Genomic DNA, 72089 nt, shown 5'->3' with positions numbered 1-72089 from the left:
GTTTTTGTGTGATTTTTTTTTTTTTTGGGTGGGGGGGAGAGTTACCTTAAGTTTGCTAATTCAAAAATGGTTTTTTGTAGGGAAACTCTACAATCCTATGTTAAAAAAAACAATACCCCGCAACATATCAGTTTTTCAATACTGATGTCAACCAATGTTACATTTCATTGCAAATATCAGTTGATAATATTGCCCACCTCTACATCCACTTTAGGGCGGGCATCTCGTCTTGAGGCCACGTCTGGGAGCGTTTAGGTGTTTAAACAATTCAGGTGTGAAGTCAACATTAGATTTTAATGCTTTAATACAAATTACACTTCACGCTACAGAGGCAAACTGACAGAAGCACTAAGCTCTTTAGTAATCTTTGAAAAAAATTAGCACAAATGTCAAACATCACACTTCAACGCTTTGAAAATATAACCCTTTTTACAAACGCTGACTATGTCCACACAGAAAAAGACAGTCGACCTCCAGTACAAGGTTATTTGATGCTCTGGTGTCCTCAGCTCAGTTATTTACACTAAGCTTTAGTGCACGCATGTGTGTATAAGGCAGGGGATTTGTGAGCGACAAGGATTGTAAAAACGATTGAGTGAATGAGTTGTACACACACTTATGCAGAGTCACACCCGACAGACTTGAATCAAGTATTTGAAATTATCGCCTCCATTAATTGTGAAATATGCAATCGCAGATGTCTCGACACGAATATGAGACAAAATAAAATTTGGTGATGGAGTATTGTCAGCCTTTTGTGGTGTTTGAACAATTTGATGTGATACAAAGAAACCAATATCCCCCCTTTTTAAGAAGGGGGATTAGAGGGTGTATTCCAACTATGGAGGGATCACACTCCTCAGCCTCCCTGGTAAGGCCTATTCAGAGGTACTGGAGATTTTCAACTATCCCCCGGATAGGTTTCCGTCCTAGTCACGGAACTGTGGACCAGCTCTACACCCTCAGCAGGGAGTTTGCCCAACCACTCCACATGGGTTTTGTGGACTTGGAGAAGGCATTCGAGCATGTACCTCAGGGATTGATGTGGGCGGTCTCCGGTAGTATGGGGTATCGACTGACCGTTCCCTGTTCGACCGGAGCTTGGTTCGCATTGCCGGCAGTAAATCGAACTCGTTCCCAGTGATGGTTGAACTCTGCCAGGGCTGCCCTTTGTAAATAATTCTCTTCATATCTGTTACAGACAGAATTTCTAGGCACAGCCAGGGAGTTGAGTGGGTCTGGTTTGGTGACCTCAGGATTGTGTCACTGCTTTTTGCAAATTATGTGGTCCTGTTGGCTCCATCAGGCCAGGACCTTCAGCTCTCACTGGATTGGTTCGCAGACGAGTGTAAAGCGGGATGGTGGAGTGCCTTCTCCTTGTTGGGGATGAGATCCTGCCCCAAGTGAAGGAGTTCAAGTACATCAAGGTCTTGTTCACAAGTGAGGGAAGGATGGAGCGAGAGATTGACAGGTGGATTGGTGCAGCATCTGCAAGTGATGAGGTTGATTTTTGTTCCTGCCCTAACCTACGGTCATGAACTTTGGGTCATGACCAAAAGAACAAGATTGTGGGCACAAGAAGCCAAAATTTGTTTCCACCGTAGGGTGGCTGGGTTCTCCTTTAGAGATAAGGTAAGAAGCTCAGTTTTCTGTAAGGGGTTCGGAGTAGAACCGCTACTCCTCCGCATTGAGAAGAGCCAGATGACGTGGCTCGGGCACCTAATTAAGATGCCCCCCGTACGCCTCCCTGGTGAGATGTTCAGGACATGTCACACCGGAAGGAGACCCCGACGAAGACCCAGGACACGCTGAAGAGACTATGTCTCGCGGCTGGCCTGGGAACGCCTCGGGATCCCCCTGGAAGTGCAGGACGAAGTGGTCAGGGACAGGGAAGTCTGGGCTTCCCTGCAAAGGATGCTGCCCGCATGACCCTACTACGGATAAGCAGCAGAAGATGGATGAAGGAATTGATGGACGGACAAAGAAACCTGCAGGAACTATAGTCAAAACTACCAGAAAAAGAGCTCTACAGAGAGATGTAGGAAGAGAAAGATGCGTGATGATAGGGACAAAGCACTGCAGTACAATGCAGTCGAGGGCCGCTCTCCGGCACAGAGCACTCATTGTGTGAAGTGTTTGTGTCGAAAGAGTGACGAAGGAAGAGAAAAGCATTGTGAGGAGGGAGGGAGGAGTCAGAGAAGGCATTGGACAGAGAAGAGAGCAACTGTATGTGCACATGGGAGAGTTTTCTGATATCTCACTGCCATTGATGCTCAGCTGGTGTGTGTGCTTTACTGTATGGTTCAGCTGCTTGTATCAATGGTGGGTTGATCAATGGTGGGTTCAGGGAGAAGAAAAGGATGGGTCAGTGCTAATGTGTTACAGAAATAACAGCATGAGGATGAAGCAAAGCCTAATAAGAGCTACACACACACAGGTCCATTTGGAAGAAAATATCATTGCTACAAAATTAACAGCACCATTCATTTATAATTTATCTTGGCCCGACAGTTTGTTTGTTTTTTTTTCAAAGAAATCTGATGGGGAAAACTGAAGCCATTAAAAATTAAGGAGTTGCAAGACATTATCAATACGCGTAAACCCCTACAGCAGGGATCATTTATTCTGTGTACCCTTTGTTCTTTAGTTATTCCGTTTTAAAACGAAATAAAAATAAAAAGTAAACATTGTTGTAATTTATTTTTTCCTGACTGAAAACCAAAACAGAAACACAGAAAAATAAAAAAAATCAGACAAGCAGCGTTTTTTAAATCTTTTTTGTGTGATATCTGGATATTTACGGGAAAACTATGGATGAGAGCTTTGTCTTTTAATCTCACCACACAGAGTGGACCCACAGACGGGGGCATACATACACGGATTCATTTAGTTCAAAGGCATGTGTCACAGAGGTTTCTATAATTTAATTGTATCAATGAATAGTGATGAACTGCTGATGATTATGTTTTCCTCCTACCTGATTGCCAGTAGATGGTTATTATCAGACTTTCTGACACTGACTCAGGTTTAGGTTTATGTGACTTCGGTGCTTTGATGAATTGAGTTTGAGACTCTGGTTGTAGACAAACACCCCAGGCATTAATTTCTTTGTGACACAAGTAATACACATCTCACAGACTTTCAAGCCCCCATCAACTGGCTGGACTGGTTTAATGATGTCAATGTTTGTAAGTGCACATTAAAATGATTTAATCTCCTTTATAAGGCATTACTATTCATTACCGAAGTATTATTGTCAAAAACAATAATGCATTCATTTTGATCAGTAGTTAAATCACTTAAGGCTTATTTACATATAATTACTGCTTGAATAGCATTAATAAATATTTCTATGAAGCCTTATTTATCTATTTTATTTAAGCGTATCAACTCTTTAAGTAGCCTTAATAATGTTAATAAGAATCTATTAAAGTCTCATTAAGAAGCTCATGACCGTATAACTACAGCATATTAAAAGCCACTTCAGTATATTAATAACATTAATAGATTACTGAATCTTTTTCTTAATACTTGTATAGCCTTAATAATGTTAATAAGAGTTTAAAAATGGTGCTTTTTGATGCTTAATTGCTTGTTAAAAGCACCATTATATCAAAAGATTAGCCAATCCACAGCAATTTTAGTTTATATATCTATATATTGTTTATATTTTCTGTGTATACATATATATATATATATATTCTGCACTTCCCCTCTGTACTGTGTAGAGGCCCATGTGTTATGTTTTCTTATCTTAGCATTAAGTGTTACCAAAAGTATTCAAACCTCCATGATCACATTATAACGGTGCATTTATTTGGAGGTTTGTGTGTATCAAATCCAAGAAATACACACTTTCCTCAACCAGATTCTATGAATTTAGGGGCAGGCACTAAATTACAGGGTTAGTCCAAATAATCAACTTGGTTTTTGTGGTTATCTGTCAATTCACACTTGATTGCCACCATTTAAGGGTGACAGACAAACAAAAAGTCATTTCCACCACATCCTGGCCTGATTGGAACAAAGGTTTCTGTGTATGTGTGCGTCTGTGTATGTGTGTGTGTTTCTGTTGTGTGATTGTGTTTGTGCAGAGTGGGGCGGGGGGTCTGAATAAGTTACAAGACGTTTGTCCAACGTACTCAGCCACCTACACACATTAGCATGTCTTCTGAGAGCAGCAGGAAGAACAAAGTGTGTTTTTGTTCTAACTGTGGCGCACACGCACAGAAGCAACAGGAAAGAATTGCACAGAGGTGGAGCGTTGGTCATAAGACAACAGCTTGTTTTTTTCAGGGTTTAGGTCATAGCGAGCATTACCTGGCTTCAGACTTCAGCCTTTTTAGTCAAAGGAAACTGCTCCAGACATATCACACTCTGCAATTGGGTGCCCGCCTGTCTGGCTTTTACATCTATTTCTCGTCTTTTGTCGGTCGTCAATGAGACCATTCATTCCTTTGCCCCTTTGTTCTTGTTTTTGCTCTTTTCCAGACAAGCTTGATGGTCACAGACTTTTGTGATGAGTTTTGGTCCCACTGAGACAACCAAAATCCCAAAGTCAATTCCAGCAGTCACCAGCAGCCTTTTGAAGGAGCACCTCCATCACACAACAAGCACGTCTCAGAAGTCACATACTAAAGCAGACATGGGCAACAATGGGCCCTCGGTCTAATTTTGTGCAGCCCCCAAGAGTAACCACACAAAATGAGAGGAAAAATATCAAATATTTATGCCAAAAAATCAAGAGGACGACAACAAAAATACAGAAAAAATAAATAACTGAAAGGGCCTAGAATATGAAGCTAGATATAGGGCTATATGCACAGTGAGACGTGACGTATTTCCAGTTGAAAATAAGACAGATGAAGTATTTCCTCTTATTGCTTTCCAACAGTCAAAACAGCGGATAAGTGAGCTGTCACACTTTTGAAACATGTTTTTCACAATTTTGTGTTATTGTGCCTGTTTGTGTGGTTGTGTGTCTACACAATGACATCCAAAAGGAGGAAGTATACCTTCCAAACAAGAGGAGATAGCACGTCAAGATACCACTAGTAAGTTCCTAGGTGTACAGTTTCAGCTAGATGTAGTTCTGCTTTGAGTTCTTTTATGTTCCCACAAGAGGATGAGCTACAAAAAATGTGGATCATCAACATCCAGAGAGATAAACCCTAACCCTGACATGAAGGAGCGATCTAATGCACAAGTGCGTCGGCGGAGCTGTCCCCGTTTTTTTTTTTTATGGAATAATTACTCCCTTCCTGCCCCTCGTCCTGGGGGTTGGGTGCGAAGAGAGCCACTAGATTTTCCCTCTAGGAACCCCGAGGGGGAAATGGATGTACCATGTTCTGACCACGACTACTGCTTGTCTGCTGAGTCGGGTGCATTGGTCTTAGCCCTCAGTGTTATAGAGTTGGTCCGGGCGGAGACAGATGGGTCATCAGCAACAAGTTTGGCTTTGAACGGTTTGCTGCTTCAGATGAGGACATTAGATTTTATACAAGGTAAGAAATGCTATCAAAACAGCTGTAGCTAGTGGCTACTGTAATAAAGTAGCATTAGCGCCTAGCTAAACATAAAACAAGAGGAGCAACTCTGAATAAACAGGGAAAACAGTTTGTCAATGAAAGGCAAGTAGTTTATGCAAATGTATAAGATGTCCGCTGCTATTTACTGCTGTTGTTGAGCTGCGTGAGATTATGAAAACTATAGTCATTTGTCATAACACAGTAGGGTTAGGAACCGGAAGTTCTTTCACGGTCTTCACTCAAACGCAGAAGTGAAGCGTGCATATAGCCCATTATATCCTGGATTTATCTCCGTTAGCGGGCTTCACCGAATACTCCCCATCAGACGAATCTAGATTACAACTCGCTAAGCTAAGCGAGTTGATTTCAGCCTGGCTACATGCACGCTCTTGTGACAGAGGAGGAGATTACAGCGTCAGACCAATCACAATCACAGAGAAACTGCAGAGCAATTTGCGTCACAATTGAGGAATAATTCTTTAAAAATATGAAGAAATAACATCCATAATTCAAACCAAAAACAACACTATTGGTGCAGTAAAAACAGCAAGGAATGAATGCAGGAATTGATGACTGTTAATGCTTAAAATAATTAATAAACGGAAAATAAACAAACACTCTGATCAGTGTCGCTTTTACCTTGCCCGTGGCTCTGATGCATTGCATTACCCCAAAATACATGAATTAATTAATTATTGAATTAATGAATTTATCGGTCTGAAAGCGCCCGATGCATGCAGGCTTTATCAGCTGACTTATTTTACTTACTTTGTCAGTCCATCAGATATAAATCTATCTGTTTCCACTAGGATGCCATTGGTAAATTAAAGGATTACATCAATGTATAAATATTCTCTGTCCTGTCAGCCGTCAGATCAGATCCACACAGTGACGTTTTCACAATGATCCTCCTTTTATTGGACAGATCGTTTTCAAAGAGAACTGATTGTTTAGGAGGTGGGACTTTAGTGCTCACTCAGATCTTATCCAGAACAAAACATAGTCCCGACCAGGTTAGTCGTTCAGCCTAAGTTACCATGGTGATTTAGCTCAAAAAGATGTGAGCCAGCTTTGTAGTCCAGCCCACACTGATTAAATCCGGAAGTTAGCATGATAAGAGGAAATCTAGATTCCTAGTAAAGACAAAAAAAGTATAGAAAATGTCAACAATACACCAAAATGACTCCTACAACACAAATTGACATAAAAACCCACACAAAATGAGAGGAAAGCATAACAACAAAAGTACACAGAATGACAGAAAAATATGCCAAACCAGAACAAAAATACATAAAATGACAACACAAATACACAAATTGACTCCCAAAATCAACACAACAAAAACACAAAGAAATACAAAATGACAACAAAAATACCAAGAAAGACTCCAAAAACACACAAGATAACAAAAACAAAAGAAAAACATGCAAAACAAGAACATAAATACACAAAATGACTCCAAAAACAGATGAGAAGATTACAAAAATAACAATAACATTTACAAAACGACAAAATGACAATAACACAAAACTTGTATTAATGTTCAGATGAATCATTATTCTAAATACTGACAAATGTTCATAACTTGGCATGTTCATAATTTGACAGTCACATTTTTGTGGCCCTGCTGTGATAAAACTCCTCCATCTCTGTACTAAAGGCTTTTGTTGGCTCTTGAATGTGTTGCTGAAAAACACAAAGACACATAAAGGACAGTCATATTGCTCAGAACTTCTACTTTACCGACATTTACATAAAAGTCCTATGTTGCCGAATAAAAACATTAAACTAAAGTTGATTTGTGAATAGCTTTTAAGTAAACAAGACAAAGGTCATTAGAGATGTGTTAAATAGTCAGCATCCCACACACAAAAAAATCATCATAAAAAACAACAAATAACTGCTTTTGAGAATATTCCCCTTTCATAAATCCAATAAGTTAAGCCACCATTATTTAAAACCACTTGAATCCTCTTTACAACAGTTCATTTTAGGTCATACAATTTAGCTGCAGTTGATCTATCCCAAAAGGCATTGTTTTATTTTTCCCTTTTCAGAAATAATAGTTAGTACTGTGTCGAGGAATAAGTAGCATTCACATTACAGCTGATGTATCAAAACCTGGTATCTGGGGATCGAAATCGGCACTCAAGGTGACCAATCTTTGGTGTGTTTAAAATTAAAACCTAGGTCTATGTACTACTATTCCTTTCCTCTCTGGAAAAGGTGTGTCCATGGAGGTACATTTAAAACAAAAAAAATCATTTGATAAAAATATACTGTACATAGTTCTTATATCTAGCTATAAAGCAAGCAATCTCTGTCTGTCTGACTGTCTATCTGTGTGTTCTTCAAATACCTCTGCGAATCAGGCTCAGATAGACTTTTAACATGGCTGCTGCTTGGTTCAAAGGTGTGCAACGTTGGATTTGTTTGGACTGCAATGATACCGTTAATACATTATTTCATAATATTGTCCACCAGGACAGCTCAATGTTGACAGGCAGTCATGGTAACCAGGAGTGACTGGATAAAAGGCTTTTAACTCATTGACTGCCAATGACGTCTAAAGACGTCATTTGGTTTAGTAACGCTGACTGCCAATGCGCAGTGGGTCTTTAAAGTTAAATTAAAATCATCTAAAACACCTGGCAATATGGGGCTGGCTGCTCTGAAAATGGCTGGCAGTGAATGAGTTAATGGGTTTAATATCCTAAAAAAAAAAATATTGACCAGCAGGTGTCCTCAGTGAGCAACGTTTGTAACTAAGATGAGTAATAATAATAATAATAATAATAGGCTTTCACTATATACAGGATATGCTAACCTATATTACAGTGATAAATATTATGCTCTGCAAAATTAATTTAGTCGACTAGCTACAAGTTAGTCTGTTTATACTGTCAGATTTCATCCCATCAGACTGACCTGAGAGTTTCAACATGGCTGCTGCTTGGTTCAATAGTGTGCGACGTTGGATTTGTTTGGACTGCAATGATACCGTTAATAAATTATTTCATAAATGCTTTACAAATATCCACCAGAGCCACCACAGTCACATGTACACCAAAGCCAATCACTGCACACCATAGTCACATGCGCACCAGAGCCAATCACTGAAGAGCCCACCCCCACACCCAGTGTTGACAACTGGACGACTTTCTCGCTAAATCTGACTGTTTTTGTCAAAAGCTATTAGCTACAAATCTATTTCTCCCAGTGTTATTTGATACTTTTATGATGTTTATGAAATTCTGATGTGACTTAAAAGCACATATTGCTCTGCAGTTACTGTCCCGTTCCAAAGCACTCACAGACCGTCAGTCTCACAGGAGCATCACTAAGCACTCCCAGCTGCAGTCAGCGCAGAGGAGATCCTGACCCACACAAGGTTAGAAAGTAAACCAAAATTAAGAAAAAAAAAACAAAAAAAAAAACAACTTAAAAACAAAAACCTTAGTGACTCTGCCAGAGTGTCTCTTCTGGGACACTTTGCCGGTCCTAAGCCCGGATAATGGAGGAGGATTGGATGTTTTAGCTAGCAATTCCACCCCACATAACAGTCTTTTAATTAAATTTGATATTCTAACATTTAACAATATAGGACAAAATGTATTAATGTAATGTGCGTCTAAAGCATCAAAGTCATGAATTAGATAACAACAGTAAAATCTTTTCCCTGCTGTCTGTGAAGTGTCTTGCGATAACACGTGTTATGAATTGGCACTATACAGATAAAGATTGATTGATTAGTGAAGATATTTTGAGACGTAATGGCCTCTTTCAATGGCAAAATAAAATAAATAAAACAAAAATCAACAAGAAGAAAATCAATTTGAAGTTCTAACTCTCTCTCCCTCTGCTAAATATATGCATACTTCCTACAGGCACTGCAATAGTTTTACAAATTGAGGTAAAATGAACTAAACATGAAAGTGAAACTCTTGTTTGCTACGACATCTACTGTTTATCTTCTTTCTTGTGACAAATATGAGGCTCACAAATATGGCAGCGAGCATATTTTGCATCGCATTATCAAAAGCGGAGCCATACTTTAGACCACTTTCTATCAGCCATGATAGCTGAACCCACAACTACTGATGTCATTACGCTCTTGTACATGCAATGTTGTGTCCATGTCCGGCATGGAATATTGCAGAATTCTCCCCTTACTCACAATCACAAGGATGCGTTGCGTTGGATCATATGTTGTTAAATATATTTAGTTTTTTAACTATTTGTCTACTGAGCTCCAGATTTTTACATCATGTTCTGTTGTGCATGTACGTTCTTGTTGTTCCTATTGACAAGAACATAACACAACTTATGGATCACCAGATCTCAAATCTGAGACTTACTCATGGTCATTAACAGTATCATCACTATAATAACTGAGGGATTAATCATCACTATTGGCTGAAGGTAAAATGTCAACTTTGCCTTCAGTAACAGGAGGAGAATCAAAGAATAGATTTAGAACTTTGTCTTTTCATTTAATCAACTAGTGCAATTATGTTTTATTGTTGTTCATGTCAGAATATATCACATTATTTGTCTGAAAACATTAAATTTGGCCTTAAATATTACAAATTGTGTCCTGAACTCAATATCTAGTGACGCTTCTTGATCCAAGAGGTTTGGTTTGTTGGATTGTGTGTATGTTGGCGTGTTTGTGCGTAACAAAGTACAGCAACACAGTCAGAATGATGGGGCATAAAGAGGTGTTCAATCAGGCTGCATTTATGAGGAAAATGTCTTATCCACAGAGTCGGCATCGCCATTGAAAATAAAAGGTCTCATGCGTGTGCGTGTGTGAAACAGGATAACTGAATTTGAGCATGTGAAATTAATCCCAAGTATTCCCAGTCACAGCATGAGGAGTGATGTGTAAAGTGAGCAAGGACTGAGAAACACTGAGGGGAAGAATGAGAAGAGAGACTGTGAGCTGTTGCTAGGTGAAGCCGCGCTGCAGCTTCAAAGCAGAGATGTTTGTGACTTCAACCAAAAACTCTCTCTTTGAGTAAAGATAAAAGGGCATAACACATATTATCTCGGCTTTTCTATTATTTGTGAGTTTTTTACCAATGTGTACGCATCTTTAATAACTGACATAAAGACACGCTGAAGGCAGGATGTGGGGAAAAAAAGAGTTTGAGCCAATGCATGAGTGGGTGGCAGAAATAGGTAGTGTGGGAATGAAAATAGAAACTGTAAAAGAAGATTGGATAAGATACTGTAGCTAAGAATAAACAGTATTTGATAAATAATATTTTTTTTAAAAAAAAGGGTTTTGGACCACGATACATCTTTGAAATGTTTCTTGTGTATAATTTAGTAAAAGACTGTTAAAATAAATAAGTGTATCATTAAGTAAAAGACTTTAAAAAATTAAGTTAATAAATTAAGCTAATTTTACTGTTTTAAACCGTTTAAATGTTTTTCATGGTTTAAATTTTGCCCTGTTAGTTTCTATGATTTTATATTCGCAATGTCTCACTTTTAATCATGTAAAGCAGATTGTATTACCTCAATACTTTTTCCTTGTCTAACCTTCATTTAAAATTAACTATAGAATACTGAGCTTAGTGAAAATAGTGAAGTATTATAAAATGACATTGAATCTTGTTATTCACCCACTAATCATGTGTGTGTGCAGCAAATACTATTTGTGACTAATTGTATTTATTTCATGCATTGTAATTAGAAAAAGGACTTCTTTTATATTCATATTGCGGGTTGTTCAAGGACACAGACGACGCGGCTATGCCTCCATAAATCTCCTCCTTCCATGAAGTAAACAACATTTTTTTGATGTTGTTTGTCTCGCTGATGTGCCGTGAATATCACAAAGGAAAAATGACAGAAGCAGCAGGAGGTAGCTCTACATAAGCTATATCTCCAAACAGTAATAATGGCTAGCTTTTACCTTCCCAGTATAATAACATGTATTTATCATCCAGGTATTTGCAAATAATTTAATCAGTGACTTTTAACCCTCCTATTATCCTCAAATATTACTACACATTTTACCCTTGGGGTCAATCTGACCCCAGTTACATTTGCCTCCACAAAATGATTTTCATAAAATTGTTGACCAAGTTTTTGGCTGCGTCCGAATAGTCCTTCCTATCTCCTTTCCTATCCACTGTTCCTTCACCCCCAGAAGTGTTAAAGTGATGGCCATGATAAAGAGCGTCCAAGTTCTCTTTAAGCTCAGGAAAAGAGGCCCAATGCTCCTTTATTTATACCTCCTTTAGCCTAGGAAACACTGATGCATCTTTTACCAAAGGCACGCACACCTGAGCGCTGACAAGTAACGGAGAACATGTAAGTTACCAATGCAATAATATGCCTTGAACAATTTCAAATAATCTAAAACCCATATTGTATTATATGTGAGACATTGTTAGATTATAAATGACATAAAACAGACACTCTGTGGTTCAAGAAAAAGGGATCAGAGACATTTTTAGCCACATTATGTTTCTTTTATTCAACATAATTCATATTTCTGAGTGGAAGTGTAATGTTCTTTTAGTTTCACTTTTGTTCCTCGTGGTAGCCTCTTTTCCTTTGATTTACATTTAAACCTTGTGATTTTTTAGATTGTATCAGCGGAAAGTGTTATAAATGTGGTTTTAGTCGATTTTCGGAAATTTGTATTTTTTTCACCACGACAGACGTCACTAACCTTCGCGGCCGTCAGATTATTACGTCACCTAGTGGAAGTGCGTCTGATTGTCAAAACAAACGTGATTGCCTTTTTGCCTAACTCCTCCCCTAACACCTTTCCTGAACTCCGTGAAGTCACGGACCACATTTTGGACGCAGCCTTTGTGTCAGATACTTTGTTTATTTGTTGAATACATAATGAACCCCTTGATAATGAAACCTTGACCTGTTCTCTAGCGTCACCATCAAAACAAACTTTTGAATAGTTTTCATCCAAATCTCAAATTTACTGACAACATTAATGACCACAAGATTATGAACCCTATGGTTGTGGTGATATCACCTTTCCTTCAGCGCCACCGTCAGGTCAAACTCTCAGTTTTAGAGTTAGTGTATCTTAGAAATCTTTCTTCCAAATCTTTTCCTATTTGGGGTGCACATTCACAACTCTCACAGAATGAACCATATTGATTGATGTTGGTGCCCCCCACCCCCTTTCCTCTCATAAACATATTTATTTATTTATTTTTAATACCCCACCCTCCACAGCATGGGAAATATCAGTTCTACCTTGTCATGTATCAAATCAAAAGTATCAACTCTGCACCTGCAGAGATGTTTTACACAGCTAAAACAGCTTGGGGTCAAATTGACCCCAGAGGAACATTAAATATCATTATGAAAATTTTATGCTTAATCAATTTCAGAGGTGAAAGTAACAGATTACAAGTACTCACGTTACTGTAACTGAGTTGTTTTATGGGTATTTTCTTCATTTTGCTTGTACTTTTTTTTTTCTTTCTTCCTTGTCTGCACATGCTGTCAAAGGCCAACACTACAAGAAGTGCAATCATTATGAGACAGCAATGCATGTTTTGTTATTGCAATAAAATAACCCTAAGGAAGGGTAAGAAATATTTTATTATAGGGAGGATAAAAAAAGGGAGAGCAGTGTTACACCTAGGTGATTAGCATTGAATGAGGTCAATTTGACCCCAAGGATAATAAGAGGGTTAGTTTTCTGCTACTTTGTGACATCTGTAAAAGGCCTGTTTCTACCCATAATGCACCATGTCTGTCCCCTGATTCAGACGTATTACCTCGTAAGTAACAAGTCATTAAACATGCGACTACAATAGGCATGATTTCATTTCCTGTCACAGGCTTTGACGGGTGATAAAACATTGTGAAATGATGGATTTCTTCAATAGAATTATCTATTTATTGTGTGATGGATTAGAGCTATGTATCTGAAATAGCTATTTGCTCCATTACCTGCATGTCGCTGACAAATATGAGCAGTGATCAATGACGATGCGCTGTAAGGTTTCAGCTCGCACTCACTCATTTTGTATTTCCACGTATGTTTTTTTTAGTTAGGAGACAACAAAATAAACATGAACGAAAACAGCTCGACTAAAGGAGGCTGTTGACCTCTTCCTCCCACCACTAGAGCGGTGTATTTACACAGTACAAGTACAACAAATCAAACATGCAAGAAAATGTCTCCAAAAACACAAAATGACAACATATTTACACATTACATCATGAAAACACACAAAATGAAAAAGAAATACACAAAATAACACTAAATGTGACAAAAATATTTTAAAAAAATGACAGAGAAATTTACAAAACGACAACAAAAACAACACAAAACGACCTCAAACATGCACAATCATGACTCCAAAAACACAAAATGAACATATTTACACAGTACAACAAAAAGATGCACAAAATGGAAGACAAATACACAAAACAGCCATAAAATAACACAAAATGGGAGAACAATTTACAAAATAAGAGAAAATATTACAAAATAAGAGAAAAATATACAAAATGACAGAAAAATTAAGTAAAATACTTAAAACAACAATAAATATACAGAAAAATGACTTAAACTCTAAATACCAAAAAAAATATACTCAGGTAAACCACAAAATAACACAGAAAACTAAAGTAGCTATTTTCTCCATTACCTGCATGTCACTGACAAATATGAGCGGTTTCATCTTTCACTCATTTTGTGTTTCGACATGTTTTTTTTAAATTTTTATAATGAGGCAACGAAAGAAATGGCTCGACTAAAAGAGACTGCCACCATCGGAGTGGTGTATTTACGCACTACAACAAAGGAACCATGCACTAAAATGTCTCCAAAATGACATATTTACACATTACATCATGAAAATGTGCGAAAGGAAAAAAATAAATAAAATACACAACAACCACGATGTTAGGTATTTGCAAGTTTCTTTTTGTTATATTATATATTTATGACTTTAAGACATTGTTCTTTTTATTTATTGGTTATAAGGTAGTTTTTGTTGTGATTAAATTACCTCTTCTTTATTTTTGTTACTGTTTTCCAATTTGGGGATTTATTTTTCAGGCGCTTGAAAAGCCTACGGCTCCGCCTATAAATAGGCTGGGCCTGGAGTGCACTCTCTCTCTCATTCACTTGCAGACGCGGAGCTGGGCGGAGGTCTGTTCCTGCTCCTCCACCTGCGCTTCTCTTTTTGGGGTTTAGGTATGTTTTGTTTGTTTCTGATGGGACCGGCTGTCCTGTTTTCGTTTTTAGTTGATTTTCAGGAGTAGATTGGGTTTTTTTCTTTCTTAGTTTGGATGTGGTACTGGCTTCTACGGCCCTGTATAGGGTTGGCCCAGTACCGCATCTTTTTCTTCTTTTTGGCCGGCCCACCAGGTTAACTTTTGTTAAAGTTAATTAGTTCAAGGATATGGGATGGTTTGGGGTTTTTTGTGTCCTTTATTTGTGTTTAACATTATTCTGTTCTTTAGGTTCCTGAGCTTTCTTCTTTTTTTTCAGGAGAAGTAAAAATAATCGTTAATGGTCACTAATAAAAGTTACAAAATCCTAATTGTTTTCCCGTGTCCTTCCTAATGTGTTTATTCCCTTTTCGGGGTGTAACACACGAAATAACACAAAATGAGAAAAATATGTATATAGTATGAGAAATTTACAAAAACACTCAAAACAGCAAATATACAGAAAAATGACTTCAAAAACACAAAAAAACCAACAAATTAACTCAGGACAACAAATAAATGCACAAATCAACCACAAAAACAACACAAAACGGCCTTAAACATACACAAAAATTACTTCAAAAGCACAAAATGACAACATGTTTACACAGCACAACAAAAAATGCGCAAAATGGAAGAAAAATAACAAAAAAAACACAAAATGGGAGAAAAATATACAAAATGACAAAGAAATTTACAGAAACACTCAGAACAACAGCAAATATACACAAAAATGACTTCAAAAACACAAAATACCAACAAAAATACTCAGGACAACAACTAAAACAGAACGACTACAAAATAACACCAAAAACTAAAGTAGCATGTTGCTGACAAATATGAGCGGTGATTGATGGTGTGCTATAAGATTTCAGCTCGCACGCACTCATTTTGTGTTTTCACGCGTTTTTTTTTTTTTTTTAACAACGAGGCAGCGAAAGAAACATGGATAAAAACGGCTCAACTTAAGGAGGCTGTGGACCTCTTCCTCCCACCATCGGAGTGACTCATCTCAACGTTTCATCTCAAAGGACATGTGCATGTGCTCAAAAAAACATGGACACATTCATGCTGTGTACAAGTACATGCAAAATGACCATAACACTATTCACGAGGATCTTTTTACTCTCAAGCACATCTGTTCACACACACTGTCAGAGAAGAAGAAGTGGTGCACACACAAAGAGAAACCCACACCTGTGCATTCAGTGTAGTCCAAAGAGAGTTCACCATGGCAACAGGAGAGTGGGGCAGCATTGGCTGTAAGTGGCTAACATAAGTGTGTAAACATGTAACACAAACATGTACACTGTGTACACACATAAGTTTGAGTGGAAACTAAAACCCCTAATGCAGGCTTTCGCTCTAATTTAGTCCATAAAATAGCACCAAAAACAGTGTTTTTTCCTGTATTAATGCTCATATTGGTCATTATTCCAAATGCTAACATAAATGTTGATAATGTGGCCCTCGGATCAGATTATCACATCTTTATTGGCCCCATTGTCATAACAGTTGCCCAGCACTGCCCTAATGGCTCCTTTCACTCTATACAAAACAGAAAAAACATGTTTTTTTTTATTCTTGGTGTCAGAAAAACATGAAATTGTAAAATCAAATTCAACGAGATCTCATTCACTGAAAACTAACATCCCAAAAATACAACATGACAAGGATGTGCCAGCTCTACTGTAAGTTTGTGCAACCATAGAAACAACAAGAGGCTATGTGCTATAAATGTCTTGGAGCAGGATGCCACTGATATATATACACTACACACAGCACAGCGAGTGGACGGGCTCGCATCCAAAAACCTGTCTTTGTGGTCATCCATCGAAGTGACGGATGGCTGTTTGTTTAGCACTAGATATATGGATATAGATAAGCATCATTAGGTGTTAGAATGGGAAAGATGGTGTGGTAATAAACATCTCCAATTCTGGATGGCAACATTTCTTGTGCTTATATAAGGAAATGTCTGCATTTCAATGGGTTTATGGGTTCAGCTGTAAAGTGGACTGCAGTACTTCAGCTTAGTGTTCAATCAGCGGTTTATCACTGAAAAGATTTGTGTTAGGGCCATAAATATCTGTATTCTGTAATATCATGGTTATTACCGCTGCATGAGCAGTTCACCTTTCCAGACTACTCACGCTGAAAATTGTAATTCACAAATTGTTAGAATAAGAAGTTCTGAATGAGTTTCATTTGGTAAAAGTCGCCAACAATCTGCTCTTCTCATTTGCATCAATCGGGTTTTTCATGATACTGGACGTCTGAGTGACGTCATGACGTCGCCACCTTCTCTAGAGTTTCTCTAGAAAAATCTTGTTTAGTTTTATATTTAAAATTGTAACTTGTTTATTTAGGCAAACATTATTAAGGTTACTACAAAAAGTGAGCAGTGTGGTAGCCAAATGACAGAGATGTAAAGAGCACTGATATATCCTATACTCAATTAAAAGTACTGTTACTTGATTGAAATTGTACTCAAATACAAATGTCATACATAAAATACTCAAGTACAAGTATAAAGTAGCTAAATTAAATAGTACTCAAAGTAAAAGTTTCTAGTTACTTTCTCCCCCACTATTATTTTTGGTTATAAATCTTGCCATGGTCCATTGCATACAGTAAACATCTCATGTACACACTTCAAAAGGAAGAAACCAAATCTTGCACAATTGGAACTTAATTTATTTTGCAAACAGGCATCTGTATTGTCAAAATCTACAATTATTTTTAAAAATAAAATAACACCAGTTAATTCAATTCAAGAATTATCAGGCTCTAAGTATAGACATTTATGAACTTAAAAACAGTGCCATGTGGGAAACAACATCATAGGTAGAAACCACAACCTGAACCCAAAAAAGAGGATGAACTTTGATTAAAAAACGACACGTTTCATGTTCAATTAAGACCATTAAACGGAAATAAAAAAATAATCACAAAAAATAATAATTTACTCAGTAACAGTTGGGTGTAGTAATGTAACAAACTCCTTTACGTCTTTTAAAACATGCATAAGTACAAGTAAAATTACTGATTTAGAAATGTACTCAAAAAAGTACAAGTACCCATAAATGGCAGTCACACTTCTGTCAGTATGCTCCAGGGCAGCTGTGGCTACATTGTAGCTTACCACCACTGGTATGACTGATGTGAGTGACTGGTGTGAATGAATAATGGTTTATGTAACGCACTTTGCATCTCCCCAAAAAAAGCGCTATATACTGTAAATCCAAGCCATTATTATTATTATTTTTATTTTTATTTTTATTTTTATTATTATTATTATTATTATTTTAAAAGCAACTCAATTACTGCAACGTGAGTAATCCATCACTTTCACCTCCGCCAAATGGTTACAAGTAGAGGGCTGTCACCTCCACTATGGGTCATTGCTATGGGCCTTTGAGCAAGGCTCTTTACCCTAACTGCTCCTCGATGTTGCAGCCTTCAGGGAGGGAGGGGGGAGGAGGAGGAGAAGAAGAAGAAGAGCTAAAAAGCAGCAGAATTTTACTTTTGGGTTATATGTTGTTATATGTTAACCCTACTAAATGTCTAAAGCTGACATAGCAGCCCGGGGCCCAGATTAGGCACTCGGTCTAATTGTATGCAGCCCCCAAAGTAAATGTACAAAATGACAGAAAAGTACACAAAACAAGAGCAGGAATACATTAAAAAACACAACAAATTAAAACATTGCAGGGAAGAGAAAAACACAGAAAATACTACAAAAATTAGCAAAACGATAACAGTAATACACAAAATGACTCAGAGAAATATACAGAATTACAGAAAAGGATTAAAAAAAGTACATCAAAAGACAAGAAAAACACAAAAAAATGACTGCAAACTCACAATACTAACAAACAAGCAAAACGACAACAAAAATACACAAAAATTACTCAAAAAATGCAAAATTATAGCACAAATACACAATGTCTCCAAAAAACAGTATAAATAATAAAAAGGACAACAGAAATACACAAAATGCCTCACAACGAGAAAGACAACAAACACAAAATAACAAAAACACACAAAATTACTATAAAAACTCTTTGTTCTTTCCTATACTAAAGCTCAGATCGCTCATTGCACTAAATGCGGACATGAATGTTGATCACGTGGCCCTCCAATAAAAAAACATGTTTTTGTAGCCCCGCTGTGATAAAAGTTGCCTACTTCTGGTCTAAAGAATCTGAAATTGATGTGCAACTTGATATTTCACCTTTTTTTCTTTTATGTGTGCATTATGGTTTGATGGATGGTTGGACAGATGGAGCAGCTGTGGATTGATTTGTAAATTCCAGCTTTCAAGATATATGTACACATTATAATTCTCCACGCACGGGAACATAAACATCCAGGATAACATCAAGAGCGGCTTTAATTCTTCTGTAGCCTTTACGAGAGACAAAATTCCTGCGTGTCAAGAGCTGACGTCCATCCACGGATATCGATCGTATCGTTCTAACACGCGTGCCACGGGGAACGTTACGCGGAAGTTAAAGGTGAGCGGTGGTGTTGCATCGTAATGCTGAGATGAGGACTTGCTGATAGAGTGAATCCATTACCACCACAGACAGCCACTACGAGACAGAGAAGTAGGTCAGTGGCTAATTGGAGTGGAATACATCAGACTGCCCTGTGTAACCCCCCCCAAAACACACACACATAGATTCAGACCTCCATTTAGCAGATGTGGAATTTCATCTTGCAAAAAGTAGATGAAACACACAATTTTTAATGAGCAATCAGACAAAATCAAGAGGCACTGCTCTGTGGGCTTTATAAATAATATACCTAATAGTAGACTGTGCTAGGGACAGTAGATCATCATCAACGTATAGCAACATCCGGCTAATCAATTATATCCAATCACACTACGGCTCCCCAGACAAGACCCCAGGATTTTTTATTATGCACAATAAAGTCTGACACAGAAACACAGTCATGCATACAAATGTGCTCGCACACATCATAAATTAGTAACACGCGTATTGATTTCAACCACGGGGGAAAAGAAAAAAAAAACACCACTGACAGTTTTTTTATTTTTTTTTTTTTATTATTCATGCACTTAGAGTACAGTATAAGTGAGGGTGGTTATTAATAGATTTCAGCAGACCGTAGCATGATGCTGAAGGAAAACACTGCTGAGTTTCTCTGTTGCAGGGCAGAATAGCAGCAGTTTGAGAGGAAAAAGCTGCAGAGAAGCTACTGAGAGCAGAGAGAGGGAAAAGAGGGAGGAAACGTGACAAGACGGGAATCAGTGGAGGAGATTTAGCATTTTTGCTGTGTCATGCTGGAGTCAGGGCTGAAGTGAAGAAGTGGGGAAAGAAAAGTAGACAAAGAAACTGTGGTAGAGTGGGGTGATGTAGCGTGCACTGCGCACACACACACACACACACACACACACACACACACACACACACACACACACACACACACACACACACACACACAGAGTATTACTTTAAGCTGTATTTCATCACCTCTGGATGCTTTAAAGCACAATGGTTTGAGGAAGTATTACTAGAATTATTGAGATAGGGAGGAATGTTCTATCATCAGCTGACATGAAAATGACCATTAATGTTGTTTGTTTTTTCTTGAGTTTTCTCTCTTTTCATCACTTTATCATCGAGCTGGTAGATTGCAGAGGCAGAGGGAGGAAGTGAGGCTGTTGAGGGCGGGACACTGAGACGTCCTCTCAGAAACTCCGAATAGCAGCTTTAAGGTCAATTTTTGGTTAGCATACCACACCGAGTTTTGGCATTGCTGTAAAAGGCAACAATTCCAATCAACAGCTGTTACATCAGTAGATATTCAGCGTTGGGAAAGCTACTTGGGAAATGTATTAAGTAAGGCAAGGCAAGGCAAATTTATTTATATAGCGCATTTCATACTCAAGGCAACTCAATGTGCTTTACATGATAAAACATTCAATTGTTTAAAATCAATAAGAACATTTAAATCAATAAGAACAATTAAAATCATCAGTAAAATCAATTAAAATCATCAGTAAAATCATCATTACATCAACAACATGACCAAAAATCTCTCTCTCAATCATATGCAGTAGAGAAAAAAAGTTCCTTTAACTTTGATTTAAAAATGTTCACATGTGATGCTGACTTCAGCTCCGCTGGCAGTTTGTTCCACTTCTTTGCAGCATAACAACTAAAAGCAGCATCACCATGTTTACTGTGAACTCTGGGCTCCACTATCTGATCTGTGTCCATAGATCTGAGAGACCTGCTGGGTTCATACCTGACTAACATGTCACTGATGTATTCTGGACCAAACCCATTCACAGATTTATACACCAGCAGCAGAACTTTAAAGTCTATTCTGAGGCTGACTGGGAGCCAGTGTAAAGACTTTAAAACTGGAGTAATGTGCTCTGACCTCTTTGTTCTGGTTAAGACCCGAGCTGCAGCGTTCTGAACCAGCTGTAGCTGTTTGATGCTCTTTTGGGGGATTCCTGTCAGAAGACCATTACAATAGTCCAGTCTGCTGGAGATAAAAGCATGGACCAGTTTCTCCTGATCTTTCTGAGCCATTAAACCTTTCACTCTGGAGATGTTCTTTAAGTGGTAGAAGGCTGTTTTTGTGATAGATTTGATCTGACTGCTGAATGTAAGATCTGAGTCAATCAGAACACCAAGGTTTTTGACTTGGTCTTTAGCTTTTAAAGATCGAGACTCAAGATACTTGCTGACAGCAGTCCTCTTTTCCTTGTTACCAAAGACAATCACCTCCGTCTTGTCATGGTTTAGTTGAAGGAAGTTTTCACTCATCCAGCAGTTTACTTTTTCTAAGCAGTCACACAACACCTCAATGGGACCATGGTCATCTGGGTTCAGTGATAGATATAGTTGTGTGTCATCTGCATAGCTCTGATAATCAACCTTACAGTTCTGTAAAATTTGTCCTAAAGGAAGCATGTAAAGGTTAAACAGAAGGGGTCCAAGAACAGATCCCTGAGGAACCCCACAGGACATTGGTAATCTGTCAGATTCAAAGTAGGGATGTAACGATTCACTCAACTCCCGATACGATTCGATTCACGATACTGGGTTCACGATACGATTTTCTCACGATTTATTTTACAAAATGGGAATGTTGACAAATGACTGAAAAATATTCCTTTATTTTTTTGGGGAAAATACTATACTATTTTCCTTTTATTTTTCATTGTCAAAAGAATCCCTTGATAAACTATTCAAAATGATGCAATTTAACTAAAAATAAATCTTGAATGAAATAAATAAAGGAATGATACAAATGAAGAAACCTATTAATTTAAATTCTGGTTCTATAATAAACAATTCAAAACTGCATAATAGTTCTTATTCTTTTTAAAAGTGCAACTGAAAATGTATTTTGTGCCTTAACAATTGGACTTTTTTAAAAAAAAAACAGTCATTTTACTGTATTTACGTCAGATATTTGTTTAGACCAGCAGAGGGCGCTGGTAACCCAGTGGTCGGTTGGCATGCAGTTATTCCACCAGTGAAGAAGAGACGCTATGCTAGCAGACAGAGTTAATAGGAAAACCTGACTTTTACAGATATTCACGTAATATTACAGATATTCTTTCAGTGCTAAAGAAGTAAAGAATCATTTATGAGCATGTTTAACAGTAAATGGCGGCCAGAAAGAAAATAGTAGCAGATTCCGCCCGTCACGTCCGCTTCTGGAAGGATTAATATATAGCCCTCTGCTGGTTAAAAAAAGTACTGCGATTCAATTTTCAGAGCATCGATGTGAACCGTGGTACCTATGAATCGATTTTTAACTGCCTTACGATTAATCGTTACATCCCTAGTATTAAGATAAGCTACAACGGGGATAGTGGCGTCACACGGGAGATTTGCATTTAAAGTTTAGAAAGGCCTTGGAAAATGTAGCTTCTGTGGACCATGAAAAGTACTTTAAAAGGTATCTGTAGAGAAAATACATAGAACAAAAAAATGTTAAATGTATTACCAATGAACAAAATATGTGCACATTTTATTAAAAAAACAATACATCAAAAGAACTTTTTAGAACAATTTCACCTACGGGCATCGTAAGCCGCCATGGGACAGGATATGATGCACTTTTGTTGATCGCCCTTGCCTGTCGCTTTAAATAAATGGTGCATTGTGGGAGGTAGAGACGTAACAGGTCTGTTTACATTGTGGGAAGTGTAGTTTTTTTGCCGTATAATCTCCTTCAGTGATAACGTGCAGCATATGGCGTCACTGTGCGTGTGCTATTTATTCATGTGCGTGTGAAATACTGTTGTGCGCGCAAGTAGTTTTCATTCATGAGTGTGTAAAACTGCACGCTTCAATTTTGACATAAATGTCACTTTCTCTTTATTAATTATTAGGGATGTAACGATTAATCATAAGGCAGTTAAAAATCGATTCATAGGCATCACGGTTGATATCGATTTTCTGAAAATTGAATCGCAGTACTTTTTTTAAACAGCAGAGGGCACTATATATATTTAGCCTTCTCTTGTCCAAATGCTGAGGCGGCAGGTGGAATCTGCTACTACTTTCTTTCTGGCCGCCTTCTACTCTTAAACATGTTCATAAATTATTCTTTACCCCTTTGTCCAAACAAATATCTTACGTAAATACAGGGCAATGACTTTTTTTTCTTTTTTTAAAGTCCAATTGTTAAGGGAAAAAATACATTTTCAGTTGCACTTTTAAAAAGAAAAAGAACTATTATGCAGTTTTGCATTGTTTACTATAGAACCAGAATTTAAATTAATAGGCTTCTTCATTTGTTTTATTCCTTTATTTATTTATTTATTTATTTATTTATTTATTTATTTATTTATTTATTTATTTATTTAATTCAAGATTTATTTTTAGTTAAATTGCATTGTTTTGAATAGTTTATCAAGGGATTCTTTTGACAATGAAAAAAAAGGAAAATAGTACAGTATTTTCTAGTTTTTTTTCCCCCCAAAAAAAAGGAATATTTTTCAATCATCATTTGTCTACAGTCCCATTTTGTAAAATAAATTGTGAGATAATCGTATCGTGAACCCAGTATCGTGAATCGAATCGTATTGGGAGTTGAGTGACTTGTTACATCCCTATTAATTATCGTGTGTAGGTTGTGATTCTCTAGATTTAATTACCACTCGGAGGTAGAAAGTTGGGATTACATGGAAGAGTTCCACTGCTTTTCATTTACTTATGCATGAGGAAAACATGAGACTGAGGAAGAGGCAACGAGAAAGCATAGGAGAAGATAAGAGATGCAGGCAGAAGATAAAGATAGAAATGAGGAGGGTAGAGGGTATGCAGATAACAGTCCAGAAGACAGCAGGGAAGGATGTGGGGGGGATCATTATGTCGAGAAGGAAAAGGCAGGAGAGAGATCTTGGTTTATTTAGTAAGTGTGGTGCAAGTTCTCAGCAGGGGGTGACGGCACACACAATTTCACTGGGATGGCAAAGTGAGTTTTTGTGTGTGAATGAACATGAGTGAATAATTCAGACAAGCTGTGGCTCACTGGGTAAACATTAAGCTGACATAGACATGCAGGCACACACGGGGTGTGCTCCTGGTGTTTAGGGAGCCTCGTCTCCTCTGGGTGCCTCAGACAGATGGGAGGGAAACTGTGTCAGTGGGTCAAACTAAGGCTGGGACACTGTGACTTCTATCATTACACTTTTCAACAAACTAATATTGTGATTTTTTAAAAATCAGAATTTTTATAGGGAAATATATCAAAAGGGTTCTTTAAGATAACAATATCCACTCTTTTAAGGTGTGTTTTTATGTTTTAAAAATAAATTTAAAGATTTCCTTTGTAAAACTTTGTTTAAGTCACAGAAATGTCAATTTAGCTTAACATGGGCCCTTTAACAGCTATTCATTATTATCTCTAATTATTCTCCGACTACATGTTTGTACACTGTGCTCCCCTGGTTGTGCAGTGAATCATGGGATAGCCGTCAAACCCCGTCATCTGTCGAGATACGTCGAATGAGTGCACCCAGTGGAAATTAATGCTGGGATTATGCTAATCCAAATTGAACTGTGAAGCTAAGAGGCTCGGCCCAGTGACCCCTTCGTCTCACACAGGCGTACTGACAGATCGAAATACAGTATATGTACTCAGGCAATACATACTGATGTACGCATATGCACACACACATAGACAAGTCCATCGGCCTCTTCTGCATGAGAGGAATTTTAATTTAGTCATCAGCACTGCGTCCTATTACAACACATAGACATACGAGTGCACAGGCCACCGGTTTCTCCAGCTGTGACTGCTGAGTGGACTCTTCTCCTACTGATGAAGAGCTACTATTTTAGTGCTGAAAGTGCAGGCATTTATCTATCACCAGCACTTGTCACACAATGGTCCTAATTGTGCTTACTTATCTAAAGTCAGGAGAGGACATGCTGAGGGAGAGAAGTGTGGCTCACTCGAGAGTAACTAGTTTAGATATCTCTGCAGCTTTTAGTAACCTGTGCACAGTCTTTACAAGGAAAACTGAAAATAGAGCTGGTGTAGTGAAAAATAAGCCTCCTACAGGCGCATGCGCACTAATAGCGTAGTAAATATGCACATGTATATGTATAATATTTCGCTACCTTAAATTTTCCTACTAAACACTAATTATAACCCGAACACGAACCCTAAAAATTAAAGGAAATATTCTTACCTTTTTTCAACATGATTGATGCGCATGCACAGTTCGCCAGATGTGCATGCCCGTTGTCTACCGTAGGAAACTTTCAAGGTAGGGTTATTCTACACTACACCGGTATCTAACTGAGGGCACAGATTTCTAATGTAAAGCACCGGTTCCCAAACAGAGGTACATGTACCCCTAGCGGTACAGGACCACATTGTAGGGGGTACTCGGAAAGATTTAACAATTTATTTAAAAATAATTGGGAAATATTCCAAGTTCCTTTTTAGGCTATTTTTTGGACAAATTCACCACAAACTAACAGTACTGTTGCTGAATAAAAAACTATATTGTCTTGTAATTTATTGAAACAGGATTATTTTATGCTGTAGAGGCCATTTTATTACACTTCTGACAATAGGGGACAATAAGTAGCTACATTTTACTAGGGATGCATCGAATATTCGGCCACCAAATATATTCGGCCGAATATTGAAAAAAAAAAGTGACATTCGGCCTTTGGTTTAGTGAGTTAAAAGCAAGGCTGAATAGTAGCGTGTGACTCAATGAAGCAATGGATACGTCTCCTCTAGCCACTGCACCAATCCGGTTTTGCTCCGCTGTCCGCCGTAATCCACACCGGTTGTGTTTTGAGTGCGCCCAGATCCACTCCGGATGGACGCCTATGACGTCACGAGACAGAGCAGTTCTCATGATATTTATATAATCACGCGAGAATGCAGTTAAATGTATGTGTTATGAACGCAACAATAAACAGATAAACAGGTCAGCATTCCTAACGAAGGAGTATAAGAAGGATGGACTCTCTGGTTTTGTGATAGCCACATTTTTTAGCAACAGCCAACAGAGAAGAGATAAAACTGCACCATTGAAACATGAACTAAAAAGTTGCTGCAGTTTACAGTGCAGTTACAGTCGGTTTTATTTATTTATTTATTTTTCCAGAAAAGTGTGTGCGCGTTTCTGCAGAACCAGAGCATCAGCTCCTCCTTTCCACACACAAACACAGCCAAACTCTCTCCTTTCCTTTCTCCGTCGTCCATCACCGCGTAAAAGTTGGAAGCCTGGACGGCTACTGCTGCTGCTCTTTTTCATCATACCTCCCCTTTAATGCACTTTAATTAATTATTTTTTTTTTTTTTTTGGAATGCATGTTTTGATTTATTTGAAGGGCTAATATAAATGAAAAACTTTGTTGTGCTTTTTTGAAAAGCAAAGGCTACGGGAATATTAAAAAAAAAAGTCATAATATTCAATATACATTTACTTTCTTTAAAAAAAACATGTCTAAAAAAAACAACCGCATTCGATATTCGGTATTATTTGGTATTCGGCCAAGCGTTCCTATATTTTACAAACATGGCTGTATTTACTTATTATTGATGTAATTACATAAAAGTGCATGGTATATTTTTTATAAGAAATAATAAATTCCACTTTAAATTCTACTAATTGTTTTGAATTTGTAGATTAAGCCGTAGGGAATCAATGTTTGAGACACAGTTAGGGGCTTAGGAGAGCCCACTGTTTCACAAATGAAAAAGAATGTGCAATTATGGCGAGGGTACTTATGATAGGAAGAGGAGTACACATGATTTCACAAAAAATGCAGGGGGTACAAGGAACAAAAAAGATTTGGAACAAATGGTGTAAAGAATAATAAGTTGACTTTACTTTAAAAAAATTAAAAATAAAAAATCTTAAATGCTAACTCGTTGCCTTAAAAAAAAAAAGTAATTTTGTCAATCAAATCTAATTGATGTAAGTGAATATTATTTATAAATTAATCTAATCGAATTGCTCTAAGTCAACAAGTTTGCATATTTTTTTTTTTAAGTAAAGTAGACTTTTTATTCTTTACAGTGTATCAAATGTGATTTATATGATTATTAAACATTATTTAACTGTTGTTTAGTGACAAATACATTCATTTAATGCCACTTGTCATGTAGGGAATAGAAAACTGTATGTGATGTAGGCGTACTAAAATAAACAAATCATTCCACAGCCATAAATAAAGATAATGCAGAAAGAACCAATTGAATGGCGCAGTAAAGTAATATGGCTTAAATGGTTGGTAATAATGAATAATAATTAAAAAAAGAGAACAAAAAAAAGTAAATCACATTTAGCTCTCAGCATTCAGAAATTAATCAAATGGTCTAAAGTGATAACTGCAAATAATCATTAAAATAGTGCTGAGTGAGGGAAAGAACAGAATCTAAAAGACTGAAAATGGTATCTTTGTCATGCAAAACCAATGTAGAATATTAAAAGAAGTTCAACAGAGGTATTCCAGTTGTCTAAAACAATGGCAGCATAACTTTAGAAAGGAGTTACAGACACTTAAAGTCGTGCTCTCCTTGTTAGTCCAAAATGTAAGTGTTTTGTAAGGTTTTTAAAATCCATAGGTTGTGGTTTTTGTTGGACATTTGTTGTTAAACAATAAAGAAAGAAAGAACAATGATAAATGGGATAATTTTCTACTGAGACAATCTGAGTATAAAGAATTCCAATCTTGTCTTCATGTGAAAAAATGCACAATGTTTTTCACACAATGAGCCACAGCGTGCCTGATTTGGGGCGATATCAAATAGAGAAATAATAGGAATTAGCCAAAGAATGCAGGAGACTTGGTAAACAGAGAGGTAATGGAGTAATAAGCAATAAAAAAATGCCTTAAAAGATGTTTACTGCCAATGAAACAAAATGAGAAATCATAGGATGTAAACAGGATGAATTCAGAGCCATAGAAGCTTTCATGGTAAACTGACAAATACATTGTAGCATCAGTACAGGATCTGTCAGACTCTGACATGAAGGCAGACTTAGCACATGTGTTCGATCCATTACAATTCCATCATCTGTCACATGCCAAGAGGAAGAATCCAAGGCAGCAGTGAGACGACTGAAATTCAAGCAACACGTGATGTAAAAACAGTGTAGTCTTGTGTGAAGGTATTACGTTATAATATTTGGTGTTTATCAAATGAAATTTGCAGGAATAAGGAACTCCCGCTGCCCCCCACAGACTCCACGCATGTGAACAAGGTGTCATGAAGGCTGATATTAAGTGTTGTTCACAAATGATGACACCTTTCACTAAATTATGACAACTCCGGAGTTATGTTGGCATTTTTTAGGTTAGGTGGAGGGATCTAGTTGTTAGGTAGTGTTAAGGGTTTGGGTTAGGTGCATTGATTATTCTTCTTCGATGAAACCCCCTGGTCGGTTCTGGACTGACACATGTTACTCGGGTTTCTCTGATCCATACACCGTTCATCAAAGAGTTTGTGAAGGTGTATCAGCGTATGGTTAGGGTCTTCACGGAAAATCCTGTGTCCAGGTAGTCCGAGTCCGAGACAAGACCTTTAAAATGTAATTTAGAAATGGTTTTGACTGAATGTAAATAGAATTAAAGCCATTAAAAAAAAAATATATATATATATATATATATATATACAGTATATATACACAGTGTTGCGTGGTAACGACGTCACTGACAGTAACTAGTACTGTAATGCAATAATTTTTTAAAGAAATAACGCCGTTACCATTACAATATGGTGCGTTTGTCCATCACTTTGCTAGCTGCAGTGTACTTCCTGTTTACAGTGGTGCTACATATTTTTGCGGGATGCCGTGCCAAACACAGTGAAGCAGAAAAAGAAGAAGCATTGTCAGCATGTTTCTGTTTACATCACATGCGCCAATCATGGCGAGTCAATGCGAGAGCAGGACGAGCTTCTCAGAGTAGAAATACACGTATTATTTTTGTCTCCAAAAGATGCATCAGTGAAGCTAACCTAACACTGCGGCTGGATTTTAACGGACTGTGATTGTTTTCCAGGGAAAGGTCAGCCAAACTATTGCACGGTATGTTGTTGTAAATATGCAGCCTGTCGCTGCTGCTGAGTCACTGCTAACAGAAGCTCATTAGCCTGATATGTTTAGCATTGTGTAGCTGAGAAAAATGCTGTGAATTTGTTTTTCCACATTTATTTTCATAAGCATTTTCAACCGCAGAATGTGCACCTGGAATATGCACAGCTTACTTTACATTACTGTGCTAAGGCTGAAAAATTACTGTTTTAATTTTGGAGCAGCTGTTTTGTGCTTTATATGCACAACCATTATGGTTGTTTTATAGCAGTTGATCAACAGTGGATTATTATATTATTACAGCACGAATATGAAGCTGTATCGACACAAATGACCCAAAATAAATAATACATTCTTTAATTCTAAGTAACTCAACAGTCACTTTTTCCAGTAACGCATTACTTTTGGGTGTAAGTAATTAAAATATTAACTGAGTTACTTTGTGGATGAAGTAACTAGTAACGGTAACTAGTCACTTTTTTTCAGTAACTAGCACAACACTGTATATATATTAGTTGTTTTTAATCAAACCTCTTCAGAGGGAAGAGACTATTGACTTTTCTCATTTACAAAAATTTGCCTTCTAGTCCCTCATTGGAGTTCAACACTTCTTTGTAGAAACAGGACAAAGTCTGAACAAATCGAAAAATTAGCTGAATGAGTTTCCATGTTTCAACCCCTCGTCACAGAGAATGTCCTTTAGCACGACCTCTGACAGATGATAGCAGACAGCTGACAGATTATATCATGATAGGTTCAGATGTGCGCCCCGCCTCCACTTTAGCACATCTTTATTATATCCATTTCCTATTTTCACACCGAGAACGCCTTTCTTACGTTGAACGCTGATGATATTAGCTCAACGTCTCTTTGACATTTAAGTGGAAAAAGGGCCTCATCTGTTTGGCAGCGTGTCTGCATTCGTACACAGCAGACGGAGTGGGTGGTGGTGTGTTGTAGACAACCAGACAATTCCACTGAGATGGCAGAGATGGAGGGAATGAGAGGACAAGAGTGTTGAAAGAAAAAGACCAACAACAAAGAACGAAAAGAGCAAAAGGTGAGTCATTGAAGTCGCAAAAGCAAATAAATCTCAGACACTGAGAGACAGAAGAGTAGGAGATTCATATCTGTCCAGCTTTAGGCTGAGGCTTTTAAATGTCACTGGAGAGACAAGCTAATATGTGAATGTCATTCAAGTCCCACTCTGCTCTTTAACATTCACTTATTTTATTATCAAGAAAAAACAATGCCAATACAAGTACTGATGAGTTGAGTAGTACATATCGAATTAAACATATAAACCGTCTCAAGATTCGCGCCAACTACAATGTGTGTAACACACATAATAATGCAAAAAATATTGGTAACATAATTGATAAATACGGGTCAAAATGCATGTTTTCACTCATTCACATGTATTATATACTGTTTGGAAGCTTAGAATTCTCCGTTTTTAACCATGCGAATCATTCTAAGACACAATCATCACAGCAAACATAGTCAAGGATTTTGTCAAACAGCACTGCTCACTTTTAAAGTGATGCCATGTCTTACTAAAGCCACATATTCCGTCAAAAGTGGTCTCAAAATCTTCCTAAGACATTCCAAAATCCAATGAATCCCAGCATTTAGTCCAAAACATATAAAAAAAACTGCTGAAAAAATAAAACATAGCATCCTATTTATAAGAAGAAGCTCCGCCCTGATTTCTTCTCACTTTTTTAGCTTTGTGAGGCTGACCATGTCATAAAAATCCTCATTTTTAGATTAATGTTGTGAATTTATGATAAAATCAGGTCGGCATTCACTTTCTGCTTCACTTTTTCTGCAGTACCATAAATGAACTGCTGGGGACAGTGTTGCTTCAACCAATCAGCTGCACTCAAACAAAGTAGTGCATGTTTAAAGCAGCAGGTCAATCTTATTACCAGCAGATCTAATGATCTCTATAATAAGGGCTGAACATCCTCCGTCTCTGTCGTCTCTTCTATAGCTCTCTCCCTACTCACTGCGATCTTCTTATTGTGTAAAAACTAACTTAATTTAATCAGTACTCATATCAGCTTTTTAAAAGTAATTATTTATGATCAGTCGATAGACTTGGATATTATCAGCTCTCCACACTGTTAGATTTATCTTTCATCTCTGAGAAAAACAGTGCAGGAACTGTCATCACTGCTTGTATTTGTAATCCTTTATCTCACGCCTGATGTTGAACATTGTGGACGAGTCATCAATCTTTTGGGGGATTTAGGCACAATATCTTGACAGAATCAGAATTGTTCGTATCAGCTCCAAGAAAACGTTAAAACTCAGGCTTAGATTACTTTATACCTATAGAAAATTGGTTTAACCTTGATTTTTCTTTGTTTCACCGTCTGTATCACTCTCTTGGGGTTTTTTTTCTATGTCCAAGCCTTCATCTTTCTCCCCCTGACATTTTTCTTCTTCTCCTCCCCCACAACTTCCTTCCTCTCCCTTCATTTAGCGGTGACAGAGGATCATATCCTGTCTCCAGGGATAACTATGGAACTTAATGCAGGTCAGTGATACATCAAGGGATGTCCTACCCTGCTTTAACCCTGTTAGTCATTGACACTGTCAGGAGTCAGTGACTAACTCAATCTCCGGGGTGTGTTTTATATACTCCATGCATGAATACACCTGTAATGGGTTTTTTTTCCACAGCTTATTTTAATTTTAAACCAGGGTAAGAAGTTTAAACTTCCTAATATCCTTTGGGTCAATTTGACCCCATTAAATGTTTATCATTCATCATTTATATTACTTCATATTTCATGACTTTTCCTAATTTGATGGGGACAATTGATTAAGCATAAAATTATCATGATGATATTTTTTCAATGTGCTGAACACATTTTACACACATTGGTGTTCCCCTGGGGTCAATTTGACCCCAAGCTGTTTTAGCTGTGGAGAACTAGTATGTGTGTGACCCATGTTTGGCCTTATATCCCCACATCTGCAGGTGCAGAGTTGATACTTTTGAGTTGATAAATGACATGGAACAGCGCTTTCACAGTGAAAGTGGCGTAGAGGAGGATGTGTCTGAGACAAAGAACTTTTTAGTGAATAACCCCAAATATGTTCCATAAAAATAAGTAATAAATAATAACGTGTATGAGGGGAAAAGGGGGTTCCCAACATCAATCAATATGGTTCATTCTGTGAGAGTCATGAATGTGCACCTCAAATTGGAAAATATTTGGATGAAAGATTTTCAAGATTCACTAACTCTAAAACTGAAAGTTTGACCTGATGGTGGCGCTGCAGGAAAGGTGATATCATCACCACAACCAATAGGGTTCATAATCTTGTGGTCATTAATGTCAGTGAAATTTGAGCAGATTTGGATGAAAACTATTCAAATTCAAATTACAGTAACTAGTACAGTGCCAGTCGGAAGTATGCATTCATGTGGGAGCATAAGTACAGATGTCAATTATGGCCAAATGAGAATATATTTAAAGGTTAGATGTACAAAGAGGTGTACATACTCTGTACTCTGTAGTGTTATAAAGGGGTTTATTTGCAGGTGCAAAATAAAATAGTGTGTGTGATTTCTCTGGTTTAATTTTTATTTTTATTTTTTTTTTTTATGTATTTTTCTGTAATGTATGTTTTTTGGAGTCATTATGCATATTCTTATATCTTTCTGTTGTCTTTTTGGGCATTTTTTGTTTAATTATTTTTTATTTGTTACCATTGTAGTGATTCTGGAGTCATTTTGTGTATTTTTGGAGTTTTTTTTTGGTGTAGATTTGTGCATTTCTGTTGTCATTTTAGTGTATTCTGAGTCATTTTCATGTTTTTGTTGTCATTTGGTGTATTTTTCTGTAATGTATGTTTTTTGGAGTCTTGTGTTTTTGTATCTCTCTGTTGTTTTTTAATAGTCTTTTGTTGCCATTGTAGTGTAATAGAGTTGTCATTTATGGCCAAACGAGTATGTGTTTTGAAGGTTAGATGTACAAAGAGGTGTACATACTCTGTTACTGTTATGAAGGGGTTTATTTGCAGGTGCAAAGTAAAATAGTGTGTGCGATTTAACTGGTTTAATTCTATGGGACATGTGCATGATAAATGTGTTGGTTTTATTTACTCATTTTTTTTTCATTTGGTGTATTTTTTCTGCCATGGATTTGAGTCATGTGTATTTTTGTGCACTTTTTTCTGTAATTATAGTTTTTTGTTGCCATTGTAGTGTAATACTGGAGTCATTTTGTGCATTTAGGTAGTCATTTGGTGTATGAATATTTATTTTTTATGTATTTTGAGTCATTTTCATATTTTTTGTTGTTTGGTGTATTTTTCTGTCATTTTTTTTTTTTTTATTGGAGTCATTCTGTGTGTTTTTGGAGCATTTTTGTATATTTTTGGGAATTTATGTTGTTGTTTTGTGTACTCTATAAATAAATATTGTTTAGTTTTTTTGTTTCATTTTACTCAATTAGTATATTTTTTATTATAAATACTGTGTGTGTGTGTGTGTGTGTGTGTGTGTGTGTGTGTGTGTGTGTGTGTGTGTGTGTGTGTGTGTGTGTGTGTGTGTGTGTGTGTGTGTGTGTGTGTGTGTGTGTGCGTGTACCTCTATCTCCTCCGTGCGTTACTCCACACGTGCGCGCCATTATGCTCATAATCCGTCAGGTTGTTGAGAAAAAAAAAAAAAAAAAAGAGAAAGAGAGAGATACACGAAAGTACCACAAAAAATAAACGTTTTTGCAACACAACTCTCTCTCTCTCTCTTGCGCAGAACAAACGTTAATCATAGTGAAGCCGTGTTGTGGAGCCACAAAAACGTTACATTCCTCTGTTTTAAGAACCAGATAGTTTGGTCGGCTCTCTCACTCGTGTGTTTACAGTCCGTGTCTGCTTGGCTGTGTGCGCAGCGATTGGCTCTGGCCGCACACGTGACTTTTGCTCGCGTGAGGAGCTGTGTAGTGAAATAGATATAGATGGTGCGCTAGCGCCCCCTCACACCCTGAGGTCAAAAGTTGAATAGGTTTCATTTCTGAAGTGAAATAAAATTAAAAAAAACATTTTTGAAATGACCAAATTACTCCAAAATAACAGATACACACACTCGGGGTATTTGGAACCCGCTGACCGAGTTTCAGGTTGAATTTGCACCGCGTCTGGGAGATATTTGTTCCACACGCACGCACACGCACACAAACAGGCCTCCCTTGCTTTTCAGTCAGATTCTAATTTAAAAGTTCGTCCTGATGGTGGCGCTAGAGATTAGGTCAATGTTTCATTATCGAGGGGTTTATCATGTATCAAATATACCTAGGGTCAGATTGACCCCAAGAGTAAAATGTGTTTGTAATATTTGAGGATCATAGGAGGGTTAAACAATGCAAATGAGTTGAAAATCAAAGGTCTGCTTGGACATCAGGACACATTTTCATGAAAAAGGGGCTCTTCCTCTCTCTGTGAGCCAAGGCAAGTGTTTCCCATAATGCATCTTGTCTCTGTTTGATCGCAGTCAATAGGGATTACCTGCCAATATGATGATCTTCATTAAAGCTGGTCAGCATTAAATGCAGTTGTCAATCAGCCTTACTTTCGCCCCAATGTTTTTTCTCCAATTTTTTTTTTACTAAAGCAACAATAATGCAAAATTAAATAAAGCAACTGTTTTTGAGGCTGGCTTAGAGACTACTACTCTGAACACAGACAGTAATATTATTCCACTTGGTTAAAACTTGAGTTTCCAGAGTTAATTTCTAATAACAATAACACTTGTAATCATGGTTTTAACAGGCTTTGTAATCAATAGTCACGTTAAAAACAGTTTACTGTAATTGTCTAACATCTTAAACTGATGGCCTGGAAAATGATGAAACACAATCAGTGTTTCACACACATTCATTCAGTGGTAATGTGTTCACCATGCTGTTTTATCTAAAATAACTATTTATGAGCAAAAGATTTCTTTGTACTCAAATAGGTACCTATAAAATGGCAGATGCATGGTTACTATTCCGCGGGCATAGCCTGCAGCCAGCTTTAGTTGCTTCGTCAGCTATTGCAAAGTTAAAGGCACCCATGAGCAAACTGTGCAGGTTTTATTGGGTTCACTAACAGCTTTTACACCGACGAAAAGTATTGCTATTTCTTTCCAAAGGAAGGAGATAAAGTTTATCATCACACCTTAAGATGTGTAGTGTAGACCAAACATAATGTAACCACAGCATAATTAACAAATATATTGGATCAAGAAAAGAAAAGCAGAAGAACAAAATGTGCTGTAAAGTGTTTTAGACTAAAACAGTTGTTATCAAACTTTTTTGGCTCAAGTACCCCCTTTTCTCTTATTTGTGAATCCAAGTACCCCCTTTGTCTGATGACAATATTTTGCAGAAAACTATTTAAAAACAACTGTAGATCATGATTATGGAATGAATGACTGATAACACGCATTTTAAAGAATCTAATTTTGTAAATAAGGAGAAAGAAACAATATTTAGTGCAGTGGTTCGCAACACTTTTTTGGATCTGGACCCCATTTTTATATCAAGAATTTCTCGTGACCCCAAAGACATTTTTTTCCAGAATTCGTTTTTGATCATGTTTGAGCTCAGATATTTTGTTTTACTGCATTTTATTTGAACTAGATTCACAAAGGGCATATAGAGAAATACAGTTTTAATTTAAAAAAAAAAAAAAAAAAAAGGATATTAAATATTAAAATATTTTCACTTTTTTTAGAAATTTCAAGCGACCCCACATGGGGTCCCGACCCCAAGGTTGAAAAACACTGATTTAGTGGCACCTGAATAGATGTATTTCTATAGTTTTTTATCATTTATGGTCATCTCACGCCTGGGGTGGGACCAACACTGACTTCATTTGTTAATTTCTCTCTCTCTCTCTCTCTCTCTCTCTCTCTCTCTCTCTCTCTCTCTCTCTCTCTCAAGTACCCCCTGTAGTGCTATCACATATCCCTACGGGTACACGTACCCCCATTTGAGAAACACTGGACTGAAACATAGACAAAAACATATTAAGTGAATTGTTAGCTTTGCTACTTGCTTTGCTACTTGCTGTGCATACGTGTGCGTGTTGGACTGACCTCTAATGTGTAACTAGGTAGTTGTCCTGTAGAAATGACCAAACAGTGTACAGCATCATGCTAAGCGTATGCTAATATAAGCAGCACATGCAGCATCTGCATCCTCAAACATTTAGCAGCTCTGCAGGGAACCGCAACAATTGAAGGAGCACGGTTTTGTTGCCGACCCTGAAATTCAAAATTGGAAGCGCGTCAGTGAAAGGGCATTGAACAGTGGGAGTCCATCCATTCATCCATCAAGTTGACAAAAAATGATGCTTCTTTGTGTTTCTATTAAGATTTCTATTAAGCTTACTTTCCTGCAGCGGGCAGTGCATTTCAAATATGTTTGTACACAGGTACAAAGGCTGTATTATCATATCTATTCTTGCTGTCGTTGAGAAGCAGCAGCACAAAAGCACAACCGTTTTAGTTAGATCATTGCAGTGTTGAGACATTACTTTACTAGTTACTGCTTTTGAAAACTAACTTCACCACTTATTGCTTTACTATTTCATAATTTACCGTGTAGATACATGGACAAACGTCACACAATCTGAGCATAGTGTTTATGGGTTGATTGATTGATTATTGATTGATTTTTCTACGTTATTAATCCCACAGCAGCAAAACACCGTTTTTACAGCAGCAAACAGATAAAAACAAAATGTTAAATATACAATGTGAACCAAGTAAATATTCATAAAAATCGATATGTGATAAATGTGAAAAATATTTAAAAAATGACTTAAAAGTGTGTGAAAGACAGAAAACAACATTTTCAAGTTGTGCTGCTTAATGGCATGAATTATAGTAAAGTTGTTCTGTTACCAATATTTTAAGTGTATTACTTTACTTTGTTATCCAAAAAAAGTTATATCGCCAATTTAATGCATTACTTTATAACACCTTGACTATTATGTTGTGTTTTTTGGTAGAACTGAAAAAGCAATCGTGTACTTATTTGGAAACTATTGAAGAGTAACTCAGAGTAAATTGGAATCTCATCAAAAAATAACCCGTAGTTCAATGAGCTGACGTCTTTTCCCTGGATACAAAAAAAACAAATACACAAGAAACACCAGCGACTGGGGATATTTGACAAAAAGAGAGTCTCTAATAAGCAACAACCATACTACTCCATGTCTAATATACAACCCAGCGGGGCTGAGCCATTCACAGTAACTGGCCATTCCAAACACCCTACTGGGACAATGGAAGGATCGTAAACAGAATGGATCACAGTCACAATGGTTTGGAACAATGAGTAGCAACTTATTGTCTGTTCCACACACTTGCCTCACCTGTTCCACCCCAAAACAGACTTTATAAAGTTAGTGCTGCATCTCTCTGAAAGGAAATTTTAATTGTGTCATTTAACAGCTGCAGACCAAACAGAGGAAACGCTGCAGAATCCCAAAGTGGCCGGAAAAGGGGATGGACAATGAACAGATATCAAGGAATTGGGATTTGGAATATAATAAATAACAAATACATCTTATATATTCACTCTCAATCATTGTCCAACACTCTATTTTGACTGAAAGGTCCACACAGTGTATGGACAGTTGAAAATTAAACATTTAACTTTAAATTTTTAAGCCAACATATCTTATCACCTGAGCCAGGAGGATAACGGTTAACGATAAAAACTATCCTGCCTTTTTTAAATCACACCAAAATAATATCAAGTTGGACGTCCCTTTGCCTTCAGGACCGTCTTAATCAAGGTGGTGGAAGCCATTCTCTGAAATGATGGTCCATATCAGCATGGCAACATCTCACAATTGTAATCTAAGGACAAATAGGAAGATGACTTGTAATCTCAGAGAACAACACTGGCCTGTGGGGACAAGACGCAGAGAAGCACGGATGACTGATTCACTGATGTGCAGTCTGTCTGTCTGCCAGGTTGGTTTATTGCTTGAGGAAACATGTGCACATCTTTTCAGTGAGAGTTACCAGGTGGAACACCGAGAGGGAAAAACCAAGCGTACCCGACGCTTCACCCGGAGGACAAAGTGTTTAAAACCTCCTAAGGTGTGACTCCCTTTACTGCTTCCATTCATAACTCGACACACAGAACACATCTGCAAACTTGTCTCTTCTATTTGTATTTATACTGAAGGATTATTTCTGTATTTTGTAACATTTTTCTCTGGTAGACGCTGATAATCTGTTGCTTTGGTTTGAACACAACACACATTGGCCACGTTTACATGGGAGCTTTAATTCCCCTTTTTATTCAAAGTAAAAGTTAAATCCCCTTTAAAATGACCTTATAAACACTTAATTCCAAATGGAAATGTAATTCCAAATTAAACTTAAATCTGAAATAAGTGGCTGGTTTATTCTGATTTTAATTCTAAATTAAATAATTCCTCTTTCTTGTAAATATTTAATTTCGCTTTAAGTAAATTTCAGTCGTTCTGCGCATGCTCGACCAGTCGCGATGACGTGTGATGACAACATAATCCAAGATGGCTGCCCGGACTAGAGCCAAGACTATTTATTTAATAGCAGCCTTGCAAGACATGGATGGATATCGTGAAAAGACTGAATAGATGGAAGCATAGACATGAGGACATACACACAGACTTATTACACACACAGACAACGGCAAATGTCACTGGCTTCATTGGACGGGTGATACTAAAAGTACAGTATTGTGTTTTATTCCGACAGATGTGAATACGTCACGTTCGCCCCCTGTCCAATCCGAACACTTCCAACCCCCAGACCTAAAGCGGAAAAAACCTATTTTCAATCTATACCTCAATTCTGAATTACTATTTCCATGTAAATACAAAGCAGACCACTTTAATTCTGAATAATTAATTCCAAATTAAAAAACATCATGTAACCCTGGCCGGCGTGCATATGACCTCAAGGTCACGGAGAAGCTAGACTGCCCTGTGATATATGGCTAAGACATGGTTGTACCAGACACCTCTTTGAACAAAGGAGGGCCAAGCCATGAAGATACAGAGATAGATGCAGACACGGCTAGAGATACAAAGACACACAGACATAGAGAGACACAGACTTCTTCCTCTGGCCACCTGCGCGTGGGCTTAGTCGACTAAACTTTGCTTGTGAATAAACCACAGTGAAATTATACTACTCTTGTCATCTGTCCTCTGAGCTGTTTATAATTAAAAGATCCAGGGGAAGAAGGTACTGAAAAACCTCACAATACTGTCAGATAAATGCAGTTTGTTCTTTTAGTTGTGCACCCAAACCAACCAATGCTGCTGATAGCAGAGCAATGGATGTGAAGACTTTAGGACAGCAAACCAATCACGTTGTAAAAGCCGAGTAAAAGACGATCAACGTGTTCCACCTATCTATAGCTGTACTGCTTTGAAGGAAGGCAATTGGAACAAGCAAAGGTCAAAAGGGGGAAAAAGACTTGTAATTGTCGGATCCAGTTGACAGGAAAGCAAAGAGTAGTCGGAAAGGGAAATAAAGTCATATATGAGGAGAGACCTCACAGAGGAGGACAAAAGATAAATAAAGATACCAATCATAAGTAAAGGGATACAGCCGACTAAGAAATGCTTCTGTGGTTTAAATGTAATTGTTCCCAGTTCAGAAAAACATTTTATTTGCTTTCATATATCTGACTACAAGCTGTACAATAAATAAATAAAAAAATAATAATAATATGTCTCAAGACATTTAAAGTGGTCTTTTGAAATGTCACCAGCAAAATGGAATAGCATTGTTTATGTGGCACATGTAAGACTAAACACCCAAAATATGTCAGAGGATTTGAATAAAAAACACTTTTGAAAAGGTTTCAATTATTTTTTATATTGAAAAAAGCCAACAATGTAAAAGCTATAGTTGCCATTACCTGACTCTCTCTATGCTATATATATATATATATATATATATATATATGTGTTTTTTGATTTTTATTTTAACAAAAGATTTGTAGTACTATGCATGATAGCAGGTCTTTAAAAGTCAGATCTTCATGTAAGTACATACAACGCAAAACCACAAATGTCAAACTGAAAATCAAAAAGTACACCATAAATATTACAGGGAAGGTAATTGGCTGATCTGGAACCCCTGTGTGGAAACAGGAGGAACTATACTAATCTTTTACACACACATACGAGACACAAGACAGGGTGTGAAGATACAAACAGGAATCCAATCTAAATGACAAAGATGAAACTTTGAAGTAAAAACTAACAGAACATAATATAGAAGAAAATACTGATATTAAAACACGAGAAACAAAAACAAAGTAAAAACCAAACTGAAACATGGTGCCACGCCCACAAACATGTTACAAAACTACATTAAAAAAAAAAAAAAAACAATTACTAGGCAAGTAAGGTTGCCTGAATGCAGACAAACTAAGTTGCTCACAAGCGACTGTTAAAAGCAGTGGGATCATAGAAAAAGTTAAATACAAATATTTTGCATTGAAATAATGTGGCATAGGGACACAGAGAATTCCCGTTTTGGCTTTTGTTAAGATTCACATTCACTTTACTTTATCCAATTAGGATCAAAATAAAACAAAATACATTTGTAATCTCTGCGTGATCAGCAATGCAAATGGTTTAAAGAAAAAAGGGTATATTTCTGTGTATTAGTCTTAATATTTTCAGATATAACCAAGTGAGGGAGGTTAAAAAGATGTGACGACGACCTGACATTGTTACTCTTTTTCCTTTGATCTTGTGAAGCCTTTGAAGTTATTAAGGAAAACATCAAATATGAGTTACCTTTGGAAACATTGCTTTTACGCTAACTGAGCCAGCCAGTCTTTTAATGAGCCGTGTAAAACGAAAGAACAAATACTGACAGATGATGAATGACACAATGACTTAAGACAAACTATTCAAAACAGTCTACTGAGTTTAATGTTGAAAGAAAAGAAAAGAAAAGATCATTTAAACCAAAGACTGCAGCTTTGAGAAGGCTGGTGCTGCTGGAGGCGGAGAGGGTTTGACAAGCATGGAGATGAAGGTTAAGAAGAGGTTGTAGCTCTGCAAAATGGAGAAGGCGAGGTGGTGAAAAGGTTATTTAAGATGACAAGTTTAAAAGGGGGGTCATTAGGGTTACTGTGGCAGGCAAAGCAGAGAGGGAGATGGCTGTGGAAGGCATGGAGTAATTACATTGGTAGATCTGCAGGGACTTACATTGCAGAGGGAAACGTGTAATGTAGTCAGAAATATTAAAAAAAAAAGAGGTCACAGAGGTTGGAGATGTCCAGGGGTGGAGCAGCGATTTTAAAAGTGAGGGCGTTTTAAGGGTAGGACAACCGTCAACTCCCAGTTCAGTTTATTAAACCTTTGACCAATATCTTTTTTTTAATAAATATCCCTTTTTCCTAATTTTTGTCCTTTTTTTTTACAAGCTTTTGACACTTTTATTCAATTATTGTTGATTGTTTCACCTTTTTTTTTTTGCCATTTTTCATCCAAATAAGCAACCTTTTGCCAATTAAATAACACTTGAGTCTTTTTTCCCTACATTTTGCCTCTTTTTGTTCCACATCTTTGTCCTTTTTCACTATTGTTTGTCAAATTTTGCTGATTTAAGTAACCTTTTGCCTTTACATTCCACCTGTTTCCTCTTTTTTGTCATTTTTTCATTTATTTTTTGCTGCTCATGACTTTTCTTGCCACAATTTGGCCACTTTTTCATCATTTTTCGCCATCTGTTACTCAGTTTTTGTCACTTCACGCTGTAATGCTGCGTTACCAGAACTCAAAAAAATTGAGGCAATCGATAGCCTCAATTTTTTTATTTGATTAACTTAAACGTCAAAATTTTCCAGAACCTAAAAGGTTGGATGACTAGCTACTTGTACTTTTTGATAACAGTTAAAATAAAGTGCTATATGAATTAAGTTTTTTTTTTTTTTTTTTTTAATAATCCCTATTTGAAACCACATAAATACTGTAACCTGACTATCATTCTTAACATGTATTTACTTAATTCTATTAAGTTGTGTTTTGTTTGTTTGCTTTTTATATAACTTTGAGTATTAACTACTTAAACTATTTAATTACTTTGAACATTCTGGCTTAGTGTACACATTACTCATCGCTGCTAACTCTTTGTTTACCTTCTCGAAACGGCGGCTTCGTCAAATAGCTGGCTGTGATTGGCTTGATCACAAATGTATTTTTTCAGGTGGAGAAAACAATATATCTAAAGTCTAAAGTGGGAGCATTACATATAAAAGGAAGATAGTGATGATAATGAGTAGGATCCTGGAAAGTGTTTGGAAAGAGAAGTGGAGGAAGTGTAATGATACGTCAACGTGAGACTGGCAAAGTCATGGTGTTATGTTGCTGTGTGACCTAAAGAGCCCTGGAGATGCTCAGAGTTGTACAGACCTAATGAGGGGAGAATAGGAGCCCTAGCTACGCCAGAGGACTCCTCACAGTGACACATCCCAGCGTATACAGACCGTGGACTCACAAAACCAGCCTCTGTGGACCTCTCCAACTACCATGACATTCTTCATATCCCTTTTCTGATTCCTGCTTTAACAAGTTTTAATTAAACCCCGAATCCCTCCAATAGGTGGTAATACACATTACATACTGTATATATAGACCGTCTCAAGATTCGTGCAAACCACAATGTGTATAACATATACAATAATGCAAAAATGATTTTTTTTGATAATGTTGACTACAGAAATGTGCGTCGACCCGTTGTTTAATGTTGTAAATTAATGATAAAATCAGGCTTTCTGCTTCATTTTGGCTTCAGTACCAAACATGAACTGCTGGGCGCAGTGTTGATTCACCGTTTACATTGTGAAGAAGAATTACGCAACAGAAGAAGAACCAACCTAAAGTCTCAAAAGTTTTGGACCCTTCTACTAAAAACTTCACTACACACTGGGTAGGTAGAAACTAACAATTGTGACATGAAACTAACAGTAATATGTTGCAATCAAAGCAGTACATGTACATTATATTAGGAATTGTATTTTTTTTAATGAATATGGGAAATAACTTTTGACCACATGGGGTTTTAACTCATTAATAAAATGAATAATAAATACTCCAAACTGCATTTTAATTTTTTTTCTTCAGCCTTTCTGCTAATGCATTTTAATTTTCAAAATTTACATTTCAAAATTGAATTTCGGTTCCCATTTGCTGGGCCATCTTTTGAAAATTAAAACTTAAACGTAATATCCTTTATCATTTTAATGAAGTTACAAAATGAGGAACCTTGAAGAAGAAAATGCAGGTTGGATTATTTATTATTTATATCTGTTTGTAGAAAAATCAGCAAAGTGAATTTTGCTTTCTATATTAGAATACACCTGTATACAAAGGATAATAAAACTGTATTGAGGGCTTTGTGTTCAAAATGTGATTACCAGCCTCTTTAGCCTTGCTCTCATCTAACACCAGAAAACTGTGTGTGTGTGTGTGTGTGTGTGTGTGTGTGTGTGTGTGTGTGTGTGTGTGTGTGTGTGTGTGTGTGTGTGTGTGTGTGTGTGTGTGTGTGTGTGTGTGTGTGTGACTCGCTACCTGTACTCCCGGTTACCATGTGGGACTCTCTCTCTCCCACACACACGCGTATCAGCCACGCATGCACATATTCCGTCACAGGTTGTTAAAAAGCGTGTCTCACTTGAGAGAAAAAAACGGACCCGGAAGCACCACAAAAAATAAGTCCAAAATAAAGGACGCACACCATGGGGCATTGTGGTCTTCTTCTACTGATTATTAGAGGTTGTGAATGAACAGATTGGTGCACTAGTGCCCCCTCACTCTGAGGTCAAAAGCTGAATAGGTTTCACTTTTGGGTAAACATGAATGTGCCGTCCAGGCAAAATAAAATTAAAATAAACATTTTGCAACACCAAAAAGGTCCAAAATAACGGATGCACACACTTGGGTTATGTGGAAGCGTTAAAAAAGTTTTAGGTTTTGTTTGCTAAATTATGACACCTTTTGAGCTATGTGCTAATGACACGTGTCATGTCATAAGAATGACAGCATTCATTTATAAAACTTCAAGTAAAGTGTTACTAATACCTCCAGGTGAAGAAGAACCATTGATATTAGTGGATAGTAAGAAACAAACAGGAATAGATTAAAAAAAAACATACCATTGAAAGGTCTACTGCCAGAATGAGAAAAATATTTATTGTTGTGAAGACAGAAGAGATGGTACCCTGAGTGACCCATACATACACACACGTACACACACAAAGACATTACCTCTACTACGTAGCCTGACCATGTGAGACAATATGAGAGCACAGGGCCAGTGGTCCATTCAATAAAAGCCCAAATGAGAGGAAATGGCTTCTGAAATTACATTTTCAGAGGTTCTCTCATTTTAAGTGCACGGCTGCTGATTCCCATTCATTTCCTGCATGAAGTCGATCAATCAAGTATCAGCAGATTCATCTTACAGCTGTTCGCAACCTGTAATGACCTTTATGGCATCAATCTAATCATGTGTCCAGTATTGGGGGGGTCCAGCTCCGGCTGTTTACCAGACACTCATAGATGGCAAGAGTAAAGACAACAGCATTCACCAAATGAATAAATCTATTGAGTTTTTTTTTTCTGTTGCTTTAGCACTTTCAACAGCATCATGGAATGGCAAAAATCAATAATCCCTCCAGAGTGTGGGAGAATTCTGATAACTGATGCATTTGCACGGTTTATTTAGTAGCTTTTATTTGTGTTAGTATTACTTTAAAAATCCTAACAATTCTGTGCTTAAAAGAAATATACACACACATATATATGTGTGTGTGTGTGTGTGTGTAGGCGTGATAGAGTCCCACCCAGGCAAAGAGAAACTGTGCCACAATGCTGTCACCTAGTGTACAAAAGAGAAAAGGTCTCCAAAGTGTGAAGAAAACACCAGATTGCAGCATTTAATATCAATTTATACCCACTCACTTAAGGTGTTATTTTCACCAAATTGAGGTGTTTTTTTTTTTTGGTTTTTTTTCCTCAGGGAGGCACAATTTCAAGAGTTATTTGTGTTTTATCCCTGTTTTTACTTTTTATACATTAATAGATTCAATCTGAAGCAGGGATAAAGGTCAGTTTTTGCACATCTCAGAAGTTACATAAAAGGAAGAAAAAACAAGCTAAAAGGGGACCGTAATTAGGGACTCACTAGTTTTCAGCTGCTCAGTCATTTCCCAGGGTGGTAAAATATGATGGATTGTACTATTTTACAGAAGTCCTATCTGTGAGGTAGCATCATTTTTTTTCCCTCTTCTGCTGCTGAAAATTGCCTTTAATATAATGATCAGTACAAAGTAATGCAATGTAATGACTTTGACCTCAAGACTTGTCTAAGTCTGTTACATCAGCTCCAAGAAAAAGTAGCCTCTTGCAATGCCATCGGCAACAGATTCAACATTCACAATTTATGTTGTAATAAACCTTTTCTAATCTCTCTGTCTTTATTTCCCTGCATTTTACAAGAAAAAAGATCAATTCCCTAACCATTTTACAAACTACAAGCACTGAATTAAAGACACAATTCATGAATATTTTTACATCCATTAATTACATTTGTTTACTCAAATGGGTAATGGACTTGATTTGTAAAGCACTTTAATGACCAATATACTGTAGTTCCAAAGTGCAATACAGTAACAGCTCATTTATACACAATTTGGACGGAGCTGTCCATAACGTACTTTAGAGTTAGGGTTAAGGTTAGTTAGTCCTTAATGTAGTTTAGGGTTAGGGTTAGTTAGTCCATAACGTAGTTTAGAGTTAGGGTTAAGGTTAGTTCGTCCTTAACGTAGTTTAGGGTTAGTTAGTCCATAACGTAGTTTAGAGTTAGGATTAGGGTTAGGGTTAAGGTTAAAGTTAGCGTAGTTTGGGGTTAGGGTTACGGTTAGGATTAGGGTTAGGGTTAGGGTTGGAATCTTAGAAAGGGTTTAGACATTCATACCACCAAGATGGGATCAGGTTCAACATAGTAACTCTAATGCACAATGGGAATATCCACGTTTGTTCCTGTGTGTGAGCGCCATAAGACATAGTTCCCCCCAATTAAACCATCTGAATTACTGTTCATTCATGACCGGATTAGCTTTAAAATGATCAAGACTTCAGAAGCATTTTTCTTAAGATTAGTTTTTTGACATAAACATTGTTACTTAACTTAATAAAATGCAATTTGTAAAAGAACTTTGCACAGTTTTCTTATCCATAATAGGTAAGCCTTTGGTTCAGAAGTCTTGTTTTAAAAAAATAAATGTTGTTTAAGCAAATGTATGATGAATTGTATTCATTAATGTTATTATTATTAAAACCAACTATATATTTTGAAATATGATTATACTGGCTTTCGTTAGGTGTAAATGACTTCTTGAAGTTATCGCTTGCTGCTATGCATCAGATAGTGGAGTTATTGTGTTAACATTTCACTATGTTACATCAGAACTAATTAAATGTATAAACTGTTCTATTACCAACAGCTAGCTCTCCCTCTATTACTAATGACTTTAGTTGGCCTAGCATCAACACAGGGGTTATCCTTTGTAATTATCATTATTGACTTGTAATTAAACAGCATCAGTTTGCCACGGGGGAACATGAGCCCAATTACATATTCACATCAGGGCCAGCAGCAGCTTATTATACAAACTATACTCTGCTCCAGAAATCCTACTTCCCATGCTTGAATAATCACCAAATATTGCACAAAGGTCCAGTCCCATGCCATAGTGCCTCAGCTGCAAAAACAGGCCAGTATTCCAAAAGGTGGTGCTACAGCAACATCTAAAGTTCAAAATGATTTGCTCTCATCTGAACAATTGGAATCAATGAAATAATGTATTTATTTTTTTAAACATCAGTTCTTCATTTATGAAGTCAATTAAATCATTGTTAAAAAATATGTGTGTTTTCAGATTTGAAATTTTGAAATCTGCTTTTACACGCAGATTTGCTGTCTCATTTTGCTCTAATTTTCACACATTTTTATGTGTAAATATTTACTACTCTATTAGTGCGCATGCGCCTGTAGGAGGCTTTCACACGTAGGATTATTTTTCACTACACTGGCACCAAAAATATTAAAACCTATATTTCAATTGGTAAGTAAGCCTAACAAAGTAACCAATAGATGGGAAATAAATTAGATAATAGATATTTGTTTTTGGTGTATTTTACAGCTGATTTAGCACCCATTATCATAAGAGACGCTAACACAAGAGGAAGGTTAACTTTTAGTAGGTTATTCATTTCAGGCTCAGTAAATGTAATTAATTGTATAACTTTAGTAATTGAGAGCATAATTGTAATTGGCTTGCTGGGGATAAAATATAGTTGTAATTTAATTGTAATTGGAAATAATTGTGGTCACTGTAATTGTAATTGAATACGGGTAATTGAAAGCGTAATTGTAACTGAAAAATGTAATTGACCTCAACTCTGGTCATGACACTTTAAATATTACTTGAGTAGATTTAATACTTTTGTTCTTTGTACTTTCTGTACAATAAAACTATTGATGTATAGATTGATAGACGGATTTGTATATTGTAGTGTGGATGAGCCGTGAAATAAGGATTACTGAAGCCTTGTCAGAACCGTTACACACCATCCACTCTGTCAGAACATGAACTAACGCTCCTCCTCCTCCTGCCAACACTTATTAATCCTCGTTCTACTCCCGCCAACCACGAACTAACGCGAGAGTGAGGACACAGTCCCGAACAAAAGGAAAGCGTCACAATCACATGCATTAATTCAGGGCGGCAAACACACACGGAAACACCCAACATGGCAACCCAGACATGGCAACACAGAACAACATTAAGGCTGGATTCACCGGCATCAAAATATTAATATCACCCATGTTTTGTCACATATTCGTATGACAGACTGACAGCAAGTAAGAATTTTTCATCTTTATTTATTTATTTTTTTTTTTTTTTTCATTTAAAGCACTAGAAACAAATAGACGCGTCTCTCAAAGGAAGACGACATGTTGATGTGATGCAGAGATTTCTGCAGATGGCATGGCTTTTTTTGTCATGTCAAAAAACACCTCAGACTAAAGGTTCCAAAGATAACTTAGCCTGAGCGAGGAACCACAGGTACAAGTATTATTTTTGTGCTCTTGTCAGTAACACAGCACCGTCCTCACGCGTGCTCTTACTTTGAAAACGGCAACTTCCGGTTGCACCTTAATGAAAAGAGGCGTTTTTGTTTTGTTTGTTTTCGATCTTATTACATTTCCGTGTTTTTGCTCCTACAAACAGGAAATTAACATCAATTGGTTTTTAGAGTGGTTTGTATCCCTTCACGACCCTGATAGAGAAAGATGCCTTAAATTGTAGCTTTATTTTGTTATATTTTATTTATTAAAAAAAATCAAATAACTACTCGTTTTACATTTTCAGTTTCCTTTTCTGAGCGGAAAAGCCGATACACGGACAACTTTAAAGTAAGGTAAGTAGGAAAATAATGTTCTTATGTTTGAAGGTGGATGTGCCGTTCACTGGTTGAGATTTTACAGAGGAATTGAGTTTTCCACCTTTCTTTATTAAGACCTAGAAGAGGATTCACATGTTTCATTCGTGGGCTTTGTACAAACCCACGAATGAAACATGAATGCCAATGTTGATAAAATACTTTAGTATTTTCCGTATCTGATGTGAAATTTGACTTGTTTGTTAATTATACGATGATTGGTTTTAGTGTAAATAATATTGCTTTTTACTAATAACAATCTGTTGTCAGTAAATTGTTTTGCCCATTGGTTCATATTTTTTTTTTTTTTTTTTTTTTTTTTTCTTTCAGTTTTGTTTATGATCTGCAATATTGTGAAAGATGCCTTTTGGTTTGTATCTTTGTTAAAAAAAAATAGTATTTTTCTTCGGATTTTCCGGTCACTCATTCTGGGATTTTCTCTGCAGTGACAAATCCTAATTTAGACAACAAGGGGATCATTTAAACAAATGATAAATGTAAATAATGCAAATTTTGAGGTGTTTTTGCATTTGTTTTATCAGGAAGGGGACACGCCAAGCAAATGTGTTTACTTTACTGGTAGTCTTTTAGAAGGAGATTATTTGGTAATGAAACTAAAACCAAAGAAAGAAAGAAAATCCGCTTGTTGAGGTTGATGCTCTCTTTTCCTGCAGCACTTGAACGCAACAGTCGGTGCAGCCGCATTGGATCATTCATGAAACCGTGTGAGTGATGATGATGATGATGAGGATGATGATGATGAGGATAGAGGGATCGCAGCTACATGAGTGACCCGAACATGGCCTGGAGAGGGCAGGACTGTAGTAGCCGTGTCCGCCCCGCAGAGCTCCCCGCTGGGCTCAGCATGGAGGAACCTCCCGGTAGGACCGAGGATCCGGCGGTGCGTCTGCGGGAGCTGCCTCGCTGGATGCGGCTGTACTTCTACGGGATGCACGGGGTGACCCTGGATGTCCTGCTGTCCTCCTTAACTGGGCTTTTAAACTACGGGGACCCCAAGCTGGTCGGTTTCTCCTCTCCGTACCTGTGCATCCTCCACGCACTGACCCACTCCGTGCTGGAGAAGATCTACTCCCAGAAGAGGAGCTTCCCTGGTCGGCCCCTGGTCTTCCATCTCATATTCTACCCGTCTGTGTTCATCGGGCTGCAGATCCTGTTGGGAAGCACTGTGACTGAGAAGATGGGGGTGGCCTCTGGGGCCCAGCTGGCCCTGCACTACATCCTGGCTCTGTATTTTTCCCAGGTGTTCCATAGAGGACTGTCCAAACTCCAGTACCAGTCCTCCTGTTCCACAGTAGACCCCCAGAGGGACCCCAACAGTGAGCATCAGGAACCTCTCCAGGGGCTCCCAGGGTTCCCACGCTTCCTGTTCTTTGGAATGCATGGTTTTCTAGATGAAGTGCTCTTCACTGCTATGTTCAACCTGGTGGAGAAGCCTGACCAGACCCTGAGTGGCCACACGTCTCTGTGGTCCTTCCTGATGTATGGCAGCTGCAGCTTTGTGGTGGAGAAGCTTTACATCCACCTGCACTACAGCAGAGGGTGGGGGACGTGGCAGAGGCTCCCCATCTACATCTGCTTCATCTACACCTGGGAGTTCACCTGCGGCCTGTTGCTCAGGCAGTTCGACGCCTGCTCCTGGGACTACTCCCACTACCCCCAGAACTTCATGGGTCTGATCACCCTCCTCTACCTGCCCGGCTGGGTCTGCCTCAGCCTGTACCAGGACCTGCTGTCCAACGTCCTGCTGAGGATCAAGTGCTCCAAAGCTGGAGATGATGACAAAACCAAAGGACAATAGGAGCTAGTGAGGAAAACTGTTCTTTTTTGTTAGCGTTAAAGCAGTGTTTCTGAAACTTTTTTGGCTCCAGTACCCCCTTTCTCTCTTTTCTGAATCCAAGTACCCCCTTTGTCTGATTATAACATTTTGCTTATTAACTATTTAAAAACAACTATAGATCATAATGATGGAATGAATGAATGATGACACACATTTTAAAGAATCTCATTTTGTAAGTAAGTGGATAGAAACAGTATTTCGTGCTGTGGTTCCCAACCTTTTTTGGATCGTGACCCCATTTTGATATCAAGAATTTCTTGTGACCCCGAAGACATTTTTTATATTTAATTTCTGATCATGTTTGAGCTCAGATTTTTATTTATTTTTTTTTTACTGCATTTTAGTTTATTGAAATTTATATTGCACAAAGTTAAAGTATAGAAACACAGTTGTTTTACATTGTGTAAGAACAAAAATCTATTTTAATTTTTCGGAAATTTCAGGTGACCCCACATGGGGTTCTGACCCCAAGGTTGAAAAACATTGATCTAGTGGCTCCTGAATAGATTTATTTCTATAGTTTGTATAATTTCCGGTCATCTCACACCTGGGGTGGGGTCAAGACTGACGCTTTGTTAACTTTCCACTCTCTCTCTCTCTCTCTCTCTCTCAAGTACCCCCTGTAGTGCCATTGGTACACGTACCCCCATTTGAGAAACACTGCTTTAAATAATGTCTTGTTTAAACTGAGTTGGTTGAGATTGATGCAGAAGGTTGGAATAGAGAAAACCAAACAAAATAGAGTAAACAACTTATCCTCTTATAATTCTGAACCTGCTCATCCACTGTGTCAAACTCAAGGCCTGGGGGCCAAATCTGGCCCTTTAGAGCATCCAATTAGGCCCACAGACAGTAAAAATGAGAATAGTGAGAAAACATTAATTATTGTGCAAATGACCAAATAATCCAGTTATAGATATCTCACATTCAAACATTTAATGAAACTCCACAATGTTTTTAGAGCCTTATGGTTTTGCTTTGCTTATACCGCATGGATGCAGTCAATTTTTTTTATTGCAAAATGTCTCAATTTTTCCACAAATCTTGCAATTTCTCACAAACAATTCCATTAAATTCCTCTAAGTTACACAAAAATTGATTACAAAATCAATGATCTTTTAAGTGAAGATCTGGCATGGACTAATATTGATAACTGGGCAAAATAATGTTGAAATTGCAATTTTTTTTCCCCTGCTAAAATCTGTTGCTCACTTGAGATCAAACTGGTCCGTATTTGGCCCCTGAACTAAAATGAGTTTGGACACCGCTGGTCTAATGCATTATTAAAAATAAATCATTATTTTGGATTTTTCCTTAATTTTTTTTCATAAACCCCAAACACTACCTTTTTTTTTTTTTTTAGCAGATACAAAGTTATCACTGTTTTCTTTTCTTTTTCAACCTACATATATAATATTTGACCTTATGGTTTAGGTTCACTTCAGGTTGACTTTGTCAATATTAGCATTGTAAACATAAATAAAACCAATGCACATTAAATAACCAGTAATCCCTGGCCTGCAGTCGTCACCGTCACTAATACAGTCATTATTAATGATAAATCATCAATTTCGATTATTTTTTTAAACTCTCAATGGTTAAAACATTTTTAAAAACCCCAAAGACTTTATCTAATGTATTCCTTATTTTTTTTATTCATTTATTTTTGTTAGATACAAAGGTAGACTAGCAGTTTTATGCATTGAAAGCATTCAATGTTGTTGTTTTTGTCAACCTTTATCACATTGAGCCTTATGGTTTAGGTTCACGTCACCCAATCAGAAATACTTTTCTGTTCACTTGTCAATATTAGTATTTTAAAAGTAAATAAAACCAATGCACCAGTAATCCCTGGCCTGCAGTCGTCCATGTAAAGGAGAACCAGTAGCTACAGTAAGTGACTGGAAGGTGTAAAGTGACATTTCACTGTGAATTTTTCATGAACCAAACGTTACTTTGCTGGAGTGCCTTTCTGTGAGTCAGCCAGTCGGATCCAATGGACGGATAACAAGTGTCCACACGCAGCTCGGTTGGGACTACAGTTCAGGCTGGCTCATACTGTACACTCATTTATTACAACTACTGAGAATGAATGAAATATTGTCTGTGTTCTCGATGCTGTGCCTGTACGTTTACCATCAGTAGTGAAATGTATCAATCCGGGACCCTTGAACTGTGTTTTTTCTGCTTTTCGTGTGGAACTTGGCAGCTGTGATTCATCTCTGTCACACAGTGGGAACACTTTACACACCCACTTTTTAATGTACCGCAATTAAATTTCAATGAGAGCAAACCTGTTCATCAACATTTAAAAATGTTCAAAGGGGATTATATGCAATTCATTATGTGTTATGGACAAGAAAATAAATCTTACTTTTATCTGCCATGATGTGACTGATGATGCTTTCCTTTCATATGTCGTCATCTTTACTTAGTCAGCATCAGAGGTGACAAGTAACAAAATACTATTATGTTGTTACTGTACTTAGTTTTTTTTCTGGTATCTGTACTTTACTTAAGTATTTTTAATTTTTTTACTTTTTACTTTTTCTCCTTACTTTCTTAAACAAATATTTGTACTTTCTACTCCTTACATTTTAAAAATAAGCTCGTTACTTTTAAGACCTTTGAAGATGACATCACAAGGTAAAAAGATGTAGAATTTTGGTAGTTTGAGCTTTTTTTCTGTTTATTTAACATTTTCAAGTTTTTAAAAATGATTAACTCAAAGCTGCTCTGCGTTTAATTGAGCGTTTAGCTTTTTTTTTTTTTTTTTTTTTCTTAACATTTCATTTACAAACTTGATCTATAATGAGTACTAAATTCTCCAGGTGTTCATTAAGGATAACAGATTGAACTTGTTTCTATGTACCAGTATTCTATAAGTTCTTTAAAAAACCTGTCTAATTATTGACGGGACATTTGTTTTACTTTAATTTATTTGTATAGTGCATTTCATACACAAGGCAACTCAATGTGCTTTACATGATCAAAAAGTACAACAGAAAACATTTAACAGCTTCAAAATCTTTAAGAACATTAAAGTCGGCAAAAAGATAATACTGTATATATATATATATAAAATCAAATAATCATTCAAAATCATCAACAAACACATTACATCAACAACATGACCAAAAATGTCCCTCTCAATCATACAGTAGAGAAAAAGACATTTAGACATTTAGTAGAATGTACATTTTTTACTTTTACGCAAGTAAGGGATCAACTGAAGTCTGGTCAGCAGTATTTTTAACAATTCATTTTACACTTTTAATCTGTGTGAAATGGCTTATTGTTCAATCTCTTGTTTAGTTATTTGTTTGTTTAGAATTAAATTAAAGCCAGAAACTAGCCTCAGGTTTCTGATGTTATCAGCCTTGTTTTAACAGCAGATGGTACAACTGTCTTGGATTAAACCAACATTTTCTTTTTTTTATTTATTTATTTAAATCGCTCAAAGCATGATCAGATCCATGTGAGAAAACTTCCAAACGTGTATGTTGCAAAGCCATGGCCTATGACTTTGTTTTCTCCACTGTAGCTCCAGTGGGATTTAATCTGTTTCTGGGAAAACTTGGATTTCAAGTCCATATTTTGGTGCCAGGATGAAGAAAAGAATACGCCGTGACTCGAATAATAATTCTATAGAAGGTTAATAAGCTTATCTCTCTCTCCCTGCCTTTTTTTTAACACCTCAGAGATCTTTATTATGCACAAATACACACACACACACACACTCTCCACTCTGAGGACTTGAAATGAATACCCCGCTGACACTAGAGTAGCTGCTGTTGCCAAATGTGGGAGAACCATTAACCGTAATTGGCCTTCTAAAGCAGATGTACACTATTGTTGCGTCGTAAACATTATGTTCCCTCATACATAAAATAGTGATACAGTTCACCTTGCTACAAATGGATGAAACATTTATTCATTCATCTTTTGAACCCACTTTATCTTAAACTGGGTCATATCCCAGTCTGATTACATTATAAATGCACTGTGAACAGTAATGCCAAGGAGCACACCTCAAATTATAAAAGAGTATTCCTGGAACGGCTACTTCCTGATTATGTGTACAACTTCCTGTGTGATAAAAAGATAAATGAATACAATATAATACAGTATAATAGTAGAATGCAACATAAAAAATACAAATAATAAATACTAGAGCTTTTTTTTGTATTTAGTAGCTGAACTCTCTTTATCACATATTGTTAAGTGCCACAAAGCAGTTTTACTTTGAAAAGACTCATTTTAAGATGCTGGTTGAAATGTTATTTGCAAAGGAGATTTGCATAATTGTTTTTAAAGTAATAATGAAATAAAAAATGTTTCTTAAAGAAAAAAAAAAGAAACAACAAAATCTTTAATAAAATGTCAAATTAATCACTAATGAAAATGATAGGATTATTTTTCATAATATAATGTGAAAAGTAATATATAATATTAGAAATTGTGAAGAGAAATGTTTTGAAAAGACTCGTTTTAAGATCAGAATCAGAATCAGAATCAGAAATGTTTTATTTGCCATGTACAGTTTTGAGGACAGTACAAGGAATTTGACTTGGTGGTTGGTGCACAAAACAAGCAACAAAAAGAAATAAAAGAAATAAAAACAGAACAACAAAGCACAACCCAGCAACAATAATAATAATAATAATGATAAATATAAAGGATGAGGGATAAATAAAGGATAGATAGAGAATAAAGGATAAATAGGATAAATATAAATATAAATATATATATATACAGTGCAGCAGGTATCAAGCTGGTGGAGGTGGTGATCGGGTGGGGGGGGGGGGGTTCAGTGGGTGACTTGGGGTGTGTTCATGTGGATGGTGGCAGAGGGAAAGAAGCTGTTTTTGTGTCTGGAGGTTCTGGTCCTGATGGACCGAAACCTCCTACCAGAAGGGAGAGATTGAAACAGTTTATGACCGGGGTGGGAGGGGTCGGCCACAATCTTTCCTGCACGCCTCAAAATCCTGGAGGCGTACAGGTCCTGGAGGGAGGGCAGATTGCAGCCGATGACCTTCTCTGCAGAGTGGATGATACGCTGCAGTCTGGCCTTGTCCTTGGCCGTAGCTGCAGCGTACCAGATGGTGATGGAGGAGCAGAGGATGGACTGGATGATGGAGCTGTAGAAGTTCACCATCATCTTTGTTGGCAGACTGAACTTCTTCAGCTGCCGCAAAAAGTACATCCTCTGCTGAGCTTTTTTGATAAGGGAGCTGATGTTCAGCTCCCACTTAAGGGAGCTGATGTTCAGCTGTTTGGTTGAAATGCTGTTTGTAAAGGACATTTTCCAAATAATTTTTGAAATACTAATAAAATCCTACATTTTCAAAGAATGTAAAGTTTCTATTTAATAAAATTTACTAATATAATAAAAAAAATCATAATAGTAAAATTTTAAAATAACTTGATTTTTGACATAATATGATAAAAAAAATTTTTTTTTATAATATTAGAAATTTTAAAGACAAAAATGCAAATGGAATTACCATCTACTGATTGCATTCTTTTTAGTATAGTCTTTAGTAATTCTTGCTTGTTTGTTTTTATCTGATTCAGCTTTAGTCAAAGTGTCAGGTTTATTGTAAGACTCTTGTTTGGACTTAAACATCAAAGCCTTGGTGAGCTCTGTGTACGTCCTGGGAGTGCAGCTCAGTCCTTTGTAGCACTGACATGTAAAGCTCCTACTTAAAGTCTTTAGTTCAGCCAGAGTGGGTCTTCCTAAAACAAGGAAGCGTTTCTGAACACGAAGGACCCTGAAACTGTCTGGGTTCAGGTGGAGGTAGTGAGGGGAATTGTAGTTTTTCCTGACACAGCGCCCGTTCCCTCGACACAGGTAGTTGCTACAGAGCTGGGCGGCCGCCGTGACGTTAATGATGTAGGGGTTGAGAGTGGAGTCGAGGTAGGATGAGAGAGCCTCACAGGAAGTCTGTAGGTAGGGAGGAAAGTGAAGTGGTGGAGAGGGACAGGTGAATCCAAATGACTGGAAAAATTCAGCAGGTGCTTATCCAGCACTATGAAACAACATGTTTTTATCCCCTTATTCACTTTATTACTTTAGAGCAGATATAGATAACTGGCGGCCCTCGGTTCAATTTTGTGCAACCCCCAAAACAAAAGTGTAATTCATGAAGTTGAAAGTTATATGAAGAACACCATAATAACTCCAGAAACACAGAAAATAACAGCAAAATGCAGAAAATGTCAAGAAAAGTATAAAAAGTAACAACAAAATTCATAAAACACACAAAATGACAGCAAAGACACACAAAATGACCACAGAAACAACAACATATACAAAAGAACTTCAAAGGCACACAAAATTACACAAAATTGGGAAAAAAAAACCAAACCAAAATGACAAAAAGAACGGAAAAAAATAACAAAAAAACACGTAATGACTTGAAGAACACACAAAAAGACAACAAAAATGTGCCATATTGACGAGGAAATCCACAAAATAACTCTAAAAACACACGAAATGTGTTTTCTTAAGCTTGTGTTTATGCTCAGATTGGTCATTCTTCGAAATGCTGACACGAATGTTGATAATGCGGCCCTCGGATCAGACTGCTGTGATAGATGATGCCCATCACTGCCTTAGAGAGCCTCAGGCCTCTTTTAGAACCCGTATTTCACAGGGCACTACCAATTTCCTGTATGGGGCTCTTGTTTTGAAAAGCTAGATGTGGAAGCTTGTGTTCTGCATGTGCACTACTTGCTTGTGTGTATAATGTTTAAAGGAGTTAAGCTGTTCCAGTTAACACAGCCACTACATTTCTTTAAGTGCATTTTAAGTCTTTGGCTGTGTTTGAAATTTCATACTAATGTACTACTTATACTAAGTCTAGCGTCAAAATCTGTATGTAGTTCATTTACATTAGACAGTATGCAAAGATTGCATATGCGAGAAATACCTGTATGTATACTATATCGGGACATTTTTTAAAGTATGCACGGTGGGCACACTAGTTCTACTCAACCGCCCCATGATGCATTGCAAACGGAATGTAAAATCATCTGGGACCGGCTTCAAGCTAAAAATCAAACATCCCTTTTTCAAAACAAAAGCATCTCTTCTTGTTTTCCATTAGTTTTTGAATGCGTTTGTAAATAGGGCTCTTGTTTTGAAGTGAACTGGAAGTTTAGTCAGTAGCACAATGACAAATCTCCACAAAAATCTCCAAAATGTCGGCATGAAATGTGTTTTCGTGAGTTTTATGGATCCAATGACCACATGTTGATATTCTGCTTGGTCACTTTAAAAGGTGGCAAATCATCGGATATATTTACCCTCAGTGTGATTCCAGTTTTTGTTGTTGTAGGTTTGAAATGCATCTTGGGGAACTTTAAAGTATACTTCAGTGGGAACGGTCATCATCATAATCCTAACCACAGTTATAGTATATAGAAGAAAGTATATACTGATTGAGTTTGTAGTGTATGGTGTGCCACGGAGTGTGCCATTTCGAACACAGCCTTTATCTGTTTATCGCAGAGGAAGTTGTGCCCATAATCAGGAAGTAGGTGGAATTAGGCACATGCTTTCACAGGAGTCTCAAAATACCCATAAAAGGATGAAGAAAATGTACAAAATTGCAGATAATGAAACTGGTTTGTAAGAAAAACTTAATGCATTGAATAGCACACCTTTATCATACCTTTCAGAAATAATAACCAATTTATGAAAACTGAAGCTATCTTTGTATTCCCTGCCCTTTATCCAAACAGCCCAATTACTCTGCAGACAATCCCTCAAAGAAAAAGCAGAACAGTGTGTGTGTGTGTGTGTGTGTGTGCGTGTGCACGTGCGTGTGTGTGTGTGTGTCATGTCTGTCAGCAGTCCAATGGAGGTCAGTGGTGCGCTGTTACCTTGTCATTGTAGTCAGCACTGGCTCCCCACAGCACAGCACCAGACGCTCCCACTGCTGCACTCTCTCCTATGGTGCTGATCAAATCCCTCTGCACACCAGTGAGAAAACGTACTGGTAGTTTATTTCTGAGACTTCACACAAAATAAAGATTCATGCACATTCACCAATAAATATGTGAATAAGATGACAAAACAGAATGTGAGTTGTACGTTGTACCAATCAGGACAGTTTTACTTTCAAGAAACCAAACTCCAGGCTGGAAACTCCTCCCTCTTTGATGTAACCTAAGAAGTAAGTCATCAACTTAGGTGTGCAATCACTTTTCTAATCGCTTATGCTGGTTTTTGGACACAGTCGGGGTTCTCCTCTTGGTTATGGTCTTTATTGGCGCGTTTCCATTTTAGGTGTTGGCTCAACTCTCCTTTTTCTATTTCTACTGGGAAAAAGTACCTCCTTCGTGGTACCTGGTGCTGCTTTTTCAAGTTCCAAAAAAAGCAGCCCCGGGGCCTCATTTGTAAACGCTGCATACGTTCAAAAGAAAGCGTACGTCACATATAAGCAAAGTTTGGGATTTATAAAAAAACAAAAAAAAAAACCTGGCGAGAAAATGTGCGCACCTCCACGGCAGCTCTGACCCTGCCGTACGCACAAAATAATGAGAAACGGGAAACTCAACAACAGGAGAGGACTGAAGTTAAAGACAGCTCTGTGAAATTAATATAGATTGTGTGAAATAATCAAAGGGAGGAAGACGAGCTGCTGTGGAGTTTAATCCCATGTTTTTGGCGTCTGTATAGTGCATCTATGTGTGTCCCCCACCTCCGTCACACAGAGGGTATGTCCAATCCCCTCTAATCCTCCAGCTTTTTGTGAGGCTGAGCTCCGATGCTCTTTCCTCCACCTGTTGAACAGACGTTCTACCTATGGAGAGTGATACACATTTTTTTTATCATTCGTAATGTTTACTGTGTCACCAAATTAAGCTCTCCTATGTGTGTCCACCTCAACAATTAATAACTCCAGCTCCCATTGAGTGGAATTTGTTTTATTTGCTCGTTTTCCCCCTCGGTCCACCGTGAAATTCAGATTAGTGAATATTCATTCAGGGCGTTCACCTGACCTTTTATGGGCACCAAATGGGCGGAGCAAAGTGTTTCTTCACGTGCGCCAACCTTCTAGTTGATTGTGATTTATAAACGGAAACAGGCGTGGGACGTACGTGCCCCCTCGTTTATAAATCGTAAAAAAAATATTTGAGCGCACTTCCTGGTTTTTAGCGTACGCCAGCTGAAGTGTGCTTACCTAGGCACACTTTTATAAATGAGGGCCCTGGTCTGAATATGTGACGTAGGCTCAAAGCAGACACCGATTGGGACTGAGAATCGTCACAGCATAGAGTCATCAACTCACGCAAAGCGACGAAGAATTTGGCCACCATTGGTTTTTGTTGGCGATCTTGTGAGGATGGCAGCAAGAAAGTGCAATATGTGAAGTCTGGCAGTTTTTAGCGTGTCAGATTGGTGCTCAATGAAAACGCTCCGGAAAAACAGTATCGGGCCCCGAAAGCGAGGAGTGCGGAGCCATGTAGAGCCGATACCACCAATGTAAACGCGCCATATATAACCTGTGGTAAGATCTTACTCTCTTGGGCGTTTCTCTGGAGATGTTTTCAGCTATGGAGAGTTATACAAGTAGATCGTTATTTTCAGACATTGGCTTATGTAGTTGAAACCATCAATGGTGAACAGATTGAAATTGTTCAGCCATACAAGTATCACATGGTGTTCACATTGACCACAAACAACTGGACAAAGAACAGACTCTTAAATTACAGCAGGAGGCTAATGTCTTTTATCAGGGGATCCTAGCCTAGTGTCTTTGCTGACTTTTGTCAATGACAAAAATAGGATCAACACACTGATCAAAAAGTCTGGCTCAGTGATCGGCCGCACCCCAGATTTACTTGAGGTCACCTATGAAAGGAGAATCAGAACTAACTATTTCTCTTATACAAATTAGCAATTTCTAGATTTTGGAAACTGTTCCAGCCTCAGCTTCAATCTCTCTCTGAAACCGCATTTCCTTTACCTGGCTGAGGAAGCGTCTGTTCTGATCCACAAAAACCGGTCGCATGTAAACAAACACGGGAGACGTGGTGTTCCGTCCCGGCAGGGCAGAGACTCTCAGAGCCTCCTGAACACGGTTCCTCACCATCAAAGCAGCGTTGAGACAATCAGCCAGAGAGGCCTTAGAAAGAGGACAGATGTAGAAGTAAGGGACGTTACACTTTGGAACAGGGATCTCCAATTTCCTAGAGGGACCAAGATATCTAATTAAAGAAGACCTGAAAATGATATTTCACACTAGCTTGGAAACCCTTCCTTAGAACAACACAACAAACAAACCATTAAATACTGTATGTTGCTACCAACCTGCAGGTACACTGAGGGGTAAAAAGCCGAGCTGGACTCCCACAACCAGAGCAGTTCATCATTCTGCCTCCTCACCTCCTCCGAGCACTCGCCTGTGTAACCTGGCCCCTGCCAGCCATGGTTATAGCAGTTTGGAAACAGGTAGAAACCCCAGTGGTAGTTGGGCCTCAATGTTCGGCCCACTGACAGCATCCCAGACATGACTCTTCTGGCTGCTTCCTGGGAAGAAAATAAGTCAGGATTGAAAGGCTGTTTAAAGGAAACAGTAGAGTTTGGTTTCTAACCTGGAACTGGTGCTTGGCCTTTTCAGTGACCTGTTGTCTAGTGAGGGAGTGATTCATCTGCTGTGCGTGAGAGACTGATAGGGTCTGATAGACTCTTTTCCTTCCCCAGTTTCTGTCCCACAGGGGGCGCCATTCCTCCCAATCTATCACAGCCAAGCCTCTGGAAGTCCTGAAAAACAAGATGAGATAATTATGACACTTAAAGGATACATGACATTATGACAGACCCTAAATAGTGCGTCCACGAAATGATTTACAATATTATGTAAACTGAACCCCAAAACCACAAAAAAAATTTTGTTGATGAAAACAAATGTATTTGGTATAAAGTATTGTTGATTGTTGATTGTTGTCCAACTCCTAACATTTTTGTCAAAATATTTCATTTGGAGTGGTTGAAACCCGGCTTTTACAACTGAATTTTCCTTTTGTCTGTGAATGGTGGTTTGTGACATTTTGGTTTCTTCTTTCATCCTGAACGACCACTGTTTGCTTCACTCCTTTATTAAAAACTAGCACCTGTCGATTCTGCAATCTGTGGTGAGTTGATTGGATTGATAAAATTATGAATAAAGAGGTATAGTGAGTATTGAGTATGTAGCTAGCATAGATTGTCTAAGTCTTAGGCAATCTGTAGCTCCAATGTGTCAATATGTACAGATAGTTGAGTAAAAAGCCCTCTTACTTGGATGGGATGTAATACTTAATATCAGCTCTGGCTTTGTTTACACTGGCTTTCATGTTAACTTTCTGAGGGATGCCACCGTAGACCTGCTTTTTGCCTTTGGGGTCAACGTGTGGGTAGAAACCCAGTCGGTCTGTGTAGAACAGAGACAGGAACTGGCCAGGGACCTACAGCAAGAAAAAATCCATTTAATATTGTCAATTCAGATAAACGTAACATACAGTACATATTTTTGGACTGTGGTAGGCAACGACAAGAAGAATATTCACAATTTTAACCTAGAACGTTAAATTTTGTATTCAATTTGTTCAAATTGTGTTATGATGGAATGGTCCTTAAAATGTTGCACTATTCGGGGGGGGGCACAATAGAAAAAGTCTGACAACCACTGCACTAGGAAAGCATACATTCTCCACACACTAAACACCAGAACCTACAAATTTACTGATGTGAAAATCGAACTACAAGCATATAATATCAACTATTTACACATCACGATTTCACTCACAATACATAAGTAAAGATGATGGGATTGATTTTGTATTTCCAAAGATTTTTCAGTGATGATCTTATAGACCCTTTGATTGTTTGTAAACATTTTTGTTGGGCGGGGCATAGCCTGGAGGTAAAACCACAATTGTCTTTGTTTTTTCTGAGTGCGAGTGTCCGCTGGAATCCTGTGAAACTTTAATTTATGTCCACAAACCTAAGCTGTAACATTACTAGCCTCCACAGTCTTTTGCCAGCTGCGTTTCCTGTTTTTGCCTCCAGACCATTAAAGGGTCTATAACCTATTCAAGTATCATACTTGTTGCAGACATGCCAAGCTTGTTTCAAAAAGTGCATTCTTTCTGTTATTATTAATCAATCTAATTTGGTCAGATTTAGTTTTATGAATCATTTCGACATTTGTGAACCTTTTTCAAATATGTTTGGCATTTTTGCATAATATTCCAATATGAAAATTCCATTTGCTCGATATTTGGTCCAAATTCTGTCTTTATCCTTCTTACCTTTGCAGGTGTGGTCACGCCTCTAAAGGGCGAGGTGTCCAGTGGGATGTTGTGACGGTTGCACACCAGATCAGGGATGTTCCAGGTCACAATGAAAGGGTGGTGATCAAATAGTGGGTGTGTCGTTTGGGGTGGAAAAGGAATCCTGGTGGCTGTGTGAGCAGGTTGAGTAGGTTGGGATCCTCCGGAAGTTAGAGAAGAAAGGATTGCAGAAGTATGTGGAGATGATGTCGGAAGAGGAAACAAGGGTTTGGGAGAAGTGTTTGCAAAGGAAAGTGACAACAAGCCTTTGTTAGAGGGAGAGAATGAAGACACTGTTGTATGTAAAGACTCAAAAGGGGAGAGTTGAGTAGAATAAAGTGGACTGGGAGACTTTTTTGAAAGAGGAGGTTTGTGCGTTTTATGTAACCGTGGCAGAGACGGTTTGTGCGAAGAGATTTCATGCTTTAAAGTTTGAGGAAACTTCTGCCAAATATGATTCAGTGAGCTGGGAGGTACATGCTGGTGATGGAGATGCAAAGAACCTTTTTTGTTAAGCTTCTGCTCCTCTGAAGAAGAGAGTGGGCTCACATGTCTGAAGGATAATTGTTTAGACAACACAGACGTGTAAGACACTGAATTCAATAACGTGATCACAGAGAAATTGGACAACTGTGAATTGATGAAGTCTTTTGACTTGATGGGGGTGGATGTTGGAGCTGCAGAAGTTGTGTCAGCGCTGTTTTTCAATGTTGGGAAATCAGCAGAAGCAGCATGTGGTGGTTTTGGGGACGCTATTGTGAGATCAGGCCAGAGAGAAACAGTTAGAGCAGCGAGGAAAGTCAAATGAGGTAGGATAAGTAACATGCACACACAGCTTCCCTTCTTCTGTGTGACTGAAGCCATCCTTTCACCTGACTAAAAACACAACAATGTTTGGTTATCTCTTCTCTCTCTGGCCACTTTAATATTGTACAACAGGGTTGAACTCATTTCTACATGAGTTATTATGAGCTTAAACTCTGCTTGGTGCATTATTCCTTTTTTCAGACTTGCAGGGGTGTCAAACTAACTTTCCCCCAGAGGTCAAATACAGAGTAGATTGGTTTCTAATCGGTCGTAGATTTTAGCCACGGGGATAAAAAGCTATTTCCACGTTACTGTGCCTTATAGTTTGCACTTCCACATGTAAAGATTAACATGTCGTGCACTATTTTTTTTGACAATTTTGCCTTGAAAAAAGTTAAGTAATTGTTTTTTTTAAAAAATAAATGTATATATATATTGAGTAATTGTGAACATGTTTTCTGTAATCTTTCGGGAAATTTTGTGGAACTGTTTGTGAGGAAATTCCAAGTTAAAAAAAAAAAAAGATATTTCCACAATTTGTGAATTTTTTTTTTTTTTTTTTTCTTAAATCATGTGAAAACTGTGATTTACACAATGATAAATGTTTTCTCTGTCCTTCTAACTTTCTCCTGCAGTGGGCGAATGGGTGCTCTAAGTCTAAAATACCATGTTGTCATCCCTCGAATGCAATGTATATTGCAGCACAAAGGTAAGTGCAGTGTGGTCATAATAAAGGGATACAAACATAAAGCGATAATGATCAGTCACTCTGTGGCATTTCAACAAAGCTCTTTTGTTTTCAACCATTCAACACCTCTTCTTTACACTACAAAAAACTGCTCTAAGCTAATGTTGTACATACATTATACACACATTTCTCTGACTAACTCCACAAACTAAATGTTGCAGCTGAAGCCCAATAACTGTCCAGTTAATGTGAGCCTAAGCGAAATGTTATGGCAGACACAGGTCCCCAAAATAAATCCCCCAAAATTGTGTTTCAAGAAGTTGGAAGGAATATAAAGCCCAACATTATACACAAAATAACTCCTAAAACACACGAATTGACTGCAAAATGCACAAAACACAAACAGTTCCAAAACTACACAAAATGATAACAAAGACAAACACAACGACCACTTAAACAAACAAAATGACTTCGAAAATACATGACAACAACAAAAACACAGAATGTGACGCAAAAAACGCACAAGTTGACAACATAAATGCAGAAGATGACAGAAAAATACACAAAATTACAATAAGAACACAGAAAAATAACAAAAACACACACAATGACTCAAAAACACACAAAATGGCTACAAGCTGACAAAACAACGAAACCTTATCCTCATTACTCAACCTTAACTTCACTTATCTGGACTGTAAAATTACACTTCTGCATTTATAAGTTTTTGGATTGTACTTAAAGGTAGGGTAAGTAATTTTTTCCAGATACACTTTTTAAGTGTTTGGTTGAATTTTCCTTTAAGTCTTGACAGAAATTAAGATCTTGTGCGCTCTGAAGAAGGAACAACGAAAACCTGTCATCTGGAGCAGCTGTAAACCTGTAAAAAGGCAAAGCCCTCGAAGGACATTCAAAATCATGCTAGCTTTTGAAAATTTCCAACCCTGCCTTTAATAAAGTGGCCTATTAGAGAACATCCACTAATACACAGCAAGTTCACCCAAATGCAAACTGTTTTTAAAAAAAAAAACATGAATTAAAATATGAACAGTCTGACTAGAACTGATTCAGGAAATTTAAAGAGCTAAAATACCTGGACATGCCTTCAGTGGTCACGTCCCAGCATGAGTTGATACACAGAGAGACTGTGTCACCACGAAGATCTTCCTCCAGAAATTATGAAAATATCGTGGAGGGAAGCCAGATGTCCAGAAAGGTAGGATGGGGAGGGGGGCAGTTTGGTGGGCATTACTGTGTGAGGAGATGCTCTCTGTTGTTTGTGAAGGGAAACATCTTGTTGCGCTCGCGCAGTTACAAGTTAGACTTGGAGCCGAGGAGGAGGGAACACCTAAGTGTGAGGTTATACTACGGCCACAGGCTAACAGCAGGGACCAGGTATGGATTCTGGTGCTGACACACTGGGTACAGGCCATGGAGAGAAACATAGAGTCGTAAATCCTTTACTCGATCATTATTATTACATATCAAGTACTTTTTTTGTATTTAATGTTTATGAGTGAGATATCAAATTGTGATGATGAAATGCTGAAGCTTAGAGTCATCCAGCAAAGTTGCTAAATCTGTCCTTCGCAGCATGGAGGCAGGTGAGTTCAACACCTACGTGACAGGAGAACAGTTATGATTACGCCACATATGATAAAAACAACTAAACAAGTCTTTTTATGACTTTTACACATTCAGCAACAAACACTGACAGACAGAGACAGTGTCATTTCCAGTCTCACATACTGATTAACTCAGTCCAATGTTCTCCTCTGCTTCAGGTCTGTCGAGGTTCACTATAGTCTGTTTACATTAAATGTGTTTACGTGTAGCTCAGGTGTGTGTGATTGACCATTTGGTGGTGGTTACTTCACATGTTAGTGTCACAAGGGGAACTCTGTGGCTGACATATGACCTCAGTCAGGATTTAGACTAATGTTTTTATTTTAGGAATTAAACACAGATTAGATTAGATTAGATTAGATTAGATTAGATTAGATTAGATTAGATTAGATAAGATTAGATTAGATTAGATTAGATAAGATTGTATTAAAAATTCTGTTAAAACTATGTATCCATGTTTTCTCTTAAGTTTGGGCAACTTTCAGCATTGTGGTTTCATTTTTTGATTAGGCAGTGGCTATCCGTACGTAGCCGTATCAATACGCCGGCATTCTATCCATACGTAGTGCCCCTCATTGGCCAGTTTTGGTCACGTGATAGGTCACGTGATTAAGATGCTACGTACTTGTACTTATGTTTGCTATTAATACGTAGATTCCTACACTACTTTATGGACATGCTACGTATTTATGAATTGTTGTGATATTCATACGTAGCGCCCCTCATTGACCAGTACTTCTGTTTGCTATTAATACGTAGCTTTCTAAACTACGTTACGGACTAACTAACCCTAGCCCTAAACTACGTTACGGACTAACTAACCCTAACCCTAAACTACATTACGGACGAACTAACCCTAATCCTAATCGTAACCCTAACCCTAAACTACATTGCGGACTAACTAATCCTATCCCTAATCGTAACCCTAACCCTAAACTACTTTTCATACTAACTAACCCTAACCCTAAACCAGGTTTCGGACAAATTAACAATAGCCCTAAAATAAGTTACGGACGAACTAACCCAAACCCTAATCGTAACCCTAGCCTTAAACTACATTACGGACTAACTAACCCTAACCCTAAACTACGTTTCGGACAAATTAACCCTAACCTTAAACTACGTTACGGACGAAATAACCCTATCCCTAAATTAAGTTACAGACGAAACATCCCTAATCCTAATCGTAACCCTAACCCTAAACTACTTTTCATAATAACTAACCCTAACCCTAAACTACGTTTTGGACAAATTAACCCTAACCCTAAACTAAGTTACGGACGAACTAACCCAAACCCTAATCGTAACCCTAGCCTTAAACTACGTTACAGACTAACTAACCCTAACCCTAACCATAAACTACGTTACGGACTAACTAACCCTAACCCTAAACTACGTTACGGACTAAGTAACTAACCGTAACCCTAGCCCTAAACTACGTTACGGACTAACAAACCCTAACCATAAACTACGTTACGTACTACTAACCCTAACCCTAAACTATGTTACGAACTAACTAACCCAAACCCTAACAGTAACCCTATCCCTAAACTACGTTACGGACTAACTAACCCTAACCATAAACTACGTTACGGACTAACTAACCCTAACCCTAAACTACGTTACGGACTAAGTAACTAACCGTAACCCTAGCCCTAAACTACGTTACGGACTAACAAACCCTAACCATAAACTACGTTACGTACTACTAACCCTAACCCTAAACTATGTTACGAACTAACTAACCCTAACCCCTAACAGTAACCCTATCCCTAAACTACGTTACGGACTAACTAACCCTAACCATAAACTACTTTATGGACTAACTAACCCTAACCCTAAACTACATTACGGACTAAGTAACTAACCGTAACCCTAGCCCTAAACTACGTTACGGACTAACAAACCCTAACCATAAACTACGTTACGTACTACTAACCCTAACCCTAAACTATGTTACGAACTAACTAACCCTAACCCCTAACAGTAACCCTATCCCTAAACTACGTTACGGACTAACTAACCCTAACCATAAACTACGTTACGGACTAACTATCCCTATCCCTAACTCTAACACTAACCTTCTGAAGTGTTTTTAAAATTGTTCAGTCATTTTTTCAGGTATGGAATGGTCACATGACTTCCAGTAACGTCATCGGCCACGTACGAATAGCACCGAGGGTTGTCCGTACAGCTAAGTACAGATAGCCACTTTATTTTGATCAAATCAACAACCAGGATTACTTCCTTGGCGGAGGTAATATTTTCATATTTTCATTGTTTATTTATTTGTTTGTCTGTTAGAAGGATTGTACTAAATGGATTTTGACAAAATTTTAACCAAAAATAGACCTTGGAAGGTTATATTCCATTGAATTTAAAGGGGAACCAGATCAATATACTAATTCTGGATCAGTATCAAAAATGTAAAAATTCCTATCTCTCATCATTGACAAAATTTCAAAAGTTCATGTCTTGGTTCAAAATTCATTGATCTTTATTTGACTCAGTCTTGTCAGGTTGGTTCCACAATTATTTGTTTCATCTGGATAGGCATTTCATTGCTATTGTTCTTCTTTTTTTTTCGCTGGTGTGGTTGTGCCCATACATGTGGACCTACTGTATGGTTATTAATGGGAATAGGAATTTCATCCAAGCCTTTAAATGTGTGAATGATAATGGTACCATGATCAGGATCACTGATCCAGATAACTCTCAATATCTGGCAAAGAGGAGATTTGGTGCTTGGCAGAGATTTGCGCTCTCTGAGTACTCTATGTTTGAAATTGAAAAAACCAAGAAAATAAAACAATTAATTATAACATTGGCAGTAAATTGGTCAGCAGTTCTGCGTTTAAAACCATTACTGTAATGTGTTTGACTCAGATCCACAGGGCCTAGTAGGGATGTCTTCCGTAACACAATGCTGCCATCATGTGGCTTACTTATATTAATAATTCAGTTTGTATTAGTTTGGAGGAAGAAAGAAACTCAAAATAGAATAAGACCCAAGCTGTACCTGTCAAAGTACCTTAAGAACAATAAATCTAAACTTAAATATCACTTTATTTTACGCCGACAATTTTAGATCAGTGTGTGATAGTTGTCAAGTTACTTTAAAACCATTCTTAAATCAAATATTAGGACTACTAAAACAGTTAGGTAGGTCCAAAACACATGGGATGAATTGTATGTGAAGAAAAATATTTTTCAACGCCAAATTATTCCTTAACATACTGTATGCTTACATTTTATTTGAATAAAATTTCTTTAAAAATAGTTTGACAAAAATATAGTTTTGAAACTTATTTTTAAAAACCACACAAACACTATATTACACTGATAGTGTTTGAATAACATCGGTCTAAGTTTTGTTTTAAATACTTCTTCTGTTTCAGGAGCAGGAATCTCTTTTTTGTTTCCTATAAGTTATATTTAACTATAATGATAATGATATAATCTTTTTTTCCTCAAATAATTGCAAACAGTGAGAAAACAAGACAAATATGCACTTAATTTAAATATGCATGTAACTTGAGTTACTTTAATTGTAACTAGTAATATATTACCACTTTTCACTTTTGTAATGACTTACACTACTGAGTTACTTCAAAAAGGAATGTATTACTGTAATATATTACAAAAATAACTAGTTACTCCCAACGCTGGTAGCTGTCCTAAACAAACTCTCACTTCAAGATCTTGTTGAGCAATTCCAAAATGATATGTTGCTGAACATTTTGTGGGGATTTAAAAAAGGCCAACTTTATGAAATATTCATTAATAAGCCTCAAGGAAGCATCTTCCTCCCGAATACTACATACAATATTCATGTCGTCCTCTCTCCTCGTTCTGTCGTAACCTCAATTCTCTTTTACTCTGGAAAAAGTAGGTCAACAAAGCCGACTTCCCTAAACGATTGTTAGTCAGTGAAATAAAATCCTAAAAAATAAACCCAGCCCAACAATGAAGCACTTGTGACACAAATCTGAACAATGTGTTCGCAATGGGCACAATGAAGACACACACGTACGCTCCTCACTTAACACATTCCCATCAGCATTCTCAGAAAAGTCAATGATTTCAAGCAATGGTGTTTTCCCTCAGTTGTGTGATTGTGAAAGTGCATACGTACCTACCACTAATAAAAGGGACTAGTATTTCAGTACTCACCATACCAGTGTTTAGAAAGATTTTTTTAACTTCTTTTTTTTTCCTGTCTCGCTCTGAAACTTTTTGCTATAGAAGTTTATTTGATAAACCAAAAAAACAACATTGGGATAGGAAAGGTTTTGTACATGTGTGATCAAAATAATCACCATGAAACCCAAAACCTGCCTCTAGAAAGGGAACAATACACATTCTCACCCATTTATTGTCACTTTGACCCTCTTTCGCTCAACTCATCCCAGTTGAGTCATGTGTAAAAGTCACTAAAAGTAAGTCTAGGTAGAGCCAAATTACTCAGGTGTTTCCTGCCTGTTGGTCAGGTTTTTCAAGAATGACAAGCCTTGGCTGGCGTGAAGGCTTTAGGTGGTACAAAGGCTTAAATGACTAGTGCACAGAGAAGTAAAGCTGAGTGAGGACTTAAAGTTAGGTCCAAGTATTGAAGTTAAAGTCAAGATGAATGTTAAACTGACAGCAAAGGGTCAGGTTGTTAGAGCTATGGTTACTACTGAGCCTATGGTTAGTAGTTAGACCTTCACGGCAACACTGTTGACTCACGAGAAACTCAATGATGGTGAAGAGAGAATAAATATTAGGCAGTGGCTATCGGTACGGTTGCCACTGCCCCTCATTAGCCAGTTTATGTCACGTGATAGGTCAGCCATTGGCCAGGTTAGCTAACCGTAAACCTAACCCTAACCCTAACAATTGTTGCGATATAGGGTTATAACCTAACCCTAACCTTAACCCTAAGACGCTACGTACGTGTACTTTGATAAACGTACCAATAGCACCGGGGGTTGTCGGTACGGCAATCGTACGAACAGACACTTTCTAAATATTACCTTTTATTTTACCATCTTAATTTAATTTTTGAATCATTGACACAGGCTAATTATTTTGTATTGCACTGTTTAAATATTCACATTCAAATGATGTGGAAATATAAATAAAATTTTGGTGAGATAGAAATGACAAAAGATACCATTGCTCTCCTTTGGAGAATATTTGCTTGGGATTTGCCTTGTTTTTGTTAATTTTTTGATCATTTTTGTGAGTTATTCCTCTCCTAAAGTCCAATACTAACGCCACCTTCCAGGCAACTTGGAACTCAGGATTTTCCAACCTCCTACTTGGAATAAGTGACTTGGAACGCCACCTGATGTTGGAGCTTTGGTAAAACTGTAAAAACGACATCTTTGAGAATAATTTGCATAGTATCACACAACACTGGTGCCACCCATGCAGAATGATGCAAAAAAAAAATAACCCAAAAAAAAATGTACAATATTTACTTTGTTTACAGTAAGAGCTATTGTGGGTTACAGTAATGCAGGCTGCCTGGTGAACATCGCTACATCCTGTTGCCTCAGAAGAACGAAGGCCATCACAGGAGACCCCTAACACCTCGATTACCCCCCTGTTTATGTTGCCTTCTGGGAGACTCTACAGCTCAACCAGATCCCACTCCAGCAGGTTGTCAACTAGCTTCTTACCCTGGGCCATACGAACTGCCAACACCTACGGACTCAAACACGCATAACCCCCGAAATTGAAGAACAAACACTCAGCCCACCTCCCCCTACCCGCACTCCTGCAAAACTACAGTCACTTTAAGATTTTAATACACATATTTTTTTCTTTTTCTCAACTTTTATTGTATACATATTATTCTTGTTTCTCCGTGTTTTTGTGTGCACCCCCCACCTTTTACATGACAATGACACTAAAAAACTATTCTATTCTATT

At 37.5% G+C, this 72089-nt stretch overlaps 2 protein-coding genes across 3 annotated transcripts; one reads left to right on the top strand and one right to left on the bottom strand.

The window, feature by feature from the left end:
- The first annotated feature begins 48625 nt into the window (after positions 1 to 48625).
- Positions 48626 to 52009, top strand: tmem229a (transmembrane protein 229A). 2 transcript variants are annotated; one of them, XM_028450276.1, is made up of 2 exons: positions 48626 to 48841; positions 49542 to 52009. In XM_028450276.1, the coding sequence occupies exon 2, from the start codon at positions 49652 to 49654 to the stop codon at positions 50684 to 50686; it is 1035 nt and encodes a 344-aa protein (XP_028306077.1). In that variant the 5' UTR covers positions 48626 to 48841; positions 49542 to 49651; the 3' UTR covers positions 50687 to 52009. The 2 variants fall into 2 exon arrangements, with proteins under 2 accessions (XP_028306077.1, XP_028306076.1); XM_028450275.1 differs by having other exon boundaries at positions 48626 to 48846.
- A 4219-nt stretch (positions 52010 to 56228) lies between these two features.
- Positions 56229 to 71846, bottom strand: LOC114465510 (hyaluronidase PH-20-like). The gene is made up of 8 exons (XM_028450573.1): positions 71837 to 71846; positions 63032 to 63213; positions 62019 to 62185; positions 61334 to 61502; positions 61050 to 61268; positions 60706 to 60864; positions 58616 to 58705; positions 56229 to 56672 (listed from the first exon to the last, which is right to left on the bottom strand). Exons 1-8 carry the CDS (start codon positions 71844 to 71846, stop codon positions 56229 to 56231), a joined length of 1440 nt encoding a protein of 479 aa, XP_028306374.1.
- Between the last annotated feature and the right edge of the window lie 243 nt (positions 71847 to 72089).

The sequence above is a fragment of the Gouania willdenowi genome, chromosome 6, assembly GCF_900634775.1.
Source record: "Gouania willdenowi chromosome 6, fGouWil2.1, whole genome shotgun sequence".
Lineage (NCBI taxonomy): Eukaryota > Metazoa > Chordata > Actinopteri > Blenniiformes > Gobiesocidae > Gouania > Gouania willdenowi.
Note: the sequence above shows the minus strand (reverse complement) of the source record. Positions and strands in the feature narration are given on the sequence as shown.

Excerpts from the sequence above, each read along its gene's own strand:
- tmem229a (XM_028450276.1), top strand. The coding sequence starts at position 49,652 with ATGAGTGACCCGAACATGGCCTGGAGAGGGCAGGACTGTAGTAGCCGT.
- LOC114465510 (XM_028450573.1), bottom strand. Across the intron at positions 61,503-62,018 it reads AAGTATTACATCCCATCCAA|GACTTCCAGAGGCTTGGCTG; the intron begins GTAAGAGGGCTT and ends CTTGTTTTTCAG. Across the intron at positions 60,865-61,049 it reads ACCCCTCAGTGTACCTGCAG|GCCTCTCTGGCTGATTGTCT; the intron begins GTTGGTAGCAAC and ends CCTCTTTCTAAG.